At 37.3% G+C, this 72,089-nt stretch overlaps 2 protein-coding genes across 3 annotated transcripts; both read right to left on the bottom strand.

Moving 5' to 3' along the window:
- Positions 1-25,336: 25,336 nt before the first annotated feature.
- LOC139130208 (kin of IRRE-like protein 1) lies at positions 25,337-59,229 on the bottom strand. Of its 2 annotated transcripts, none has more exons than XM_070695955.1 (5): positions 59,158-59,229; positions 27,712-28,011; positions 27,013-27,309; positions 26,521-26,595; positions 25,337-26,285 (listed from the first exon to the last, which is right to left on the bottom strand). In XM_070695955.1, the coding sequence occupies exons 1-5, from the start codon at positions 59,213-59,215 to the stop codon at positions 26,281-26,283; spliced, it is 735 nt and encodes a 244-aa protein (XP_070552056.1). In that variant the 5' UTR covers positions 59,216-59,229; the 3' UTR covers positions 25,337-26,280. The 2 variants fall into 2 exon arrangements, with proteins under 2 accessions (XP_070552056.1, XP_070552055.1); XM_070695954.1 differs by lacking the exon at positions 59,158-59,229 and adding an exon at positions 32,007-32,116.
- Positions 59,230-65,936: 6,707 nt separating this feature from the next.
- Positions 65,937-70,738, bottom strand: LOC139127068 (uncharacterized). Its single transcript, XM_070692994.1, has 5 exons — positions 70,521-70,738; positions 67,927-68,283; positions 67,567-67,664; positions 66,487-66,538; positions 65,937-66,173 (listed from the first exon to the last, which is right to left on the bottom strand). Exons 1-5 carry the CDS (start codon positions 70,594-70,596, stop codon positions 66,130-66,132), a joined length of 627 nt encoding a protein of 208 aa, XP_070549095.1. The 5' UTR covers positions 70,597-70,738; the 3' UTR covers positions 65,937-66,129.
- Positions 70,739-72,089: the final 1,351 nt, after the last annotated feature.

Here is a 72,089-nt window from a genome sequence, read left to right as displayed (position 1 = left end):
GTCAGCAATCATTATTATACTTTAATAATATCATTTGGGAAAAAATGATACAAACACATTGTTAATGATAAGCGCACGTTTTACTAATGTTTAATTCCTATATTTTGCGATGGTGGAAAATGAAAATTTTTTACAGAAAAGACGAGACATATCAAATTGTTCAACAGTCCGGTTTCTATCTTGCAATGATGGGGTACTGAAAATTTCGCGTAAAAGTTATTGAATGAAAAGATTTTTTCATTTTACCTACAACGTTTATATGTTTGTTTGCCTTCAAGATCATCGTCAACAAGATACGTTCTGTTTAATAGAATGACCTTCTCCCCGAATCAAATCATTAGTTTATTGCATTATTGTTAATTTAAGTCGCATGGATTTTAAACATGATATTAAATGCATGTAACCAAGATATGGTGAAAATACATTTTGCATGTATACCATTATCCAATAGCCTTTTTCTTCTATCAACAATTAATGTATGTATAATATTTAAGGATAAACGGACCATAGATGTTGCCTTTTAAATGCACATCTCTTACAATAATATAATTAAATTGATATAAAATAGGTACCAATATATTGTACTGGCATATCATATTACTGACTGCTCATGACTTTAACTTATCTCGTGATTAAATATTAATAAAAAGCATATAATTTGTGAACACACCACACCGCATTGATGATAAGCAAACGTAGTTTAATTATGAATCAAGAAGGAACCCACAGGAAACTACGAGTGCATGTAATAACATCAAACTTCTCTAGAAAGCTATGCAAAACTATGCTATGAATCCAAGTAAAGTAAAACATGACTATCACTACAAAACTGGAAGAGGGCCCCTTCAGTCAAACAAGCGGAATGAAAGAGGCAATTCTTGATCTAAAGCCAGAGTAAAGCAACTGCCTTAAGGTTTGATTTCGTCCTCTTGTTGCTGTTGTTATTATTTATAATTATTAATATTATTATTATTATTGTTGTTGTTGTTGTTGTTGTTGTTGTTGTTGTTGTTGTTGTTGTTGTTGTTGTTGTCATTCGGTGTCATTGATGGGAACGGTGCGGTTGATAAGGGACGTTAACAGTTCTCAAATATTTCCTGCTCTTTCTTTCTTTCTCTCTTTCTTATTTTCCTGTGCTGTGTCACTATAGACTTGGTTCATTTCGGTATATTAAAAAAAATAAATTATTTGCAATAGTTGCTCTTGTGTCTCTCCAATTTCATACAAATATGGTTGGTAGCCAGGCCGAGTTTTCATAGCGATTGAACGCGCTATATTTGAGTCTGCGCAGTAGTGAGTTTGTTTATGCCGGATTCACCGTGGTTCCTGGAGAAACTCACCAGTGTCGCGTTAAACCTTCTCATCGCGTCCCCCACTGAGATGTCTCACATGAAAACAGAACACAAATCATCGCGTTCAGCCCTCTGAAGCATAAACTAATCACAGACGTAAACCAAGTCTATGTCAAAAGAGCGGCCCACTACTAAGTATGAATGGCATGTCTATCATTCTACATCCCGTGTTATGTGTGGTCATAGGTCACTCAGAATGTTTTTGTTCGGGAAATCCCCGTCTATTAATAGCGATGAACTGAATCGGCTATGTATAGGGTATTTTGAATAAACATATCTGATTGCAAGTGATGTTTGCTGGGTGAAATATTCTGCAATACAGTCATTTCCACAAATGGCACGGAAAAAAATTAAGAAAAGAAAATTATATAACCATTTTGAAGCCCCATTTGCTGTAACGTTTTATATTTTATACAAAACAACTACCATCCAATATTCAAAGAGGTAATTTTAATCCCTCTTTATGTACTGTGAAAATTTCTCTATATCAATCATCGGTGACGTGTGATTAAGTCAATAAAATTCAGGCACTTACGCGTATATTTGCGGCGGTCGGGCCATTTATGAGTTGAACTCCGATATCATGTAGTTGTTATTGTACTTTTCTTGATCCTTGATGGAAAGGAGTTGTAGCCACACGTTGATAATAATGTTGCATTTGATTTCAAACCATATCATCGAAAAATGCATAAAAGGTAAAGCTAATAAGAAGTTATAAGGAACTTCTTTTTTATCTGTAATTGTTATATATATTCATAGAAATTCGCAACTCCAAGACTCTTTAAAGTATAAATATCGCTGCTGTAAAATATGCTTCTTCATTTATCCTTCTGAAAACCATGGATTTGTAAGCAATATTCAGCATTAAATATATTTATGCTTCTTTTATATCGAGTGTATGCAATTTGCAGGAAAAAAAACAACTGTGCCTTACCTTTAGTACTATTGTAAACATATTTAGCGAAATTGTAAACTACATAGTAGTTGTTTTCTTTTTAAAATATTCATACTGTCACTTGCCTATATAATATCGACCGAGTAACCAGATCTAGTCAATTACGTTGCAGCAGAAGGTGAGGAATCAATTAAGGATATGGTCTAACTTTATCAAATGAGTACTTTATCGAAAAGCTGTAGAACTGCCCTAACTACTACTACTGCATTTTGATCGATGCTTAAAAAAATATTTGAAGAGCAAATATGTATCGTAGGAATGACTATCACTGGTCTGTAGTGGCAGATTAGACCATTTTGCCATGGCAATAGTATTACATTGTGTTTTGTGTAAATAACTCTATTGCTGTTAGTCTAGTCGGAAGGTAGGGTTCCCATGCACCCCATGGATGTATTTTTTTAACCTACATTTTTGTAATCCTTAGGGTCTATATTTAATGAATTTTGATGTTCCCAAATCAAATCGTGTCCCATGGGGTTCATTTGGCGCCATCTGGCCGCCATCTTGGCCGCCATCTTGGCCGCCATCTTGGATTTCAACAATGGGGTAGGGGTCACGTATCTACCGCTCGACGGAAACAGAAACAACAAAATACTATAAACGTTACATTTTTAGAAAGCCAAGATCATGGCCTTTTCATTGATATATAACTTAATAGGGATTAATTAATATTCGAACGTCGATTAGACTTTATATCGGCCATTGGCCGTAAATCGTAAAATTTGCTAAATTTCACACCCAATAATTAAGTTCCCGTTCCTCCAAACAATTTTTCATAAGGTATTTATATATTTTTTGGAAGAACTCAGTGCAATAAACAAGAAAAACAAGATTAAAAGTATGTGTCTTGAGATTTAGTGGGTGCATGAGCTTGTTTTCTTATTACGCAGTATGCCACATATCCGTGTGTAACATAAGGGGTAGGGGTAATGTTTCCCTTTCTGTTTCGAATCATGAATGATGAAACCATAAAAATGTTACATTTTTTGAAAGTGCTGCATCAGACCTTTCTAAAAATATATAGATTTATGGGGAAAAATTGCATATTCAAAAGTTACTAAACTTAAACCTTTCGGTTTGTGTCGATTTTAAGTGATTTTTTAAGAACGAAATTACAACATAAGGGGTAGGGGTAATGTTTCCCTTTCTGCCTCGAACCATGAATTACGAAACCATATAAATGTTATACTGTTTGAAAGCTCTGAAATGGGCCTTTCCAAACATGTATAGTTTTATTGGAAAAAGTCCATATTTTAAACTTACAAAGCTTATGCCTTTCAGTTTGTGTAAATTTTAAGTGATTTTTTTAAGGACGAAATTACAACATATGGGGTAGGGGTAATGTTTCCCTTTCTGCCTCGAACCATGAATTATGAAACCATATAAATGTTATACTGTTTGAAAGCTCTGAAATGGGCCTTTCCAAACATGTATAGTTTTATTGGAAAAAGTCCATATTTGAAAGTTACAAAGCTTATGCCTTTCAGTTTGTGTCAATTTTAAGTCATTTTTTAAACAAAATTATAATATAAGGGGTAGGGGTAATGTTTCCCGTTCTGCCTTGAACCATGAATTATGAAACCATATAAATGTTATACTGTTTGAAAGCTCTGAAATGGGCCTTTCCAAACATGTATAGTTTTATTGGAAAAAGTCCATATATGAAAGTTACAAAGCTTAAACCTTTCAGTTTGTGTCAATTTTAAGTCATTTTTAAGAACGAAATTACAACATATGGGGTAGGGGTAATGTTTCCCTTTCTGCCTCGAATTATGAATTATGAAACCATATAAATGTTATACTGTTTGAAAGCTCTGAAATGGGCCTTTCCAAACATGTATAGTCTTATTGGGAAAAGTCCATATTTTAAAGTTACAAAGCTTATGCCTTTCAGTTTGTGTCAATTTTAAGTGATTTTTTAAACAAAATTATAATATAAGGGGTAGGGGTAATGTTTCCCGTTCTGCCTTGTACCATGAATTATGAAACCATATAAATGTTATACTGTTTGAAAGCTCTGAAATGGGCCTTTCCAAACATGTATAGTTTCATTGGGGAAAGTTGCATATTTGAAAGTTACAAAGCTTAAGCCTTTCAGTTTGTGTCAATTTTAAGTGATTTTTTGAACAATATGCACAAAACAGTTAGTCTGTTGGCCAGGTATCGAAATCATCCCCTCTAAGGCATTTTACCCACTATGATTTTCTGTTAGCTAGTATTCTCAGCTGTCATAATCTGCTTATTTTCCATTTAACTGATGGTGTGTGAGAGTGTAACGACTTGTTTGTGAAGGGCTGTCACGCCCTCAGTAGTAAAATAGGAATGGGTTAGGGGTAACATATTTACCGCTAGTCGGAAACAAAAACAAAAAAACCCCATAAACAATACATTCTTAGAAAGCCCAGATAATCCCCTTACCATTGGTATACAACTAAATGGGGATAAATCGATATTCAAACATCGATTAGATTTTATATCGGACATGAAATGTAAATTGTAAAATTTGCTTAATTTGAAACCCAATAATTAAGTTCGTCTTCCTTCAAACAATTTTACAAGGTATTTATATATCAGTTGAAAGAACTTAATGCAATAGAGAAGTAAAAAACATTAAAAGAGTGTATCTTCTTGAGACTTATGGGGTGCGTCGATTGTTTACCTAATATATGGTATGCCGTACATCCCTCTATAATATACATTTAAGGGATAGGGGTATGGGTAATGTTCCTCTCCTACAAAACGCAGCGAATAAGGAAGCCAAATAAATATCATATCTCTGAAACACTAACGCAGCTGTTTTTCCAACAAGATATGGCCTGATGGGGTAAACTCAAAATTATGCAGTGACAATGCCTAAACTCAAAAGTTTGTGTTACTTTACTGACATTTACTTGTTAAAGGGAACATAGAAAAATACTCTATAGGCATTAAATAGCACTAAAAAGCTAAAATGGTTGTTAATAAAAGACGTTTTACTCATTTCAATAACTCAAATTAGGGAAAGAAAGTTAACAGCTATAATATGTCAAAAATTATATATTCCAAACCCACATACACTAAATGGATGTCATAGTCGTCATGCAAAGTTGATTTGACAGCAGCAACAATCAATCCCTTTTCTGTAATTGTATCGCAAGAGATATATAAGCAATAAAGCACCACTTTGAAAGGATACCACACGGTTTCGACCGTTAAACAACATATACGCACGAACTTCAGTCGTGTGTATAAGGAGTGAAATGGTCAAAACCGAGCTCGAGTGGTGTACCCAACTTATAGGGGTTGTTTATCGCTATATTATATCAGTATATTGAAACTTGTGATGAAAATACAAACAATGTGAAAGAAACCCACTTTGGAGATAGGAATGGCAAACTTTACAGTATATCGTAAATACATGCACAGTCACGTGACCGTCTGGGCAAATCAGAGCTCACTATTAATAGTGTTACTTTTAATACCACACGGGAACACGAGAGAATCTTTTATCGCTGAAAACCAATCACCATTAATCCACAATATAGCTTCTCCATACTAAGATAAGATGGATTGACAACACTTTACCTTCCTTACCAGAAAACAAGAGATCATAACCAATTTTTCGAAATTATTTTACAACGCAGAACACTATATACTCCCAATGAGGATTACATTTTCGACTGGGTACTAAAATTCAATAGCAAAATAATTCTGGAACTAAAACCAGAAAAGCCAAATGTCACAGAACGCATTCAAATTACGCAACTAAATAGTAAACAGAAGGCGAACAAACACTCTCTACACCAAGCAATAAGAAGGCGAGACAAACCTCAGAAAATGACTAAAAAGGCTTATATTCCCATTGACACCTCAATGTTTAAAATGCCTTGTGAGTGAATCTATCATTAGTTTCTTATCATGGATGACATTTAACCAATGTTAGACCCTGACGTCTTTGAAGCAAAGACCCTACAAACGGACGTTTAGGGTCAATGCTTGAAGATACCACTCCCACCAGCATGATCGAATCAGAGAAGCTAGATTGATCTAACTTTCGATCTAGATCAGCCACCAGCAGCTGAGAAAAAATAAGTCAACATAATCATCAGAGTCAAGCGAGCTAGACAACGGCTTCACACATTATACACCACAAAGAGGACATTCTTACACAATTCACAAAAAGCGTTCAAAAGCTTCGTTAAAGGCATTGTTCGCGATCCCAGGGACGGGCATGGCTGGTTGCGTGGCAAATGCAAAATGTTAGTCACGCTGAATCAAGGTGTAATCAAGTAATAGCTTATTTATAGATTGGGAAATCCTAATCCTGATAGTAATGATGGAATATGAACTTTGTGAAAAATTGAGAAAATTTGCCACTTCTTTGATTTGTATGTTTTACATCCCATGTTGTACTAGCCTGTACTGTACATGAACAGTCAATACATCCGGCAAGTATTCTGTGCTGTTCTTTTATAGTTAGGTCCCCGCAATCCGAGATAAGTCTTTCTATAGTGTGAACCATTCTCTTCGATTACTGTAATCTACTCCAATAAATTCCCATTTAACTCATTTGTATGATTACAGGGAAGCCTAAGCCTATCTCTTACAATCTAAGATTTGAGATATTTGACAACAATATGTATGCAATTTTCATATTTTTCATAGGCCTAAATAACACACAGAAGAAAGTCATACTCAATGTTTTGTCCAATTGAAAGTCAAATTTTCACCGAAACAAGTAGAGGTGGCAATCTGTAAGCCAAACGAGAATTAATATTAGCAAAGATGGATATTAATTAAGCCTTTCCCATTTCCGATCCCAGTTACTCATACAACGGGGTATAAGCGAAAGCCAAGAGTATCGTGTGTGTTGAAACCTAAGTGGCCCCTATTCAGTACCACGTAGCCTACAGGTACACCTTAAAGAATACTTACCAGGCCAAAATACCGAGTGTTGAATTCCTTCAAAAGTGGCAACACCTGGAAAGACACTGCGGCAACCAATATATCACCCTGATCTCTAAATATTTACCTCTACACCCAATAAAGCACCGGACTCAAGACAGTTGTACATCACAAACTTAAGAGAGCGATCGAAGACACTCGCTACACAGAACGCAGGATGGAAGGCTGCAAAGACGATTCTTCAAATAGGCAAAAAAAGAGGCTAAAAACAACACAAACATTCACAGCAACGACGACAGGTCGGGTTTTCTTCCTATCATACGGTACAAAACCAAACCAAAGGGTCTTTCAAAGGCCACCGCACTTCCCTTAAAGCCCGGCTCGAAATGGACTGGGATCATGATTAGTGCCAAGTTTGGTTGGGCGTTTTGGGGCATGGCTCTGCATAATGAGTCTGTTGGTAACGGTTGCGATCGTTCGCATTATCTGCGGATCTGTTTGCTCTTAGATCACGCTCAGGCTCGGACTAATATAGATACGTACAGCCTTCGTTTCAAGGTTCGTTTCAGTCATGCCATGGTAAATACTCGAAATAAAAAAGAAAGGAAAACTATCAACTTAATCAAACAAGAGTTTGCTTGAATGAATTTACCGAAGTTTCAGGCCATATCAACGTTCGTTATGTGAATGATTCAGCTGCTGACCGCCATGTACATACGGAATATTGGCGCCATCTAAAGTCGAATAATTATCAAAAAGGTAAAAAGCTTATCTGGGCTTTCTAAGAATGTATTGTTTATGGTACTTTTTTGTTTTTGTTTCCGACTAGCGGTAAATATGTTACCCCTAACCCATTCCTATTTTACTACCGAGGGCGTGACAGCCCTTCACAAACAAGTCGTTACACTCTCACACACCATCAGTTAAATGGAAAACAAGCAGATTATGACAGCTGAGAATACTAGCTAACAGAAAATCATAGTGGGTAAAATGCCTTAGAGGGGATGATTTCGATACCTGGCCAACGGACTAACTGTTTTGTGCATATTGTTCAAAAAATCACTTAAAATTGACACAAACTGAAAGGCTTAAGCTTTGTAACTTTCAAATATGCAACTTTCCCCAATAAAACTATACATGTTTGGAAAGGCCCATTTCAGAGCTTTCAAACAGTATAACATTTATATGGTTTCATAATTCATGGTTCAAGGCAGAACGGGAAACATTACCCGTACCCCTTATATTATAATTTTGTTTAAAAAATCACTTAAAATTGACACAAACTGAAAGGCATAAGCTTTGTAACTTTAAAATATGGACTTTTCCCAATAAGACTATACATGTTTGGAAAGGCCCATTTCAGAGCTTTCAAACGGTATAACATTTATATGGTTTCATAATTCATGGTTCAAGGCAGAACGGGAAACATTACCCCTACCCCTTATATTAAAATTTGTTGAAAAAAATGACTTAAAATTGACACAAACTGAAAGGTTTAAGCTTTGTAACTTTCAAATATGGACTTTTTCCAATAAAACTATACATGTTTGGAAAGGCCCATTTCAGAGCTTTCAAACGGTATAACATTTATATGGTTTCATAATTCATGGTTCGAGGCAGAAAGGGAAACATTACCCCTACCCCATATGTTGTAATTTCGTCCTTAAAAAAATCACTTAAAATTTACACAAACTGAAAGGCATAAGCTTTGTAAGTTTAAAATATGGACTTTTTCCAATAAAACTATACATGTTTGGAAAGGCCCATTTCAGAGCTTATAAACAGTATAACATTTATATGGTTTCGTAATTCATGGTTCGAGGCAGAAAGGGAAACATTACCCCTACCCGTATGTTGTAATTTCGTTCTTAAAAATCACTTAAAATCGACACAAACCGAAAGGTTTAAGCTTTGTAACTTTTGAATATGCAATTTTTCCCCATAAATCTATATATTTTTAGAAAGGTCTGATGCAGCACTTTCAAAAAATGTAACATTTTTATGGTTTCATCATTCATGATTCGAAACAGAAAGGGAATATTACCCCTACCCCTTATGTTACACACGGATATGTGGCATACCGCGTAATAAGAAAACAAGCTCATGCACCCACTAAATCTCAAGACACATACTTTTAATCTTGTTTTTCTTGTTTATTGCACTGAGTTCTTCCAAAAAATATATAAATACCTTATGAAAAATTGTTTGGAGGAACGGGAACTTAATTATTGGGTGTGAAATTTAGCAAATTTTACGATTTACGGCCAATGGCCGATATAAAGTCTAATCGACGTTCGAATATTAATTAATCCCTATTAAGTTATATATCAATGAAAAGGCCATGATCTTGGCTTTCTAAAAATGTAACGTTTATAGTATTCTATTGTTTCTGTTTCCGTCGAGCGGTAGATACGTGACCCCTACCCATCGTTGAAATCCAAGATGGCGGCCAAGATGGCGGCAAAGATGGCGCCAAATGAACCCCATGGGACACGATTTGATTTGGGAACATCAAAATTCATTAAATATAGACCCTAAGGATTACAAAAATGTAGGTTAAAAAAAATACATCCATGGGGGCATGGGAACCCTACCTTCCGACCCGACTATGTGTGGTTTCAAAAATAGCTGAAAAGGCCCGATTGCACACCTTATGATCATTAGAGAAATGAAAAACGACATCCCTCGTTTCGGTTAAAGAGAAATCCGCGGAAACGCAAAGGACAATGACATTGTAACTGTAGTTCGACATATTTTGGGTCATTTGACAAAGAGATTTTAGAAGTTCTTGAGTGAGACGTTAGCTTATTATATGAAAAGAATGATCATTAGCCGTTGACATGCACCAAATCATGAAACAAAGATGAAGATTCATTTGTTTACAATTTTCAAGGTGACATTGGACTTACAATCTTTACTTGGTAAGCACTGTATGAAGAAGAAGTAACGGATAATATAAGCGTCGTGTGGCTTTGACGTAAGTTTTACGCAAAAATGTGGCAAAATATGCCACTTCAATTTCCAAGTTAAATGAATTTTTCCATGGGTTTCTCGTAAACAGAGTTTTATTAAAGCATGAACATAAATGTTTGTCTGTAAAATGCTAGACTCAGTCTGAAAGATTCGTCTCTCGAGGGCGCTCCCTACGCTCCATTCCTCGTAAGAGGGGAAGCTCAGAGAGCCCCCTCCAGCGACGGATCTTCCAGTCTAGTGGATTGCACGATGTACAAATTGATGACAGCTGTCCGCAGTCCAAAGTTTTGTGTTTATACACACATGCTGTGCGGTCAAATATGACAACAATTTGACACATATGTTATGGCAATTAATGCCTTAAAACGAAACAAACCATTTTATGTTCGATAGAGGGACAGTGTTTAGAAAAAAGGTATCAGCTGGTATAATCTCAGCTTACAAGATGTTGCTTAATACCTGCCGAAGATACAGATGAATGCGTGTACGTTTGTTTTTGTATTTTTGTTTATTTGGCTGCGTATGTGTCTACTGTTCGTGCGTGTTCGTGAGTCGCTTTACATTGACGCAGTACTTAACTTTATTACATAAAGTCGAAGATATTGACTTGTTTATTCAATGAGTAATGTCAAACATATGAACGAATAACATTCAGCAAACCACTAAAATGTAATAATAATAAGACAAATCTTGTACATATACTGCCTTATTATTATTATTATTATTATTAATTCTTTATTTCGGACAATGAGCATGTCCATATATATAAATGGTTACAGGATTGGCAAAAGAGAATGATACAAAAAAGGTTACATCAAGAAATATTCATTTATGGGTTAGACCATAAAGACATATTTCTGAACACAGATTAGAAGACTGAATTATCCATCTTTTCCTCAAGTCAGAAGTGAAGTACACAACATCATACACCTTACGTATAATTAGGTTCTCACTCATAGAAACCCTTTTCATCAAACTATTGATTTGCTTTCTAAGCAAAGCATCAAAAGTGTCAATCCTATTATATATAGAAACATAGTACTAGCACTGCTGCGTCTGTCATATCGTAGAAGTATGCGACAAGCGTTATTGTAAGCAACTTTCAATTGTTTCAGGGCGCTTTTATTATAGCTGACCCATAAGTTACCACCATACAATTGATAGCAATATGCTTTAAATAGTTTACATTTAACACTCTGAGAACACAGAGAAAATTTTCTAAAAAGCATGTTAGCAGAGATATAAAAAGATCTCCTCTGACGCTTGATATCAGAATTGTCACTGAAGGTATTTGTCAACAGATAGCCGAGGTGTTTTTTTTCTTTTCAACAAATCGCAGTTTAACTCCATTGAGATAAACAGCCGGAATATGTTCAATCATACATCGCTTGAGAATTATACACATACATACAGTTTTCTCTGTATTGAAAACAATATCATGAATATTGCCATAATTGCTACATATATTTAAAAGTATCAGAGTTCTTTTAACTGACGGGTTTATCAGACATATATCATCTACATACATCAGATGGTTAACAAAAATACCATCGATGTTGCAACCAACCTTAGAATTAAACAGTCTATGGCTCAGATGATCCATATACACATTGAAAAAATTGGGGACAAGACACCACCATGCTTCACACCGTTTTTAACAGTAAAATGTGTTGAAATACAGGAGCCCCATCGAACAGAGATTTCCTGCGTTCTGTACCAGGTTAAAAGGTATCTCAAATAGCAAATAGGAACATTGCGGTTGATCAGCTTCTTGAATAATGACCAGTGATTCACACGATCGAAAGCTTTAGAAGCATCCATAAAAGTAACGATAACATTGCTACCATGACTTCTATAATAGCTAATGACCTCTTTCAGGACAAACATACACATATCAGTAGAATGACAAGTTTTAAAACCAAAATGGTAAGGTGACGATCCAAGAAACGACTCAATCTTATTCAAAATAACTAATTCAAAACCTTTCGAGGTAATAGTAGACAGAGCAATCGGGCGATAGTTGTTCTTATCGCTTACATTTTTGTTCTTATCCTTAACAATGGGCACTAACAAAACTTCAGATAATCTAGGAGGACATACATTATAATAAGCATTGAAGTGAGACACATGCTCAAAAGTACAATTAACTTATTACTAGCATATAAAAAATGCTCAGATGAGAGAGAATCTGGACCAGCAGATTTCCCTTGTTGTAACTTATCAATGGCTTTACGAACATCACTAGGTGATACAAAACTCATTGATCAAGGTTGCAATCGTCAACCTTATTCAACACGAATTCTTTGTCTCTAACCGAGTGCACTACATTTAAGAGATCACTAAAATGGTTCCGCCACATTTCAGAGATATTGACATCACCACTGCAGCCATCTACAGTGTTGGGTCTAGGCGGAGTCTTTGCATTAATTCTGTTGATGGACTGCCAAAATGCATTACAATTACCAGTAAACAAATTATTCGCAGCCGCATCAGCTTTGATTTGCTCCTCATTACGTCTGCAACTTCTTAAAGCATATTTAAATCTCGCATGCGTACGACGCTTGAATTCAAAAAGGGGCCCATTCCTTGGTTTTCCACTTTCACGCCACAGTTTAAATGCATCCCGAGCAACAGAATGGATGTCTTTGAGGTAATCATTCCACCCTGTCACAGTATGATCAACATTATCACGAATACATGGTGAAATCTGAAGACCTGCTGAATACAAGCTATCAATAATATCATCATAAAACTGAGAAATACACCGAGCATGATTTGTGTTGTGGCAATGAACATCCTTACAACAAAGACTATCAGTTGGAATGTGAATCTCAGCAAGAAGCATGTCAGAGATATTACGATATTCATTACGTTGATTACAGTTCACCTTAGACCAATTTACAGATTTCCAAGAGTACTGCTTATTGTTGTTATTGAGATTTTCACATGACGGCAATGTACCAGTATTGAGAACTATGCTGAGTGGAAAATGATCAGAAGATATTACATCATATAAAACAGACATCGAATTATAAATACACTGGTGAGTAGAGAATGACGAAATGCAGTCTTATAAATAGGACTATCATGTAATTCTTATATTGTTGGTAAACATTTATCAAAATATATGTTTTAGGAGAACGAAACATCACGACGTGCTCTTGAAGATGTTTTGGTAAGTCAGGTGTCGGAGCTGTCGAAGAAGGATTTGTGGAATAGCAACACATATATAGAAATCGACATCTAATAATTTAAAATCGTTATAATCACTATGATTAATTAAAAAGACGGGTCAAACAGATATTTTGAATCTCTCGCTACGTATTACAAACTATACTGTTGAAAAATTTGTCCATCACATAAAATGTACAATATAGATTTTGATCTTTGTAGTTAATTTACTGGCTTCATATGTCTACAGGAAATCTTACAACATAACTTGCATTAAACTTAGACTATACAAAATGTCTTATTTCAAAAATTATTATATATTTTAATGATAAGACTATTACATATTTTAAAGATTACAGTCTAATATCGGAAAGAAATGAAAGATGAAAGAGAAAATAGTCGTCGAGTAAACTCTAAAATGGTATGGACTACAATAGGTTTAGTAGATTACTCCCAGATTTTGAAATCTGTATTCTTGTCTTTTAGAATCTCGGTTTAACCTTAATTCAATAAAATATCTGTGGCATGTACCTTCCTTCACATTTATTTCAAATAACACACTTTCGATTGTACGTCCAAACAATAATCAAATTAAAGTTAACCTAATTTCGATATACACACTAAGGTAAATTTCACAGCCAATCAAAATAATTTCATACAATTATACAACCCTGATTTATGGACTAGAAATTGAATATAGGAAAAAAAACATCATACAATTGGTGCTCTCTAATGACTAAATACACAACAGCAGCTGACTTTACTTTAAGCTACAGAGATTCTCCATTTGTATTGAAATATGCTTTAAAACGTTGCTAAACAGCGAAACACATTTATAAACATTTTCTAATTCTCAGAAAAATGAATATGAGTAGAGAAAATTGAATTTAAAATTGCATTTGTTGTAATTGTCTAGGCAAACTAAATACCTTGTAACAAGACCTTTTCTCTCATTCACACGATGAGCATATAATTAAGACCGGTGTTATCATAGAAGTCGGTCTGTTTATTAATTAATAAAATTAATAATTATAAGATGAAAACGTACAAAAATACGCTAAAAACTTTATAGCACTTGCAAAATCAAATAATAACGAGAAGCTTAGCACGGTGTGCCAGTTAATTTCGGCATATAAGGACGCATAAGTCCGATGGCATTGGCGTATATACATATATCAGTACAAATGTGTGTTGTTGTGGTTATGTGGATTTTTCCCGTCGATTTCGCTACAAAAATGACCGTTACATGGGGAAGTCTTGTAATGTTCACCAAAATTACTTTCTCTGGATAATGACAAGTTTGCGACTTTATACAACCTTGAAACTTTTTTGTTTGTTTGTTTTTTTTTTTATATTTTTTCTGGTGCAGGAAGACATTTTTTAACACATCTGGTAAAAATCGGAGCACAATGAAAACTACACAGCCATAAATGTCGGGGAGCAGCCTGACTGTCGCTTTTAAAAAATATTGTAGTGTCAAAATAAATTCAAATTTCCACAAGGATAACAGCACACAGAAAACGTGTAAACCCTGAATTGACTTGGTTTTGTTTTGTCATACCGTAGGGAGTAGCTTAAGATTTTGATGCTGACTTACATAACAAAAATGGCTACCATAACCATAGAAAGCCGTTTCAGCTATAATCGTTTAACTACCTCGAAAAGGACTCTGTAAGCTTGCTCAGTTGAATTACGGATTTGTTGACGCATATATACGAAACACACAATACAACCGTTTAATTTCTGAAATAATAATAATAATAATAATTAAAGCTGCAAGCAGCGTTGGCGGGGCCCAAGCGATTAACATGGTTTCCAGTTCGTGCAGTGATTTTATTACGTGCAAAATTTCAGCTTGAAAACAGTCAAGTCCTTGTAAAGAAGAATTTTGAACATCATCTCATATTTACTGTCTGTTTCAATCGTAATCGTATGTTTTATGCAAAATACAATATGGCGGCAAAACCATGTGACCGATCAAATTGCCTTTCACAAACTTGAAAGAGCTCTCACTAAGAATGACAAAAGTGGAATTTCATTGCCATCAGTGTTGTGGTTCTGGAGAATAAGATTTTAGAGATAAATTGCGATTTTCGCAAAATCAAATGTGGAGTCTGAAACTGAGCACGGTGAGCTACCAAAAATGTCTTTCAAAAGTACAAGACATATATGAATTAGATGCTACTCAAAATTGACAATACTGGAAGGCTGAAATATTGCATCAAATCAATGTATTCATCTCTGAAATTTTGAGTGTAATAATTGCAAGTTTTGTTGTAATTCAATTTAGTCATATATTTTTTCATTTCATCTTTAGTGTTCAAAGTTTTACTTTTGTATAATTTTATGACAAGAATGTGAAAATTTAGAAAATCAAGCATGGTGACTCCATCTTTTGTTTGTAATATTTGATTATTCTCATATGCCAGAATTCAAAAATTTTTCCATGTGTTCTTCCTTGTATTGCTTTCTGGCCTGATCTTGTTTAGGTATAATGTTTCATTGTCATGAGCGTCATTTGACACACACTATTCTTCAACTACCATGTACATCAGAGTCAGAGCTCTCTCTGTCACTGCTCACGTATGCAGTAACAGTGACACTACTGTACCAGTAACAGGACAGTATCTGATAGTGACAGTTGCCCATAGGCAGTAGCGGTATTATCTTTGATAATTTTGACAATATTTATGTTCAGTTTATACAAATGCGTTCGTGTTCTACTCTCTACAGCATGTTGAACTGTCCAGTATTCAGCTTGCTAGCACAGCCAGTGTATGTGTACCATGCACCAATGCTGACAACTGAATGTCAGTCTGGACTCTAATTAAACTATCACCTAATACATATTTATATATACTGGCTTTGTCGAGAAACTGAACATTGTGTGTTTGAGCATGCTGTAGGGAGACAGCAAGAAACTGTAGTTGATATATTGGATAGAAATATTGCAAAAATCATCAACGGTTGGAGCTTGTGCCCTGTTACTAGGCTCAAGTCTGATTTTTATACGACAAATCACAAATGTTTAGATTGTTTTCGAGATAAAAGTCATGGAATGTGACAAAATGGTTGTAGATTCTGTTAATATTACTAACATTACAACATTTGAATGACATAAAAATGGTATTCATTGTTCATTTAATTACCTACAAAAATTGGAATCGGAAAATGTAAAACATGAAAGGAAACCAAAACATTTTCAAGTGCCCCCTACAGGTGGGGCAATATTTCAAGTTCCCTCTCTACTACCCTCAAAATTTTCGAATCACCGTTCCTGAATTTCTCCAGCCCCCCTAACCGTTTTTTTGTGAACGCAGCCTTGGTAACAAACCTGCAATCGCTATCAGTGCTGCACTATACATGTCGCGCTTTAGCAGCACGAAACCTGCTTCATCACACCAGTTTTTCAAACGAACTAGATATCCATTTTCATACCAGTTCAAAAGTAAAATACTCATAGACTTGAGATATTTGTGCATGTTAGACTTTCGATACATTCGCTTTACGCTTGAATTTAGCATGGAGCTTTGGTAGCTCCATGAATTTTAGCAAGCGATTCTCGGACGGCGCGCACAACGTATCGATGACACTTGGGTCAGGGGTCATCACAAAAAAAATCAGTGCGTATTCACGGCTTGAATCATGCCACCGATCGCGGAAATCATGGATCATAAATCCGAATGTTCATGTCTATTACTTAAACAGAACCCTAAATATGAAATACATAATGTTTTGATATTGAGAACCATGTTTTTGTTTCACTGACGATCAAGTTTAATGCTCAAATATCGCGACAAGAATTGCGCATTTGCACGATATGAATGCGGAAGTACGTTGACTCGGCAGACGAGCCAGCGCCTTGTCTGAAAATCTGTTTCCGATATCACGATATCACTGAAAAATCTCGCGAATTCATCTCTACGGAAGCCAGTCAACACAAGTTCCTAACGTCAGTAAAGATATTGTCTTGTTGCCAGCAATACACCACTAGTGGTGCGGCATGGCAAATCCATTGTGCATTTTGTGATAAAAGCACCAAACTTGGCTCAGATGTGCCTTAATATATGTTAAGCAAATTCAGATACCGAGCCACTTAAAAGCTGTTGAAGCGTTTGCCATGGCAACCATTTTTCAAAATGGCCGCCAGACAAGGTATTTTTCACCTAGTAAACGTCAAGCGCAGAATAATTGTGAATAATTTTGAGTAATTTTGGTTGCATATTTTCAATTAGAAACTATGGAAAGAGTGATTTGCAACTTTTTTCAACTTCTCTTCATCGCCTGACTTGTTAAACGGGTAAATACAGACAAAAACCACAATGCCACACAATTCTTGTGCATAAACTGCACGGTATTAGATCCTATCAAGGGATGACACTATGTCAGCAGTCAAGAAATAGTATTCCGTAGGCTAGAGGGGTCTACATGCACCTCTAGGATAACAAAGCTGTATTTATAGAAGCTTGGGATCCCAGAATGCGAAATAAAATTTTAACAGAAAAACTAAAGGGATGCAATAAATGGTCCAGTCGTGTTTGAAGAGTACTGCAAAATAACCATTTTGCGCATACCCACGTGCATTTTCTGGTAGTACTGTAAGTCATCTGCTAAGATTTTTTTAACATAACCTGACTTGTTGGGTATCATAAGAATGGAAATGTATTCCTCTTTAAAATGACATATATAATATGCACTATCTTCCATAGATTGCTTTTATAAAATAGGACCAAAACTTACCCGATACCCCAGAGTTTGCAATGAAAATTATAGCGAATCTCAAATTTACCAATGTTTTACCTTGGCATAATACAAAAGGCAATGCTTTGTATGATATCTGTTTTATTTGCTACAGGGACATGTTAATCATGTGAAATAGACTTTTGACATAAAAAAATATTGGGATGCTATAGCTCTACCGATCATATTTTGAAGGGTACCGCAAAATCACAGTATTGCCAACTCGAATGCGTTTTCGATAAACCTGTCTTCTTTTAAGTCATCTGCTGAGCTTATTTTTTAATATAACAAGGCTTATAGGGTAACATTGGAAAGTAATTTTATTCTTCTTTCAGATGAATTATTGGATTATGCAATATCTTCCATAGTTTTCATAAAATATGACCAAAACTTACCCCATACCCCAAACTTTATATTGCAAATTACTGTCACTGCTTATCTCAAATTCTACTAATTTGTACCTAGACATATTACAAATGGCAATGCTTTGTGTGAAATCTGTTTAATTTGCTACAAGAATATATCAAAATATGAAATAGACTTTTAACAGCAAAAATATTGGATGCAATGGCTGTTACGGTCATGTTCTGAAGGGTACCTTAAAGTCAAAGTATTGTGAATCGCATCTTTGTTGTTGAGCATGCCTCCTTGTAAGTCATCTGCTGACCTTATATTTTAACATAACCTAGCTTGTGGGGTAACATTGGAAAGTAATTTTATTCTTCATTCAGATGACATATTGTAATATGAATATCTGCCACTGTTTTTATAAAACATGACCAAAACTTACCCCACACCCCAAACTTTATTCAAAATTAATGTCACTGCTTATCTCAAATTCTACATCCTTTTCACCTAGACATATAATAAAAGGCCATGCCTTGTATGAAAACTCTTTTATTTACTACCGGAATAGACTTTTAACAGAAAAAAAATAAGTCATGTTTACAAGGGTGTTGTAAAATCACGATTTTGAGACTCATTATATTTTTGTCAAACCAGTGTTCGTTTAAGTCACCTGCTGAGCCTAACTTATACATAACCTGGCTTACGGGGAAAAATTAGTAAGGCGATTTATTCGTCTTGAAGATGACATATGGTAATATGCAATATCCTTTACAGTTTTCATGAAATAGGACCAAGACTTACCCAATACCCCAAAAGATTAAATCGAAAATTACGGCTTATCTTACATTCTACCATTTTTCGCTACACATAATACAGAAGGCAATATAATGCTTATATGAAATCTGTTTTGTTTGTAACAGACGTATGTGAAAAATATGAAATGAACATGAACCTTTAAAGGGAAGATAATATGATTTAGTAGCCATTGGGATCATATTTGGGGGAGTACCAAGATATGGCAAATTTCCTGAAACATATATTTTTTATCAAACACGCCTTTATGAAAGTAGTAAGCCAAAATCATAGTCACGGATGATCTCAAAATATTATCAACATCGCATATTAAAGTAATTTGTTTCAAGTTTGCTTTGTAAGATTGGACCTAAACAGTTCTTATCCGACAATCTAATTTAGTGTTTTTTGGTAGAGCAATTTTTTGAAAACTAAATCATGGTGTGCGTTCTACCCGCTGTAAAGGAGATGAAAAAAGAAAGGCATTCTACTGAATTATACAACCAACTGATTGAGGAGCAAGGTGCGGAATTGTGCCTTCATAGGTTTTGTTTGCTAAACTGTATGTAAAGTCTATTTGGCTAAACTAGCTTTATACGATAAGCACAGCTAATTAGGAACAGTTTAGCTGATCCAATAATCGTTTCTAATCATTATACATTACATCAAGTTTACCTTGGCGTTCCTGAAGAAAAACTTGTATAGATATGTCAGAAAGTTGCAATCTCTTCATTAACAAAATATTATGGATATATCTGATATTTAGCTGCTCTAATTATCGTTTTTAAACTTCATAAATTTGCAAACGTTTCCGTACATGATAAATCTCTAACATTGACAATTATGGGGATATATAAGAGATTTTCCCAAAATTTTAAAACGTTTAGATTTGTTATACACTAAATATTATGTTTTTTGTATGCAGGTCTACGTATGAATGTAGATGAGCAAAGTGGGAGATTGGTTTAAATCCCCTGCACAATTTTCCATGTTAGGAATTGTGATCAAGAACGCTCTGCAAAACTCAATGGCTAATTATAAAGTTTAGAAACGATAATTAGAATGTCAAAATATTGCACATATTCAACGTTGTACTCAAGAACACCCAATCCATTGGCAGAACATGGGACAGGCTGTTCTTACACTTGGACGCTTCATACCCTCCCCACCACAGCCATGGGCCGATCTAGGCCAATAGTTTGTAAAACCTGGTGAGTGTCGCACGTGTGATGCACACGTACCAGCTACAACCCTAAAAATGGTTAAAACTGGTGCATCAACGATTACAAATAAGAATAAAATAAAAAACTCTGAACAGTACCTACTGATAGTCTACTTACACAGAACAGCTAACAGCTGCTCATCGTCAAAAAACATTAAATTTTGCAATTTTGAATCTTCCATTTAGGCCTTGTGGCAGCCATATTGTCAATAATTTTATTAAGAAAACCCGCTTTTCTGAGAAAATGAAATAATGAAACAATAAAAAATGCAAATAGAAATCTTAATATGCATTTATGATGGTAATACATTCACTATTCACCATAGAATCATCCGTAAAAAAGCACCTATGATCGCTCTGTTTAAAAATGGCCGCCACACCAGAACGAGGCTCTATGCTTAAGGGCTTGGTATCCAAATTGATTTTAAAACAATAAAATATGCAAATAGTAATCTTTATGGGCATTTATGATGGAAATACGTCCACTATTCTCCAGAGAATCATCCGTAGAGCAGCAACTATGGGATTTAATAGTGACTGATGGTCGCCATATTTAAAAATGGCCGCCACACCAGAACGAGGCTCAACCTGCGGTGGCTCGGTATCCAAATTGATTTATATTATGATAATCTATATTCCTACCAAATTCATGCTTTTATCACAAAATGCACAATTGTTATGAAAATTTTGGTTATGCCGCGCCACTACACCAACATTTTCGCCGTTCAGGAGTGCCTTACTCGCTCTACTTTGTAAAATAAGTCGTATGCTTTTGCCGTTACCTAACTTTCCAAATTCACGGTAGACTTTCCGCAATAGTAGTTGGAGATTTTGTTCAATATATCGCGCGTGGTGGAAACCGCAATTATCCATAATCACACAGTCACCTACAGCCAGCCAAACACCCTTTTATTAAAAGTGTAATAACTAAATGGTATTATGTCAGGATTTTATTCGCCAAGTTTGGTCAAAATGACACCATTCAAAGCGACAGGAAGGAAGTTAGAAAATTATGTAGTGATATAATTTCATTAAAGCTCCATGCTAAATTCAAGCGTAAAGCGAATGTATCGAAAGTCTAACATGCACAAATATCTCAAGTCTATGAATATTTTACTTTTGAACTGGTATGAAAATGGAGCTGCCTTCTAGCTGCATCGTAAACTGTGATTTGTGAATGCTTTAGTGGGGTGAAGGCGATGTGAGACACCTGAGTGTGGTGAACGCGATAGCGGGCAGGATGAGCAAAGGAGTTTATCCCGGAATCCCGAGGACACCGCGACATTGCACTTTTTATATGATATCCAATATTTACGGCTACTAGATTATACAATATCGAAGTTAGATTGGCTCGGGTAGATCTATAGGGTGGTGAAATATCCGATATATATCGGATATTTACCCGTAATTTGACAGAATTCAGTATCGCCTAGTATCAAGGTTAGAGTCAGTCCCTGGAATCATGGATGTAAAAAATAGCATGCTTGAATTAAGTCGAATTTTACCAGAACAGTAAGGCGCTAGGCGGTGAAATTTCCTATATATATCGGATATTCACCCGCGATTCGTCAAAATCTAGTATCGTTTAGTATCGAAATTACAGTCAGTCCATGAAGTCGGTTTTATGAAAACATGTACATGTAAGGTGGTGAAATGTCCGATATATATCGTGAATCCCCGACTGAAACTAACTCACTACTGCACAGACTCAGATAACGCATTCCATTGCTAGGAAACCTGGCCTGCGCTGCCTAATTCCAAATAGGTTCGTATGGATATTGGAGAGACACCAAAGAAACTACGATTTTAAAAATTATTTTAATTTTTAACATTTCACCGACTTCAACTCTAGGCGCATCGTACCGTGCATTTGTAATGCATTTGCATTGTTTGGATGTCTCGAAACTACCGAAAGCGTACAATGACCGGACTATAAAAACGGGGGGGGGATCTTGAAACGTTTTCGCGCATGCTCATTTAAGCTTTTGTCAAATTCCAACGCTATCAACTCACTATGTTGGTTGCATGCCAAAGAAGTCTGCCGTCAGTCATCGGCCGACGTACGACAAAGCGACAAATTATTTTGTTCAAAGAGTAGACAATTAAATGACAAAACATGTCGATAATATGGTTGATATAAGGATTATTTTTGATTCAGTAGTAACAGTGATGGAACCGGCATAATTTACGATGGTGGACATGGTTTTCTCTCGCCTGCGCGATTGCGCAAATCGCGCATTTCCGAGCCATTGTCTGCCCTGGTAAAGTTACTGACAGCGCGGAAGTCGCGCACAAAACAAAGCAGGCAGAGACGCCGAAGGAAGTGGATGTTTACTGAGTGTTTCCACTATAATAAGTTGTGCAAACAAACATAAGATGCCAGGTCGCACCCATTTACACCTAGAACAATGGCAAGAGCATCCAACTTCTCCGATATTGGATATAAACCCGCGATTCGACAGAATCTAGTATCGTTCGGTATCGAAGTTAGAGTCAGTCCTTGGAAGTCGGGTTTGACCAGAAATGCAAGGTCACGATATATATCGGATATTTAACTTGGATTTGACAGAATCTAGTATCGTCTAGTATCGATATTTGAGTCCCCAAATCGCCAATAAATATCTAGTAAATATCGGCGACTTCACAGACCGTGCGTGCCAAGGCACAGGGCAAGTCATTCTAGTATTGTGTACTATCGATATCAGAGTCCCCAAATTGCCGATAAACATCCAATTAAATATCGACGATTTCACTGATCTGGCGTACCGAAGCACAGGGCAAGTTATTCTACTATTGTCCAGTATCGATATCAGAGTCCCCAAATCCCTGATAAATATCGGGTAAATTTCGGCGATCTCTTAGACCGGGCATGCAACTGCACAAAGCAATTACAGTGAAATTCGATCAAGCTGCAGAGCTTCATTTAACAAGGTGCTGTTTCAATAGATATGTATCAGCGATTTTTACGACATTAACGGCTGGACTTGATGTGGTCTTGTTTACATTTTTAATCAGCTACATGCTCTCAGTTACACAACACACCAGGGCCACTCCATGCATGTCAGATAGAGAAACATTAACAAGTCACCACACCTTGCAATGTCATGTATCTGTCTTTTTTATCATGATGAAGAAGTGAGCGTGCATTCAGACACCTACATATAAAATACCCGAATAGCTTCATTTATGGTCCTTGACACTCACATATCAGCTGTGCATAGACTCCAGTAATTGTGCCATTCAGTCGATCACACCGGTCGGCCACCCCTTAAAGCTAGTGGCACACTCCTCTAAGTACTTCCGTCGCAGTATACTCGACAACGTCACCTGGCGTACAAAAGCTGGTCGCAAAAGTTGCCTTACACAAGGGGCCGAGATTAGGGTTCGTGTGACTGCTAGCTGAATTTGACAGCGGGCATTGCAATCTGTCGTGCCGTCTTTGACTTTCAAGTGTACAATAAAACATACATCACTGATCGATCTTCTGACTGACGAGGTTTTAAACTGCAGCCTTATGAACATTGGGGCGACTTAACCGATCCAAATGCCTTTCGCAAACTTGAAAGTGCTCGCACTATGAAAGATATGAGTAAAATTTCAGTTGAATGTGTGTATTGGTTCTGGAGAAGATTTTTAAGATTAAATTGTGATTTAAACAAAATCCAATATGGCGGCAAAATTACGTGACTGATCAAAACGCCTTTCGCAAACTTAAAGGACTACCACTAGGGAAAATAAGTGTAAAATTTTAGTTCAATCAGTGTATTTGTTCTGGAGGAGAAGATTTTTAAAGATTAAATTACGATTTTTCACAAAATCCAATATGGCGGCGAAACCATGAGACCAATCCAAATGCCTTTTGCACACTTGAAAGAGAACACACTACCGATGATAGATGTAGAAGCTTTTTGCAAACTTGAAAGATATCAATGTAAGGGTGACATGAGTAAAATTTCATATTAATCAGTGTTTTGGTTCTGGAGAAGAAGATTTTTAAAGATTAAATTACGATTTTTTGCAAAATTCAATATGGCGGCCAAACCACATGACCAATCCAAACGCCTTTTGCAAACTTGAAAGATATTACACTTTAGATGATAGATGTAAAATTTAGTTAAATCGGTGTGTTAGTTCTGGAGAAGAAGATTTTTAAAGATTAAATTGTGATTTCACAAAATCCAATATGGTGGCCAAACCACGTGACCGATCGAAATGCCTTTTGCAAACTTGAAAGAGATCACTGTAAGCATGACATGAGTAAAATTCCAGCTTAATCAGTGTTTTGGTTCTGGAGAAGAAGATTTTTAAAGATTACATTACGATTTTTTTGCGCAATCCAATATGGCGGCCAAACCACGTGACCAATCGAAACGCTTTTCGCAAACTTGAAAAAGATCACATTGTAGATGACATTTATTAAATTTTAGTTCTATTGGTGAATCTGTTCTGGAGAAGAAGATTTTTAAAGATTAAATTATGATTTCAAAAAATCCAATATGGCGGCCAAACCACGTGACCAATCAAAATGTCTTTTGCAAACTTTAAAGAGATCACTGTAAGGATGGCATGAGTAAAATTTGAGCTTAATCGATGTTTCTGTTCTGGAGAAGAAGATTTTTAAAGATTAAATGACTATTTTAGAAAACCCAATGTGGCGGCCAAGGTCACGTGACCGCATGCGATTTTATTTACAAATTCTAAAGACCTTAGGTCATGCTTACTATAAAAAAAATTTCAAATGGACTAGACCCCTAGGTCTTCTTGACAAGCCATTTTTAGGTTTTTGGAAAATCCAATATGGCCGCAAGGTCACGTGACCAATCAAAATTTCAAGGGTCAGGTGCACGAGTACTAATTGATACCTACTAGCCCTGCAAATTTGAGAAGTTTTCGTTCAGCCGTTTAAGAGATCTAGGTCGACAAAGAATCGGCAGAAGAAGAAGAAAAAGAGGAAGAAGAGGAAGTAGTAGAACTTGAGCAATAACAATAGGGTCCCAGCCGGTCGGCTTGGGCCCCTAATAATGGGTACTTATAAAGGGCACATATCCACAAGTACATGTGCTAAAGGCGCTTTACAATTATTATTACTCGTACCAGGTACCCATCACTCCTGGGTGGGGAGAAGCAGTGATGAATAAAGTGCCTTGCTCAAGGACACAACACCATAGCCATGCCGGGGCTCGAACTCACCATCCTGTGATCGTGCGTCCACTGCTCTAGCCACTGGCCCATGATGTCTCCTTATCCTTTTCTTTGTTCGAAGCTTCCATTTTTCAATCGCAGGACAAGTCACACTATGAGTGTCCGTAAAATGCCGATTATTTTAAAGAATTTGACATTCCTGGAAACACTATTCAATATCTTCCCACACTATTACGCGTCTATATGCACAAACCTCTAATACATAATCGAACATTGCTCTTAGTAATGAATATTTCTGGCCCTGTTGTGCAACTATGTTCATACCATATAATTCACAGCAATAAAATTCGGACCTGGGGCGTAGAAAAGCATATATAAGTTTCTCTCCTTTGATATTTATTTTGTAATGTGACACCAACAATTGATTTTCGAGACGCTCCCAAGCAACTGTTCAGATTTGTCTTCATGCAATTTTTAACGTTTTGCTTCAGGGTTCAACAAGAATATAAACGGGTCTCTATTCCCTATGTCGTTGGCAGGTATAGCTGTACCTCAGCTTTAGATATCTTGTCTTGATCACATTCCACTTCATTTGCCCTTCTTCCTGTCCTTTTACTTTGATTTGGTATTTTCTGTCAAGCTTATCCATTTAACGAGGAAAATATCTCTGTTCGAATGGGAAACTTGATAGAAGATTTATGCTAGGCTAGATCATAAAAAAACAAATCAAAACACAAATTTAGGAAACCACTAATTGCAGTGTTACATTACAATTTTCAGGTTCAGTATGCAGAATTTTATTTTAATTTGTATATATATATATATGAAATAATTTTAATCATGCTAATATAGTTCGCCAATATCCCAGTTACTTAAATAGTGTAGTCAGGTGCGGTAAAGAAATTGAATTTTTTTAGGGATTTGAAACCAATGACTCTTACCTGGCAACAGTCTCCCTACCATCAATACCAGAAAGACCATAGTAACTATCCCCTTTGTTTTTGGTCGAATTATCTCTGAAAATGAGCAACGTGGGTATGAATTTACATGCTGGCAAAAGCATTTCTATAGAAAGTAAATGCAATCTATATTAGATACACATTGGCGTTTAAATAGCAACCATTTAATCATTGTCTTGCTTCATGCCACTCCCAGGTGACATGTGGATATTTGTCCCGACATAGAAAATATAATGTGTGGCTAGAGCTTCAGTAGTAGGTCACAGTTTAAACTTTGACACTTGATAACATTTGACTCTGTTATCGTGCCTTCTGAATAATTTACTGCGCAACACGTACCTGCAATGTGATGTTAATTTTTAACTGTAAGCGTAGACAGGCAAATATACTGGCCTCGTACGCTTTCTCGTCCAAGATTTAAACACACCACAGTGAACCCTAAACCGAATGATTTCGCCAACGCTTGAAACCTACCTCCATGATTGGCTGTAACACGGATGGATTTGGACTGACCCTCCACTCCCAGTAACTGGGTCACTTCGCAAGTCAGATTTATCGTACCTTTACTTCTGATGACAGCATCGTTAATTTCATAAACACTGTTGGTCGAAAAACATCCGTCATCCTCTTTAAGGGACCCCGGCATCATAGATGCCACAAGCCTATCATCTATTTTCCATCGAATCAACGTTGCTGCGGGTTTGCCATGTGTCGCCTTGCATGAGTACACGTTTAACCCATGGGAGGTTAGCTTCAATGATTCAAACGGAACTAAAATACAAATTTAGAATGCAGGGACATGATTAGTTAGTTAAGGGTTGGAAATAATTTTGTTTTTTTGCTTTGCTAAGTTTGTAACATCGAATTATGGAAGCAACTATAGTAAATAAGTCGGACTAAAACATAAAAATATTGTTCCTAAAAAAATAAGTACGCCTATATGTCTGCCTGTCTGCACCATTTATGTTTACAAATCGCGACGTCTTCTCTACTGTGCTATACTCTCAAGTTAAAAACGTTCCGACGAATCCGCTGTACTTCGACCTTTTTTGCATGGAACTACTGCTATTGAAGTACATTAAGCCAAATAAATTACACATCAAATACTAATCATACACTTTATTATCAAGGGTTACTCCAGTGAGATTATTAACAAATGATAAATACACATACTTAACACATTTACGAAGGCATGTTGATGTTGCGGTTCAGCAAGAACGTGCGAACATGTGAAAAAGCCATTATCAGTCTTTGAAAGATTCTTGATGACCAGGTCGTATTGGCCGACTCCATCGCGTATTTCATATTCAGGGTAGATATTCCCATCGTTATCAGTCAAATATGTTCCGTTTCTTGACCATCTGGCCTTGAGGTCATGAGTGTTGTTCAGACGGCATTCCAAGGTTACTTGCCCTCCAATTACCTCCGTGATATTTCCTGGAGTTTTCATCCAAACTGCCTTGGATAGGTAACCTGACGATAATAAATAACAAATGTCATTGCGAGTTTCTGCAGTCCAAACCTAATGCTCTAGAACCACAGACAAGGAGAAACACTTTTCTGTGGTCGAAGAAAGATTTTGACAACATACAAGTCTGATCTCATAACTTAGGAAGCGTTCATTTATTATGGCCGGGCTAGACCGGCAAATTCTTTCTGTGCATCACACAAAATAAGTGAATCCCTTACCTATTGCACCAAAAAATTAATGACCACCTTTAAGATGATAATAATGTCATGACATCCCCCCAGTTGTTGTGTAAAGCTGCACACACAGTCACCTCTGGAGGGGGAGTGATATAATTCAAAACAAGATTCTCAGATTTTTTCAAATGAACCCAACCCTGACAAACTCGCTCTGTGTTAACGTGCGAATCCTCACTTCTGACTTGCTATAACTTTGAAATCCCCCACAAAGACATTGGCCAGAAATTACAGAGTGGGTCGCCTTTTTGCGCAAACATTATTGAAGGGTCATGACATTTCTTGCATGTCTTTTTGGGGGTCACTATTAGAAGGCGAAATGTGGCTGATATAGTGCTTCGTTCTGAAATACCAAATCATAATGCTACACTAACTAAATTTATGCTTTCTTAGGTGTTTAACAATTGATACAAATGTACTTCATTTAAATATGAAAGTTCAGATCTGGACAACAATTATGCAATTGGAATTTCACCTAAAAGTAATATTCATGTTTTATGGTAGTCTACAGGTAAGTGTTAAATAATTCCTTGACAAAAATAGCTTTATCTCTGATATGTAAGTAATAGGAATTGATCATTGCCCTCAGTGATCTCGATTTACAATAAGAAAAGCCTCGGGCTCAGGGTTGCTAAGGCAAGAATTTCACGTGACAGATAATTATACTTTTGTTTAGGTTTACAGTTAAATGACTTCAGAGAATGAAATCATGCAGCGAATCAATGTTATTTCTCAGAATATTTCTGAACACTGAAACTGCGTTTTGACAGGATGGATACTTAAGAGAATTAAGTGACCTCTTTTCTGCTGTAAAAATACATGATTCCACCCTTGTAGTTTTCAAATTTTAAGGTGAATCCCCCTGCATTTTTCCGGCCCAACCCCAGCCGTGATAACTGAGAGCACCTTTACACTTGCATTTGAAAGCAATTACAGCCACATTATTTAATTTCAGATGAACATTACACAAAATCAATTTCATATTTTAATGGTCTACATTGCGTTTCGGACAGAAACAACCGTTATGTTTCACTTCATTCTTCACACTTCTGAAGCTGTGCAGGCACCCATGATGTTCTCCTTTGTTCTCCATACATAACTTTGTAAGTTGATCAGTCCATTTGATCAACCTCGTTCTTCTTTTAGCATATTCCCCCTTTAAAGTACTCTAGTGGACTTTGGGCTTGTACAGAGTGAATATAGGGCAAAACATGGTGTTGCAAATTTTTCCCGCCAAAGTTAACGTGATTTATTTCAACAGCCTACAAAGTTCAATGGAACATGGGCCCATAGGTTAAAGTTTGGATCAAAGGCTAACAAAAGAGGAGCGGCTACCTTGTTTAGTTGGAATTCTAGGCCTCAATAAAAAGCTTGAATACAAAAATCTAAAGATTCCATGGCCGAATAAGCCTGTACAGTAGCTGGTAGACTCTCATTAGCAATTTATAGTCGAATGCATGGTTTCCTTTGCATTTTGACACATTTAATCAACGACAAAAGCATTGCTGTTCACTCCATGTGACGGATCCAATGTGTAAATTTCTATGAATCTTACACGTCGACAGCCTGCTAAGAAGACAAAATAAAATATCCTAGGGTATGGATTTATAATGGATATCTTTACCAGACAAAACAAAATAACCGTATTTAGTTTTGACAGTATATCGACCGCCAGACATTGTTGTGAGATACCCTCTCAACAGAACGAATAATTTCATTTGTGTGAAAACACAAGTGGCCCTCTTCAAGGAAAGATCACCAAGGTAACAATTGTTGAAACAATACCACAATTTGAAGTGTGTTTGGTCTATATTTTGAATTTTGCTTATGTTGGCAGGTCATTACGATGGACACAACCTTTGACATTCAACGCACATGTAATGAAACAAAAATGCTGCTTCGACTTTTTGTTAGACGATTTTAGAGCTTCTTTCAGGACAAGAAACGGAAAATAAGACAAAAATGCTGCTTCGACTTTTTGTTAGACGATTTTAGAGCTTCTTTCAGGACAAGAAACGGAAAATAAGACCTACAACAAAAATGTTGTAGACATGAACTTTGAGTAATATTACGGCAGCAATCGGATATAAACAGATATATAAGCTTATTAGTGTAAACCTTTACAAAAATCCAGCAGACATGTGCTGTTGGTGAGGAGCCGTTATAGTTTTGAGTGCGTCAATGCGGATAGTGTATATAAAACATTTTCTTAGGGGCTACGCTCAGAGGTATCATAGAGTTGTAATTGATTTCCTGTATGCAAGTGCGACTGTGCATTACACAACGACTGCAACAGCTAATGAACTGGCATGTATTTCAAGAACAAATTAAAAATCCTTTGTCACATTATAAAGATTAAATACTTGGGACTTTTATTGTTATGAGTAGCTCAGTTTTTTATAACTTGGAAGAGGTGTGTAGATACTATTCCTTCTACGTGAAGCCTTCAAAGCCGAGTACACCGAAACGCGTAACCACGGAACACGTGTCATATAGTGATCGACCTTTTCAATAGCGATGACCTGCCATGTCAGACCACTCTGTATCACTCCATGATAACTCTCGAAATCAGAAACTTAACCAACAATTAGCTTATTATATACACTTTTCTCAAGATGTCCATGTTGCCAAATTAAGGCTTAATTATATTCGCTTCCAGTGAGAGGCCCAACCTTAGAATGAATAGTATCAGCTGTAGAGACGCGGGTGTGCGTGGTACCATAGAAGCACAAAACTTCATGTGACTGGATTCACAGATCATCAGAAAGCGTCCCCTTCAAACAGTAACCTTTGGCCTCGCATAACATTGAGAATTAGGAGTTCAAAGGTGACAAACAGGCCTTTGTGATGAATTTTTTAAAATTTGTGAGCAATATCAATATCAAGTAAGAGATATTTACGGATGTTTTGAGTGCATCAATGCGGTTGGCGTATATAAAACATTTGCTCAGGGGCAACGCTTAGAGGTATCATCGAACTGCAATTGATTTCATGTATGCAAGGGCGCCTGTGTATTATACAGCGACAGCAACAGCTGATGAACTGGCATATATTTCAAAAACAAATTAAAAACCCTTTGTCGCAGTATGAACAGTAAATACTTGGGACTTTTATTGTTATGAATAGCTCAGTTAATCACTTGGAAAAGGTGTATAGGTAATATTCCTTATAATGTATGTGTACGTGTAGCCTACCAAACAGAGTACACCGATATCGCCATGCATAACGACATCACACGTGTCTTATAGCGATCGACCTTTTCAATAGCGATGACCTGCCATGTCAGGCCACTCCGCATCCCTCCGTGATTACTCTCCTAACAAAATGCACACCAGCGTAAGTAACGTGAAGTCATACTGATACAATACTGTGAATACCAATAGACGCTCAATTTTTTTGCAAACTGTTTCTATGGTGAAGGGAAATCATCAAAGTATGTCAACGTGCACTGTGGATCCTGTTCCCGCTAATTTATAAAGTGACGCATTGGGAGTATCGTAGTTAGCTGACTACCTCTAATTGTCCATTGCCGAAATTAGATTCAACAATTTCACAACAATGATATCAGGTTTAGCTGATAGCGGACTTTGTTCTAAAACTCTGAAAACCCTCCAGCACGATCAAGCACGTTAATACTTGACACTCAACAGATTTTAAATTTAAGTTACTCGAGATTTTGATTGCTTATCTTCTTTATAATCTTTATACACTCACAATGTACAAATAGCAAATTTGTCCATATAGATATAGATTGCAAAACTTACCGGCGTTTACTACAGCTAGAAGACCCAGAACAATACCAAGGTATCCCTGAAGCCTCATCTTGTCTATTGTTGATAACTACCTTGCAAGCGGAAAAGTGATTTTCTTTTTTACTATCTAGCGACATTAACACAAATAATATAATGATGAATCATCGTAATGAACTTCCTGTTGCGACATCTCTAACCAATCACATACTGTTTTATTTTTAAATCACATAAGCGTATGACTTCATGAGTTTACTGTTTACTTCCTGTCTAAGTTCGACTTTATTGTCATTATTTCCAGCACCCGGACAAGCAACCTGTTGGCACAATACTTCATGTAACTGGATTCACAGATCATCAGAAAGCGTCCCCTTCAAACAGTAACCTCTGGCCTCGCATAACATTGAGAATTAGAAGTTCGAAGGTGACAAACAGGCCTATGTAATGAATCTTTTAAAACTTGTGAGAAATATCAATATCAACTAAGATATTTGTAAAATGTCCCGTTTTTTTAAAGTAACGGGAAATGAAACGTGAATGAATTGGAAGTGGCTTCAACTCTCAACGACACAGCATTGCTGAATAACCTAAGCTTTACATGTCGCACTACCGAGGGTCTAAAACCAGGTCATTTCGATTGCTGACCTTTCGACCTGCCCCTATGTGGTAAAATTTTGAAAATCAAAAACCAACAGTGCAGAAAGCGTGAGTTATTTGAAGGCTTGTGATCTGCTTCGATGGTCAGAGTCGTATCAAGTATCAAGTGACTGTGCGATGCTACATAACTGTTACAATATCGGTTATATTTCTGAGGGTCTGTCCTAAAATTGCGTGTATTTGGCATAAATACTGATCATCATTTTATAAACCTAGCGCAGCTGGGTAATTTTGCGATGATAGAAATGTTTATTTTTATCAAGAGTATTCATAATTACAATTGTACTAACAACAGTGTCTGTATCACTACTGCATCAGTTTGGCATAATTACTGAACGTCATTCAGGATTCGAATGCAGTAAGGTGCTTTTGTAAGTATACATTGATAGAAATATTAAATGTTTATCAACAGTGTTTATAATCACAAATTTATTATATTTTGACAGTCTTGCTATAAACAATAAAGCCTTGTCGACCGGGGCCGGGTACTCTTCTAACTGTAGTTATTTAATGCCTTTTTGCAAAGCAGTATCTTCATCAATATAATTGTCGTCCTTTGAAACATTTTGAAAAATGTTTGCTTGATGCAACATATGCAAAGGCACGCACTTTACTCAATGTGTTGTGCATTTACTTTTTGTTGACCCTGTAACTTGTGATGTTACATTCTCTCACTTCCAGCAAAAATGAAAGAAACTACTAGATGGAATTCTATATTCGTTGTAGATGTTTACAGAGCTGTCGTCATTGTTATTACAGAATGATAACTTCACATGGATATCTATCTGCTGACGCTGCCTTTAAGAGACTGTTTTTCATAAACAAATTACTTCTTGTCATAACTAATTATAGTTTTCCACAGATTTACAATTAAATAACTTCAAAGAATGAAATAATGCAGCCAATCATTTTCATTTTCCAGAAGATTTTTGAACTCTGAAACTGCTCTTTACGGGACGGATACTTATGAGAATTAAGCATTCCAACTTTTCCCCACACAGAAACTGGGCAGTTTGGATTATTCATACCTATCTTAATCCTACTGTTCGTAACGTTTTTGTCGTAAACACATCTATCGCACACTTTTAACACCTTTCCCGGGTTCTTGAACCCGGTTGGTCAAAATTGGCTGTTCTGGCCTTTTTGATCACCCCTCTTAAAATGCTTGGATAGTTGACTTGGAAAACAATTAAAGTTAAAAGTTTCATTAGCAATTAAGCCAGAAACCGGAAAACTCAGAAAACATGGCTCATTACGCGTTCTCAGCAGGTGAAAAAGTTGAGGCCCTCGATGACTGTTACTGGTTGACAAAGGGTGCAGTGAAGAAAATAGTTGCAGTTGAAGAAGGACCATGTTAGTATCTTTTCGGGTTCAACGGTTGCTCGGCAAAATGGGACAGAATTGTCGATGAAAATGAAATAAGGCAACCAACAAAAGTAAGTAGCACCTGACACTTTCAAAACGGTATTTATGGTGGAATTCTGGAGCACAGGCTAATTTTCCAAATCTACACACATTTAAGAAACTGCTCGCGGTCACCCATATAATGTGGTATGGACGTTGTAGAGATGCAGTAGCATATGCGCGTGGTGAGATAGTGTGCATGAATGAATGTGTTTTCGCCGTTGGGAAACGACGCGATCACATTTCAACTGGACATGTGTACACCCCATATCCGAACGACTGATCGAGGCACAGCACAGGCTGGTGTTACACTCGCCCTGCGTACAATCCAGAATCCCGTGAACAGAAATCACTCTGTTTCCATGTACATAAGACCTGACTTTTCCCACTGCGAACGCACGTACTCGTACAGAACACATGGCATAGTACGCAGGGCTATAGGGTCCTAGCTCTGCATACAGGTCTGTGTGTTCACGGCGTTGCACGTCCGCGGATGTATTTTCAAAGAGGAGACTCGCAGTCCAGTTGCTGTGATGTACTTTAAGAAAAATTAAGACGTTTACAGGAAAATTCAGTTTAGGCTACCCTCGGCTTTTCCAGTAACCGCGAGTTACTGGTAGTGGTAGCCTGCGGTAACTTATGCACTCAAATACGATCACGGACGTACCACGCACGTACAAATACCACGATAGTAAGCTTACGATGTTGTGTGGGCCGCTGTGTGCATGTTTCATTCACAGCGTTACCGACGAACATATCACTGCACACGGGCATGAGCTTGGGGCGACTTGCAGCGATTTCGAAACTGTTATCCTATTGGTTGGCTGAATCTTACCAATATAATTAAAAGAATACAAATAAACTCCCTAAGTTGCTGTGAATAGTGAAAATCGACCAATCAGATATAACCTTGCAAACACGCTGCGAGTCAGCCGACGAGCTTTAATAGGCGGCTTCAAATTGTCCCTTTCCAATGAACGTTAGTGTTGTATTTGTAGTGACATGTGTGGAACCAACTAATTAGTCATGCTTTGTAAAGAGTAAGTGACATGTGTGGAACCAACAAATTTGTCCGCATGCTTTGTAAAGAGTAATTTTAATTCATTGCTCTTGTGTGGGGGGGTTGTCAACCTGATGTAATCGCAAATCCTCAGATTTCCATCTGATATAAGTATGTACGTAAACAAGAAAAGTAAACTCATGAATTTTAATAGACGTGGTGGCTATGACCAATTTCAGCCAGATTGGTCACAGCCACCACGTCTAAGTCTGTGTGGGGAAAAGTTGTCATGGTGACCTCCTTTGTGCTGTTTAAAAAATACATGACCCCCCCCCCTTTGCAGTTTTTAAAATTTAAGGTGAATCCCCCTTGATTTTTCCGACCCAACCCCAGCCGTGATAACTGAGCGCACCTTTACACTTGCATTTGAAAGCAATTAAAGTCTCATTATTTAATTTCAGATGAACATTACACAAAATCGATCTTACATTCTGATGGTCTACCTTGCATTTCGGGCAAAAATCACCATAATATGTTTTGCTTCATTCTTCACACTTTTGCAGTTGTGCAGGCACCCCTTATGTTCTCCTTTGTTTTCCATACATAATTTTGTAAGTTGATCAGTCCATTTGACCAACCTCGTCCATGTTTTAGTACTGTAGTTGACTTTGCGCTTGTACACAGTGAATATAGGGCAAAACATAGTGTTGCAAGTTTTTCCCGCCAAAGTTAACGTGATTTATTTCAACAGCTTACAAAGTTCAATGAAACTTCGGATCATAGGTTAAAGTTTAGATCAAAGGCTAACATAAGAGGAGCGGCTACATTGTTCAGTTGGAATTGTAGGCCTAAATAAATAGCTTGAATACAAAAATCTAAAGATTCCATGGCCAGTAGCTGGTAGACTCTATTAGCAATTTATAGTCAAATGCATGGTTTCCTTTGCATTTTGACACATTTAATCAACTACAAAATCGTGGCTGTTCACTCTATGTGACGGATGCAATGCGTAAATTTCTATAAATCTTACGCTTCGACAGCCTGCTAAGAAGACAAATAAAATATCCTTGGGGATGGATTTGGTATGGATGTCTTTACCCGACAAAACAAAATAACCGTATTTAGTTTTGAAGAGATTGAAACATACCGATCGCCAGACATTGTTTACGGAAATATTGGGAGATACCCTCTCAACAGAACTAACAATTGCACTTGTTTAAAAACACAAGTGGCCCTTTTCAAGGAAAGATCACCAAGGTAACACTTGTCGGAACAATACCACAACTTAAAGTGTGTTTGGTCTATATTTTGAATTTTGCTTATTTGGCAGGTCATTACGATGGACACAACCTTTGACTTTCAACGCACATGTAATGAAACAAAAATGCTACTTCGACTTTTAGTGAGACGATTTTAGAGCTTCTTCCAGGACAAGAAATGGAAAATAAGACCTACAACAAAAATGTTGTAGACCTGAACTTTGAGTAATATTACGGCAGGAACCGAATATAAATAGAGATATAAGCTTATTAGTGTAAAACTTTACGAAAATCCAGCAGACATGTGTTGTTGGTAAGGAACGGATATAGTTTTGAGTGCGTCAAAACGGATAGTGTTTATAAAATAGTTGCTTAGGGGCTACTTCTAGAGGTATCATCGAATTGTTATTGATTTCCTGTATGCAAGGGCGCCTGTGTATTACACAGCGACAGCAAAAGTTGATGAACTGGCATATATTTCAAAAACAAATTAAAAACCCTTTGTCGCTATGAAAATTAAATACTTGGGACATATATTGTTATGAGTTGCTTAGTTTTTAATCAGTCGGAAGATGTGTATAGATAATATGCCTAATAATGTATGTCTACGTGAAGCCTACGAAACCGAGTGTCACACCGATCTCGCCATGCATAATGACAGAACACGTTCATGTAGTGATCGACCTTTTCAATAGCGATGACCTGCCATGTCAGGCCCATCAGCATCCCTCCATTATTATTCTCCAAACAAAATGCACACCAGCTTCAACGTAAGTAACGTGAAGTCATACTGATTCAATACTATGAATACCAATAGACGCTCAATTGTTTTGCATACTGTTTCTATGGTGAAGGGAAATCATCAAAGTATGTCAACGTGCACTGTGGATCCTGTTCCCGCTAATTTATAAAGTGACGCATTGGGAGTATCGTAGTTAGCTGACTACCTTTAATTATCCATGGCCGAAATCAGATTTAACAATTTAACAACAATGATATCAGGGTGAGCTGATAGCTGACTTTGTTCTAAAACTCTGAAAACCCTCCAACACACTTAAGTACGTTATTACTTGACATTGAACAGATTTTAAATTTAAGTTACTCGAGATTTTGATTGGTTATCTTCTTTATAATCTTTATACACTCACAATGTACAAATAGCAAATTTGTCAATATAGATATCGATTGCACAAACTTACCGGCTTTTACTATCGCTGCAAGACTCAATACTATAACAAAGTATCTTTGAAGCCCCATTTTGTTGTCTATTGTTGATAACTATGTTGCAAGCGGAAAATTGATTTCCTTTTTACTATCTAGCGAAATTAATACAAATAATATGATGAATCATCGTAATGACCTTCCTGTTGCGACATCTCTAAATATATAACCAATCACAGCGTATGACTTCATTAGTTTACTGTTTACTTCCTGTCTAAGTTCGGCTTTATTATCATTATTTCCAGCACCCGGCCAACCAACCTGTTGGCTTGCAGAATCAATGGAATCTCTTCCGATCGTATTGATTTTTAAACCAGTACAAAGTTAACAGATTCTTTTCTCATACATCGTTTATATTACATACAATAAAAAAAAGTCATGTAGTCTCGTGAGAGGTGTGAGTTTCACCAAAAAGTACGTTCCAGAACAAAAAAAAATAATGGAGCGTTTGGTTATTGGTAGGATAGAATCATTGCTTGTCAATACCACCTAACGAACGCGCCATGGCACAGATTCTGCTGAGTAGGAACATAAATATCAAAATCAGAAACTTTACCAACACTTAGCTTATTATATACACTTTTCTCAAGATGTCCATATTGCAAAATTAAGGTTTTATTATATACGCTTCCAGTGAGCGACCCATCCTTAGAATGAATAGTATCGGCTGTAGAGACGCGGTTGTGCGTGGTACCACAGAAGCACAATACTTCATGTAACTGGATTCACATATCATCAGAAAGCGTCCCCTTCAAACAGAAACTTCTGGCCTCGCATAACATTGAAGATTAGGAGTTCAAAGGTGACAAACAGGCCTATGTAATGAATTTTTAAAACCTTTGAGCAATATCAATATAAACTAAGAGATATTTTGTAAATTGTCCCGGTTTTAAAGGAAGGGGAAATGAAATGTGAATGGATTGGAAGTGACCTTAACTCTCAAGAACATATCATTCCTGAATGACCTTGGCTTTTTATGTCTCACGACCGAGGGTCTAAACCAGGTCAGTTCGATTGCTGACCTATAGACCTGCCCCTATGTGGTAAAATTTTGGATATCAAAAAGCAGCAGTGCAGAAAACGTGACTTATTTGAAGTCTTGTGATCTGCTTCGATGGTCAGAGTCGGCCCCCTTCTTAATTTCTGTTCATAGAGACTGCTTAGGGAGTACTGTGACCGCGTATAAAGTGAACGTGCAATGCTACAACTGTTACAATATCGGTCATATTTCTGAGGGTCTGTGCTAAAACTGCGTGCATTTGGCATATATACTGATCATCATTTTAGGAATCTAGTGCAGCTGGGTAATTTTGCAAGCGTAAAATTATGATAGAAATGTTTATTTTTATCAAGAGTATTCATAATCATAATTGAACTACGAACAGTGTCTGTATCACTACTGCATGAATTTGGCATAATTACTGAACGTCATTCAGGATTCGAATGCAGCAAGGTGCTTTTGTAAGTATACAATGATAGAAATATTAAGTGTTTATCAACAGTGTTCATAATCATAACTTTATTATATTTTGACACTCTATAAACAATAACACCTTGTCGGCCGGGGCCGGGTAAGCTTCCAACTGTAGTTATTTAATGCTTTTTTGCAAAGCAGTATCTTTATCAATATCATTGTCGTCATTTGTAACATTTTGACAAATGTTTGCTTGATACAACATATGCCAAGGCATGCACTATACTCAATGTGTCGTGCATTTACTTTTTGTTGACCCTGTCACTTGTAATGTTACATTCCCTCACTTCCAGCAAAAAATGAAAGAAACTACTAGATGGAATCCTATAATCATTGTAGATGTTTACAGAGCTGTCGTCAAGGTTATTACAAAATGATGACTTCACATGGATATCTATCTGCTGACGCTGCCTTTTAGAGACTGTTTTTCATAAACAAATTACTTCTTGTTATAACTAATTATAGTTTTCCTCAGATGTACAATTAAATAACTTCAAAGAATGAAATCATGCAGCCAATCATTTTCATTTTCCAGAAGATTTTTGAACTCTGAAACTGCTTTTTACGGGACGGATACTTATGAGAGTAAATTGACCTCCTTTGTGCTGTTTAAAAAATTCATAACCCCCCCCCCTTTGCAGTTTTTAAATTTTAAGGTGAATCCCCCTTGATTTTTCCGACCCAAACCCAGCCGTGATAACTGAGCGCACCTTTCCACTTGCATTTGAAAGCAATTAAAGTCACATTATTTAATTTCAGATGAACATTACACAAACTCGATCTTACATTTTGATGGTCTACCTTGCGTTTCCGGCAGAAATCACCGTTATGTTTGGCTTCATTCTTCACACTTCTGAAGTTGTGCAGGCACCCCTGATGTTCTCCTTTTTTCTCCATACATAGCTTTGTAAGTTGATCAGTCCATTTGATTAACCTCGTCCAAGTTTTAGTACTCTAGTGGACTTTGAGCTTGTACACAGTGAATATAAAGGACAAAACATGGTGTTGCAAATTGTTCCCGCCAAAGTTAACGTGATTTATTTCAACAGCTTACAAAGTTCAATGGGACTTGGGATCATAGGTTAAGTTTAGATCAAAGGCTAACCTAAGAGGAGCGGCTACCTTAGTTGGAAATCTAGGCCTAAATAAAAAAGCTTGGATACAAAAATCTAAAGATCCCATGGCCGGATCAGCCTGTACAGTAGCTGGTAGACTGTATTAGCAATGTATAGTCGAATGCATAGTTTCCTTTTGCATTTTGACATATCTAATCAACGACAAAAGCGTGGCTGTTCACTCCAAGTGACGGATGCAATGCGTAAATTTCTAAATCTTACGCGTCGACAGCCTGCTAAGAAGACAAATAAAATATCCTAGGTTATGGATTTGATATGGACGTCTTTTCCCGACAAAACAAAATAACCGTATTTAGTTTTGAAGAGATTGCTAGCGATACAAAACATACCGACAACCAGACATTGTTCACGGAAATGTTGGGAAATACCCTATCGACAGAACTAACAATTGCACTTGTTTAAAAACAAAAGTGGCCCTCTTCAAGGAAAGATCACCAAGGTAACACTTGTCGGAACAATACCACAACTTAAAGTGTGTTTGGTCTATATTTTTAATTTTGCGTATGTTGGCAGGTCATTACGATGGACACAATCTTTGACTTTTAACGCACATGTAGTAAAACAAAAATGCTACTTCGACTTTTAGTGAGACGATTTTAGAGCTTCTTCCAGGACAAGAAATGGAAAATAAGACCTACAAAAGATGTGGTAGACCTGAACTTTGAGTAATATTACGGCAGGAACAGGACATTAACAGAGATATAAGCTTATTAGTGTAAACCTTTAAGAAATCATGCAGACATGTGCTGTTGGTGAGGAGCCGATATAGTTTTGAGTGCGTCAATGCGGATAGTGCATATTAAACATTTGCTTTGGGGCTACGCTTAGAGGTCTCATCGAACTGCAATTGATTTCCTGTATGCAAGGGCGCCTGTGTATTACACAGCGACAGCAAAAGCTGATGAACTGGCATATATTTCAAAAAAAAAAAAAATCAAAACCCTTTGTCGCAGTATGAACAGTAAATACTTGGGACTTATATTGTTATGAGTAGCTCAGTTTTTAATCACTCAGAAGAGGTGTATAGATAATATGCCCAATAGTGTATCTTTACGTGAAGCCTGCCAAACAGAGTACACCGATATGGCCATGCATAACGACCGCGCACGTGTCTTATACTGATCGACCTTTTCAATAGCGATGACCTGCCATGTCAGGCCACTCCGCATCCCTCCGTGATTACTCTCCTAACAAAATGCACACCAGCATAAGTAACGTAAAGTGATACTGATTCAATACTATGCATCCCAATAGACGCTCAAACGTTTTGCAAACTGTTTCTATGGTAAAGGGAAATCATCAAAACATGTCAGCGTGCACTGTGGACACTGTTCCCGCTAATTTATAAAGTGACGCATTGGGAGTATCGTAGTTAGCTGACTACCTGTAATATCCATGGCCGAAATCAGATTCATCAGTTTAACAACAATAATATCAGGGTGAGCTGATAGCTGACTTTGTTCTAAAACTCTGAAAACCCTTTATAACACACTTAAATACGTTATTACTTGACATTGAACAGATTTCAAATTTAAGTTACTCGAGTTTTGATTGCTTAAAAGGTATTTTTTTTATAATCTTTATACACACACAATGTAGAAATAGCAAATTTGTAAATATAGATATAGATTGCACAAACTTACTGGCTTTTACTATCGCTGAAAGACTCAGTACTATAACAAAGTATCTTTGAAGCCCCACTTCTTGTCTATTGTTGATAACTATGTTGCAAGCGAAATTGATACAAATAATATGATGAATCATCGTAATGAACTTCCTGTTGCGACATCTCTAAATATATAACCAATCACAGCGTATGACTTCATTAGTTTACTGTTTACTTCCTGTCTAAGTTCGGCTTTATTGTCATGATTTCCAGCACCCGGCCAACCAACCTGTTGGCTTGCAAAATCAATGGAACCTCTTCCGATCGTTTTGATTTTTAAACCACCTACAAACAGTTAACAGATTCTTTTCTCATACATCGTTTATATTACATACAATAAAAAACGTCATGTAGTCTCGTGAAAGGTGTAGGTTACACCAAAAAGTACGTTCCAGAACAAAAAAGTGATGCAGCGTTTGGTTATTGGTATGATAGAATCATTCCTTGTCCATACCACCTAAGCAACGCGCCATGGCACAGATTCTGCTGAGTAGGAACATAAATATCTAAATCAGAAACGTAACCAACACTTAGCTTATTATATTCACATTTCACAAGATGCCCATATTGCAAAATTAAGGTTTTATTATATACGCTTCCAGTGAGCGACCCACCCTTAGAATGAATAGTATCGGCTGTAGAGACGCGGGTGTGCGTGGTACCACAGAAGCACAATACTTCATGTGACTGGATTCACAGATCATCAGAAAGCGTCCCCTTCAAACAGTAACGTCTGGCCTCGCATAACATTGAAGATTAGGAGTTCGAAGGTGACAAACAGGCCTATGTAATGAATTTTTAAAACTTGTTAGCAATATCAATATCAACTAAGATATTTGTAAATTGTCCCGTTTTTTAAAGGAACGGGAAATGAAACGTGAATGAATTGGAAGTGGCCTTAACTCTCAACGACACAGCATTGCTGAATAACCTTGGCTGTTGCACGACCGAGGGTCTAAAACCAGGTCAGTTCGATTGCTGACCTATCGACCTGCCCCTATGCGGTAAAATTTTGGAAATCATTAAGCAGCAGTGCAGGAAACGTGAGTTATTTGAAGTCTTGTGATCTGCTTCGATGGTCAGAGTCGGTCCCCTTCTTATTATTTACGGTTTATACAGAATCCTTAGGGAGTACTGTGACCGCGTATAAAGTGAATGTGCAATGCTACAACTGTTACAATATCGGTCATATTTCTGAGGATCTGTGCTAAAACTGCGTGCATTTGGCATATATACTAATCATCTTTTCAGGAATCTAGTGCAGCTGGGTAATTTTGCAAACGTAAAATTTTGATAGAAATGTTTATTTTTATATCAAAAGTATTCATAATCTTAATTGTACTAAGAACAGTGTCTGTATCACTACTGCATGAATTTGGCATAATTACTGAACGTCATTCAGGATTCGAATGGAGCAAGGTGCTTTTGTAAGTATACAATGATAGAAATATTAAGTGTTTATCAACAGTGTTCATAATCATAAATTTATTATATTTTGACACTCTTGCTATAAACAATAACGCCTTGTCGGCCGGGCCGGGTAAGCTTCCAACTGTAGTTATTTAATGCCTTTTTGCAAAGCAGTATCTTCATCAATATAATTGTCGTCATTTGAAACATTTTGAAAAATGTTTGCTTGATACAACATATGCAAAGGCACGCACTTTACTCAATGTGTCGTGCATTTACTTTTTGTTGACCCTGTCACCTGTGATGTACATTCTCTCACTTCCAGCAAAAATGAAAGAAACTACTAGATGGAATTCTATATTCGTTGTAGATGTTTACAGAGCTGTCGTCATTGTTATTACAGAATGATAACTTCACATGGATATCTATCTGCTGACGCTGCCTTTAAGAGACTGTTTTTCATAAACAAATTACTTCTTGTTATAACTAATTATAGTTTTCCTCAGATTTACAATTAAATAACTTCAAAGAATGAATAATGCAGCCAATCATTTTCATTTTCCAGAATATTTTTGAACTCTGAAACTGCTTTTTACGGGACGGATACTTATGAGAATTAAGCATTCCAACTTTTCCCCACACAGAAACTGGGCAGTTTGGATTATTCATACCTATCTTAATCCTACTGTTCGTAATGTTTATGTCGTAAACACATCTATCGCACACTTTTAACACCTTTCCCGGGTTCTTGAACCCGGTTGGTCAAAATTGGCTGTTCTGGCCTTTTTGATCACCCCTCTTAAAATGCTTGGATAGTTGACTTGGAAAACAATTAAAATTAAAAGTTTCATTAGCAATTAAGCCAAACACCGGAAAACACAGAAAACATGGCTCATTACGCGTTCTCAGTAGGTGAAAAAGTTGAGGCCCTCGATGACTGTTACTGGTGGACAAAGGGTGCAGTGAAGAAATAGTTGCAGTTGAAGAAGGACATTGTCAGTATCTTGTCGGGTTCAACGGTTGCTCAGCAAAATGGGACAGAATTGTCGATGAAAATGAAATAAGGCCGCCAACAAAAGTAAGTAGCACCTGACACTTTCAAAACGGTATTTATGGTGGAATTCTGGAGCACAGGCTAATTTTCCAAATCTACACACATTTAAGAAACTGTTCGCGGTCACCCAAATAATGTGGTATGGACGTTGTAGAGATGCACTAGCATATACCCGTGGTGAGATAGTGTGCATGAATGAATGTGTTTTCGCCGTTGGGAAACGGCGCGATCACATTTCAACTGGATATGTGTACACCCCATATCGAACGACTGATCGAGGCACAGCACAGGCTGGTGTTACACTCGCCCTGCGTACAATCCAGAATCCCGTAAACAGAAATCACTCTGTTTCCATGTACATAAGACCTGACTTTTCCCACTGCGAACGCACGTACTCGTACAGAACACATGGCATAGTACGCAGGGCTATAGGGCCCTAGCTCTGCATACAGGTCTGTGTGTTCACGGCGTTGCACGTCCGCGGATGTATTTCAAAGACGAGACTCGCAGTCCAGTTGCTGTGATGTACTTTAAGAAAAATTAAGACGTTTACAGGAAAATTCAGTTTAGGCTACCCTCGGCTTTTCCAGTAACCACGAGTTACTGATAGTGGTAGCCTGCGGTAACTTATGCACTCAAATACGATCACGGACGTACAACGCACGTACAGATACCACGATAGTAAGCTTACGATGTTGGGTGGGCCGCTGTGTGCATGTTTCATTCACAACGATACCGACGAACATATCACTGCACACGTTCACGAGCTTTAATAGGCGGCTTCAAATTGTCCTTTCCAATGAACGTTAGTGTTGTATTTGTAGTGACATGTGTGGAACCAACTAATTTGTCATGCTTTGTAAAGAGTAAGTGACATACGTGGAACAACAAATTTGTCCGCATGCTTTGTAAAGAGTAATTTTAATTCATTGCTCTTGTGTGGGGGGTTGACAACTGATGTAATCGCAAATCCTCAGATTTCCATCTGATATAAGTATGTACGTAAACAAAAAAGTAAACTCATGAATTTTAATAGACGTGGTGGCTATGACCAATTTCAGCCAGATTGGTCACAGCCACCACGTCTAAGTCTGTGTTGGGAAAAGTTGTCATGGTGACCTCCTTTGTGCTGTTTAAAAGATACATGAACCCCCCCCCCCCTTTGCAGTTTTTAAATTTTAAGGTGAATCCCCCTTGATTTTTCCGACCCAAACCCATCCGTGATAACTGAGCGCACCTTTCCACTTGCATTTGAAAGCAATTAAAGTCACATTATTTAATTTCAGATGAACATTACACAAACTCGATCTTACATTTTGATGGTCTACCTTGCGTTTCCGGCAGAAATCACCGTTATGTTTGGCTTCATTCTTCACACTTCTGAAGTTGTGCAGGCACCCCTGATGTTCTCCTTTTTTCTCCATACATAGCTTTGTAAGTTGATCAGTCCATTTGATTAACCTCGTCCAAGTTTTAGTACTCTAGTGGACTTTGAGCTTGTACACAGTGAATATAAAGGGCAAAACATGGTGTTGCAAATTGTTCCCGCCAAAGTTAACGTGATTTATTTCAACAGCTTACAAAGTTCAATGGGACTTGGGATCATAGGTTAAAGTTTAGATCAAAGGCTAACCTAAGAGGAGCGGCTACCTTAGTTGGAAATCTAGGCCTAAATAAAAAAGCTTGGATACAAAAATCTAAAGATCCCATGGCCGGATCAGCCTGTACAGTAGCTGGTAGACTGTATTAGCAATGTATAGTCGAATGCATAGTTTCCTTTTGCATTTTGACATATCTAATCAACGACAAAAGCGTGGCTGTTCACTCCAAGTGACGGATGCAATGCGTAAATTTCTATAAATCTTACACGTCGACAGCCTCCTAAGAAGACAAATAAAATATCCTAGGTTATGGATTTGATATGGACGTCTTTTCCCGACAAAACAAAATAACCGTATTTAGTTTTGAAGAGATTGCTAGCGATACAAAACATACCGACAACCAGACATTGTTCACGGAAATGTTGGGAAATACCCTATCGACAGAACTAACAATTGCACTTGTTTAAAAACAAAAGTGGCCCTCTTCAAGGAAAGATCACCAAGGTAACACTTGTCGGAACAATACCACAACTTAAAGTGTGTTTGGTCTATATTTTTAATTTTGCGTATGTTGGCAGGTCATTACGATGGACACAATCTTTCACTTTCAACGCACATGTAGTAAAACAAAAATGCTACTTCGACTTTTAGTGAGACGATTTAGAGCTTCTTCCAGGACAAGAAATGGAAAATAAGACCTACAAAAGATGTGGTAGACCTGAACTTTGAGTAATATTACGGCAGGAACAGGACATTAACAGAGATATAAGCTTATTAGTGTAAACCTTTAAGAATCATGCAGACATGTGCTGTTGGTGAGGAGCCGATATAGTTTTGAGTGCGTCAATGCGGATAGTGCATATTAAACATTTGCTTAGGGGCTACGCTTAGAGGTCTCATCGAACTGCAATTGATTTACTGTATGCAAGGGCGCCTGTGTATTACACAGCGACAGCAAAAGCTGATGAACTGGCATATATTTCAAAAAAAAAAATCAAAACCCTTTGTCGCAGTATGAACAGTAAATACTTGGGACTTATATCGTTATGAGTAGCTCAGTTTTTAATCACTCAGAAGAGGTGTATAGATAATATGCCAATAGTGTATGTTTACGTGAAGCCTGCCAAACAGAGTACACCGATATGGCCATGCATAACGACCGCGCACGTGTCTTATACTGATCGACCTTTTCAATAGCGATGACCTGCCATGTCAGGCCACTCCGCATCCCTCCGTGATTACTCTCCTAACAAAATGCACACCAGCATAAGTAACGTAAAGTGATACTGATTCAATACTATGCATCCCAATAGACGCTCAAACGTTTTGCAAACTGTTTCTATGGTAAAGGGAAATCATCAAAACATGTCAGCGTGCACTGTGGACACTGTTCCCGCTAATTTATAAAGTGACGCATTGGGAGTATCGTAGTTAGCTGACTACCTGTAATTATCCATGGCCGAAATCAGATTCATCAGTTTAACAACAATAATATCAGGGTGAGCTGATAGCTGACTTTGTTCTAAAACTCTGAAAACCCTTTATAACACACTAAAATACGTTATTACTTGACATTGAACAGATTTCAAATTTAAGTTACTCGAGTTTTGATTGCTTAAAAGGTATTTTTTTTATAATCTTTATACACACACAATGTAGAAATAGCAAATTTGTAAATATAGATATAGATTGCACAAACTTACTGGCTTTTACTATCGCTGAAAGACTCAGTACTATAACAAAGTATCTTTGAAGCCCCATCTTCTTGTCTATTGTTGATAACTATGTTGAAAGCGGAAAATTGATACAAATAATATGATGAATCATCGTAATGAACTTCCTGTTGCGACATCTCTAAATATATAACCAATCACAGCGTATGACTTCATTAGTTTACTGTTTACTTCCTGTCTAAGTTCGGCTTTATTGTCATGATTTCCAGCACCCGGCCAACCAACCTGTTGGCTTGCAAAATCAATGGAACCTCTTCCGATCGTTTTGATTTTTAAACCACCTACAAACAGTTAACAGATTCTTTTCTCATACATCGTTTATATTACATACAATAAAAAACGTCATGTAGTCTCGTGAAAGGTGTAGGTTACACCAAAAAGTACGTTCCAGAACAAAAAAGTGATGCAGCGTTTGGTTATTGGTATGATAGAATCATTCCTTGTCCATACCACCTAAGCAACGCGCCATGGCACAGATTCTGCTGAGTAGGAACATAAATATCTAAATCAGAAACGTAACCAACACTTAGCTTATTATATTCACATTTCACAAGATGCCCATATTGCAAAATTAAGGTTTTATTATATACGCTTCCAGTGAGCGACCCACCCTTAGAATGAATAGTATCGGCTGTAGAGACGCGGGTGTGCGTGGTACCACAGAAGCACAATACTTCATGTGACTGGATTCACAGATCATCAGAAAGCGTCCCCTTCAAACAGTAACGTCTGGCCTCGCATAACATTGAAGATTAGAAGTTCGAAGGTGACAAACAGGCCTATGTAATGAATTTTTAAAACTTGTTAGCAATATCAATATCAACTAAGATATTTGTAAATTGTCCCGTTTTTTAAAGGAACGGGAAATGAAACGTGAATGAATTTGAAGTGGCCTTAACTCTCAACGACACAGCATTGCTGAATAACCTTGGCTGTTGCACGACCGAGGGTCTAAAACCAGGTCAGTTCGATTGCTGACCGATCGACCTGCCCCTATGCGGTAAAATTTTGGAAATCAATAAGCAGCAGTGCAGAAAACGTGAGTTATTTGAAGTCTTGTGATCTGCTTCGATGGTCAGAGTCGGCCCCCTTCTTATTATTACGGTTTATACAGAATCCTTAGGGAGTACTGTGACCGCGTATAAAGTGAATGTGCAATGCTACAACTGTTACAATATCGGTCATATTTCTGAGGATCTGTGCTAAAACTGCGTGCATTTGGCATATATACTAATCATCTTTTCAGGAATCTAGTGCAGCTGGGTAATTTTGCAAGCGTAAAATAATGATAGAAATGTTTATTTTTATCAAGAGTATTCATAATCTTAATTGTACTAAGAACAGTGTCTGTATCACTACTGCATGAATTTGGCATAATTACTGAACGTCATTCACGATTCGAATGCAGCAAGGTGCTTTTGTAAGTATACAATGATAGAAAATATTAAATGTTCAGCAACAGTGTTCATAATCATAAATTTACTTAATTTTTTACTCTATTGCTATGACTAATAACGCCTTGTCGGCCGGGCCGGGTAAGCTTCCAGGGCAAGCTTCGAACTGCAGTTATTTAATGCCTTTTTGCAAAGCAGTATCTTCATCAATATAATTGTCGTCATTTGAAACATTTTGAAAAATGTTTGCTTGATACAACATATGCTAAGGCACGCACTTTACTCAATGTGTCGTGCATTTACTTTTTGTTGACCCTGTCACTTGTGATGTTACATTCTCTCACTTCCAGCAAAAATGAAAGAAACTACTAGATGGAATTCTATAATCGTTGTAGATGTTTACAGAGCTGTCGTCATTGTTATTACAGAATGATAACTTCACATGGATATCTATCTGCTGACGCTGCCTTTAAGAGACTGTTTTTCATAAACAAATTACTTCTTGTTATAACTAATTATAGTTTTCCTCAGATTTACAATTAAATAACTTCAAAGAATGAAATCATGCAGCCAATCATTTTCATTTTCCAGAAGATTTTTGAACTCTGAAACTGCTTTTTACGGGACGGATACTTATGAGAATTAAGCATTCCAACTTTTCCCCACACAGAAACTGGGCAGTTTGGATTATTCATACCTATCTTAATCCTACTGTTCGTAATGTTTATGTCGTAAACACATCTATCGCACACTTTTAACACCTTTCCCGGGTTCTTGAACCCGGTTGGTCAAAATTGGCTGTTCTGGCCTTTTTGATCACCCCTCTTAAAATGCTTGGATAGTTGACTTTGAAAACAATTAAAATTAAAAGTTTCATTAGCAATTAAGCCAAACACCGGAAACACAGAAAACATGGCTCATTACGCGTTCTCAGTAGGTGAAAAAGTTGAGGCCCTCGATGACTGTTACTGGTGGACAAAGGGTGCAGTGAAGAAAATAGTTGCAGTTGAAGAAGGACATTGTCAGTATCTTGTCGGGTTCAACGGTTGCTCAGCAAAATGGGACAGAATTGTCGATGAAAATGAAATAAGGCCGCCAACACAAAGTAAGTAGCACCTGACACTTTCAAAACGGTATTTATGGTGGAATTCTGGAGCACAGGCTAATTTTCCAAATCTACACACATTTAAGAAACTGTTCGCGGTCACCCAAATAATGTGGTATGGACGTTGTAGAGATGCACTAGCATATACCCGTGGTGAGATAGTGTGCATGAATGAATGTGTTTTCGCCGTTGGGAAACGGCGCGATCACATTTCATCTGGACATGTGTACACCCCATATCCGAACGACTGATCGAGGCACAGCACAGGCTGGTGTTACACTCGCCCTGCGTACAATCCAGAATCCCGTAAACAGAAATCACTCTGTTTCCATGTACATAAGACCCGACTTTTCCACTGCGAACGCACGTACTCGTACAGAACACATGGCATAGTACGCAGGGCTATAGGGTCCTAGCTCTGCATACAGGTCTGTGTGTTCACGGCGTTGCACGTCCGCGGATGTATTTTCAAAGACGAGACTCGCAGTCCAGTTGCTGTGATGTACTTTAAGAAAAATTAAGACGTTTACAGGAAAATTCAGTTTAGGTACCCTCGGCTTTTCCAGTAACCACGAGTTACTGATAGTGGTAGCCTGCGGTAACTTATGCACTCAAATACGATCACGGACGTACAACGCACGTACAGATACCACGATAGTAAGCTTACGATGTTGGGTGGGCCGCTGTGTGCATGTTTCATTCACAACGATACCGACGAACATATCACTGCACACGTTCACGAGCTTTAATAGGCGGCTTCAAATTGTCCCTTTCCAATGAACGTTAGTGTTGTATTTGTAGTGACATGTGTGGAACCAACTAATTTGTCATGCTTTGTAAAGAGTAAGTGACATACGTGGAACAACAAATTTGTCCGCATGCTTTGTAAAGAGTAATTTTAATTCATTGCTCTTGTGTGGGGGGTTGACAACCTGATGTAATCGCAAATCCTCAGATTTCCATCTGATATAAGTATGTACGTAAACAAGAAAAGTAAACTCATGAATTTTAATAGACGTGGTGGCTATGACCAATTTCAGCCAGATTGGTCACAGCCACCACGTCTAAGTCTGTGTTGGAAAAGTTGTCATGGTGACCTCCTTTGTGCTGTTTAAAAGATACATGAACCCCCCCCCCCCTTTGCAGTTTTTAAATTTTAAGGTGAATCCCCCTTGATTTTTCCGACCCAAACCCAGCCGTGATAACTGAGCGCACCTTTCCACTTGCATTTGAAAGCAATTAAAGTCACATTATTTAATTTCAGATGAACATTACACAAACTCGATCTCACATTTTGATGGCTCTACCTTGCGTTTCCGGCAGAAATCACCGTTATGTTTGGCTTCATTCTTCACACTTCTGAAGTTGTGCAGGCACCCCTGATGTTCTCCTTTTTCTCCATACATAGCTTTGTAAGTTGATCAGTCCATTTGATTAACCTCGTCCAAGTTTTAGTACTCTAGTGGACTTTGAGCTTGTACACAGTGAATATAAAGGACAAAACATGGTGTTGCAAATTGTTCCCGTCAAAGTTAACGTGATTTATTTCAACAGCTTACAAAGTTCAATGGGACTTGGGATCATAGGTTAAAGTTTAGATCAAAGGCTAACCTAAGAGGAGCGGCTACCTTAGTTGGAAATCTAGGCCTAAATAAAAAAGCTCGGATACAAAATCTAAAGATCCCATGGCCGGATCAGCCTGTACAGTAGCTGGTAGACTGTATTAGCAATGTATAGTCGAATGCATAGTTTCCTTTTGCATTTTGACATATCTAATCAACGACAAAAGCGTGGCTGTTCACTCCATGTGACGGATGCAATGCGTAAATTTCTATAAATCTTACGCGTCGACAGCCTGCTAAGAAGACAAATAAAATATCCTAGGTATGGATTTGATATGGACGTCTTTTCCCGACAAAACAAAATAACCGTATTTAGTTTTGAAGAGATTGCTAGCGATACAAAACATACCGACAACCAGACATTGTTCACGGAAATGTTGGGAGATACCCTATCGACAGAACTAACAATTGCACTTGTTTAAAAACAAAAGTGGCCCTCTTCAAGGAAAGATCACCAAGGTAACACTTGTCGGAACAATACCACAACTTAAAGTGTGTTTGGTCTATATTTTTAATTTTGCGTATGTTGGCAGGTCATTACGATGGACACAATCTTTCACTTTCAACGCACATGTAGTAAAACAAAAATGCTACTTCGACTTTTAGTGAGACGATTTTAGAGCTTCTTCCAGGACAAGAAATGGAAAATAAGACCTACAAAAGATGTGGTAGACCTGAACTTTGAGTAATATTACGGCAGGAACAGGACATTAACAGAGATATAAGCTTATTAGTGTAAACCTTTAAGAAATCATGCAGACATGTGCTGTTGGTGAGGAGCCGATATAGTTTTGAGTGCGTCAATGCGGATAGTGCATATTAAACATTTGCTTTGGGGCTACGCTTAGAGGTCTCATCGAACTGCAATTGATTTACTGTATGCAAGGGCGCCTGTGTATTACACAGCGACAGCAAAAGCTGATGAACTGGCATATATTTCAAAAAAAAAAATCAAAACCCTTTGTCGCAGTATGAACAGTAAATACTTGGGACTTATATCGTTATGAGTAGCTCAGTTTTTAATCACTCAGAAGAGGTGTATAGATAATATGCCCAATAGTGTATGTTTACGTGAAGCCTGCCAAACAGAGTACACCGATATGGCCATGCATAACGACCGCGCACGTATCTTACACTGATCGACCTTTTCAATAGCGATGACCTGCCATGTCAGGCCACTCCGCATCCCTCCGTGATTACTCTCCTAACAAAATGCACACCAGCATAAGTAACGTAAAGTGATACTGATTCAATACTATGCATCCCAATAGACGCTCAAACGTTTTGCAAACTGTTTCTATGGTAAAGGGAAATCATCAAAACATGTCAGCGTGCACTGTGGACACTGTTCCCGCTAATTTATAAAGTGACGCATTGGGAGTATCGTAGTTAGCTGACTACCTGTAATTATCCATGGCCGAAATCAGATTCATCAGTTTAACAACAATAATATCAGGGTGAGCTGATAGCTGACTTTGTTCTAAAACTCTGAAAACCCTTTATAACACACTAAAATACGTTATTACTTGACATTGAACAGATTTCAAATTTAAGTTACTCGAGTTTTGATTGCTTAAAAGGTATTTTTTTTATAATCTTTATACACACACAATGTAGAAATAGCAAATTTGTAAATATAGATATAGATTGCACAAACTTACTGGCTTTTACTATCGCTGAAAGACTCAGTACTATAACAAAGTATCTTTGAAGCCCCATCTTCTTGTCTATTGTTGATAACTATGTTGCAAGCGAAATTGATACAAATAATATGATGAATCATCGTAATGAACTTCCTGTTGCGACATCTCTAAATATATAACCAATCACAGCGTATGACTTCATTAGTTTACTGTTTACTTCCTGTCTAAGTTCGGCTTTATTGTCATGATTTCCAGCACCCGGCCAACCAACCTGTTGGCTTGCAAAATCAATGGAACCTCTTCCGATCGTTTTGATTTTTAAACCACCTACAAACAGTTAACAGATTCTTTTCTCATACATCGTTTATATTACATACAATAAAAAACGTCATGTAGTCTCGTGAAAGGTGTAGGTCACACCAAAAAGTACGTTCCAGAACAAAAAAGTGATGCAGCGTTTGGTTATTGGTATGATAGAATCATTCCTTGTCCATACCACCTAAGCAACGCGCCATGGCACAGATTCTGCTGAGTAGGAACATAAATATCTAAATCAGAAACGTAACCAACACTTAGCTTATTATATTCACATTTCACAAGATGCCCATATTGCAAAATTAAGGTTTTATTATATACGCTTCCAGTGAGCGACCCACCCTTAGAATGAATAGTATCGGCTGTAGAGACGCGGGTGTGCGTGGTACCACAGAAGCACAATACTTCATGTGACTGGATTCACAGATCATCAGAAAGCGTCCCCTTCAAACAGTAACGTCTGGCCTCGCATAACATTGAAGATTAGGAGTTCGAAGGTGACAAACAGGCCTATGTAATGAATTTTTAAAACTTGTTAGCAATATCAATATCAACTAAGATATTTGTCAACTGCCCCGTCTTCTAAAGGAACGGGAAATGAAACGTGAATGAATTGGAAGTGGCCTTAACTCTCAACGACACAGCATTGCTGAATAACCTAGGCTGTCGCACGACCGAGGGTCTAAAACCAGGTCAGTTCGATTGCTGACCTATCGACCTGCCCCTATGCGGTAAAATTTTGGAAATCATTAAGCAGCAGTGCAGAAAACGTGAGTTATTTGAAGTCTTGTGATCCGCTTCGATGGTCAGAGTCGGTCCCTTCTTATTATTTACTGTTTATACAGACTGCTTAGGGAGTACTGTGACCGCGTATAAAGTGACTGTGCAATGCTACAACTGTTACAATATCGGTCATATTTCTGAATGTCTGTGCTAAAACTGCGTGCATTTGGCATATATACTAATCATCATTTCAGGAATCTAGTGCAGCCGGGTAATTTTGCAAGCGTAAAATTATGATAGAAATGTTTATTTTTATCAAGAGTATTCATAATCTTAATTGTACTAAGAACAGTGTCTGTATCACTACTGCATGAATTTGGCATAATTACTGAACGTCATTCAGGATTCGAATGGAGCAAGGTGCTTTTGTAAGTATACAATGATAGAAATATTAAGTGTTTATCAACAGTGTTCATAATCATAAATTTATTATATTTTGACACTCTTGCTATAAACAATAACGCCTTGTCGGCCGGGCCGGGTAAGCTTCCAACTGTAGTTATTTAATGCCTTTTTGCAAAGCAGTATCTTCATCAATATAATTGTCGTCATTTGAAACATTTTGAAAAATGTTTGCTTGATACAACATATGCCAAGGCACGCACTTTACTCAATGTGTCGTGCATTTACTTTTTGTTGACCCTGTCACTTGTGATGTTACATTCTCTCACTTCCAGCAAAAATGAAAGAAACTAATAGATGGAATTCTATAATCGTTGTAGATGTTTACAGAGCTGTCGTCATTGTTATTACAGAATGATAACTTCACATGGATATCTATCTGCTGACGCTGCCTTAAAAAGACTGTTTTTCATAAACAAATTACTTCTTGTTATAACTAATTATAGCTTTCCTCAGATTTACAATTAAATAACTTCAAAGAATGAATAATGCAGCCAATCATTTTCATTTTCCAGAATATTTTTGAACTCTGAAACTGCTTTTTATGGGACGGATACTTATGAGAATTAAGCATTCCAACTTTTCCCACACAGAAACTGGGCAGTTTGGATTATTCATACCTATCTTAATCCTACTGTTCGTAATGTTTATGTCGTAAACACATCTATCGCACACTTTTAACACCTTTCCCGGGTTCTTGAACCCGGTTGGTCAAAATTGGCTGTTCTGGCCTTTTTGATCACCCCTCTTAAAATGCTTGGATAGTTGACTTTGAAAACAATTAAAATTAAAAGTTTCATTAGCAATTAAGCCAAACACCGGAAAACACAGAAAACATGGCTCATTACGCGTTCTCAGTAGGTGAAAAGTTGAGGCCCTCGATGACTGTTACTGGTGGACAAAGGGTGCAGTGAAGAAAATAGTTGCAGTTGAAGAAGGACATTGTCAGTATCTTGTCGGGTTCAACGGTTGCTCAGCAAAATGGGACAGAATTGTCGATGAAAATGAAATAAGGCCGCCAACAAAAGTAAGTAGCACCTGACACTTTCAAAACGGTATTTATGGTCGAATTCTGGAGCACAGGCTAATTTTCCAAATCTACACACATTTAAGAAACTGTTCGCGGTCACCCAAATAATGTGGTATGGACGTTGTAGAGATGCACTAGCATATACCCGTGGTGAGATAGTGTGCATGAATGAATGTGTTTTCGCCGTTGGGAAACGACGCGATCACATTTCAACTGGACATGTGTACACCCCATATCCGAACGACTGATCGAGGCACAGCACAGGCTGGTGTTACACTCGCCCTGCGTACAATGCAGAATCCCGTAAACAGAAATCACTCTGTTTCCATGTACATAAGACCTGACTTTTCCCACTGCGAACGCACGTACTCGTACAGGACACATGGCATAGTACGCAGGGCTATAGGGCCCTGGCTTTGCATACAGGTCTGTGTGTTCACGGCGTTGCACGTCCGCGGATGTATTTTCAAAGAGGAGACTCGCAGTCCAGTTGCTGTGATGTACTTTAAGAAAAATTAAGACGTTTACAGGAAAATTCAGTTTAGGCTACCCTCGGCTTTTCCAGTAACCGCGAGTTACTGGTAGTGGTAGCCTGCGGTAACTTATGCACTCAAATACGATCACGGACGTACCACGCACGTACAAATACCACGATAGTAAGCTTACGATGTTGTGTGGGCCGCTGTGTGCATGTTTCATTCACAACGTTACCGACGAACATATCACTGCACACGGGCACGAGCTTTAATAGGCGGCTTCAAATTGTCCCTTTCCAATGAACGTTAGTGTTGTATTTGTAGTGACATGTGTGGAACCAACTAATTTGTCATGCTTTGTAAAGAGTAAGTGACATACGTGGAACAACAAATTTGTCCGCATGCTTTGTAAAGAGTAATTTTAATTCATTGCTCTTGTGTGGGGGGTTGTCAACCTGATGTAATCGCAAATCCTCAGATTTCCATCTGATATAAGTATGTACGTAAACAAGAAAAGTAAACTCATGAATTTTAATAGACGTGGTGGCTATGACCAATTTCAGCCAGATTGGTCACAGCCACCACGTCTAAGTCTGTGTGGGGAAAAGTTGTCATGGTGACCTCCTTTGTGCTGTTTAAAAAATACATGACCCCCCCCCCCTTTGCAGTTTTTAAAATTTAAGGTGAATCCCCCTTGATTTTTCCGACCCAACCCCAGCCGTGATAACTGAGCGCACCTTTACACTTGCATTTGAAAGCAATTAAAGCCACATTATTTAATTTCAGATGAACATTACACAAAATCGATCTTACATTCTGATGGTCTACCTTGCGTTTTGGGCAGAAATCACCATAATACGTTTTGCTCCATTCTTCACACTTATGAAGTTGTGCAGGCACCCCTGATGTTCTCCTTTGTTCTCCATACATAACTTTGTAAGTTGATCAGTCCATTTGATCAACCTCGTCCATGTTTTAGAACTGTAGTTGACTTTGCGCTTGTACACAGTGAATATAGGGCAAAACATAGTGTTGCAAATTTTTCCCGCCAAAGTTAACGTGATTTATTTCAACAGCTTACAAAGTTCAATGAAACTTCGGATCATAGGTTAAAGTTCAGATCAAAGGCTACATTATTCAGTTGGCATTGTAGGCCTAAATAAATAGCTTGAATATGAAAATCTAAAGATTCCATGGCCGAATAAGCCTGTGCAGTAGCTGGTAGACTGTATTAGCAATTTATAGTCGAATGCATGATTTCCTTTGCATTTTGACGCATTTAATCAACGACAAAATCGTGGCTGTTCACTCTATGTGACGGATGCAATGCGTAAATTTCTATAAATCTTACGCGTCGACAGCCTGCTAAGAAGACAAATAAAATATCCTAGGGTATGGATTTGGTATGGATGTCTTTACCCGACAAAACAAAATAACCGTATTTAGTTTTGAAGAGATTGAAACATACTGATCGCCAGACATTGTTTACGGAAATATTGGGAGATACCCTCTCAACAGAACTAACTATTGCACTTGTTTAAAAACACAAGTGGCCCTCTTCAAGGAAAGATCACCAGGTAACACTTGTCGGAACAATACCACAACTTAAAGTGTGTTTGGTCTATATTTTGAATTTTGCTTATTTGGCAGGTCATTACGATGGACACAACCTTTGACTTTCAACGCACATGTAATGAAACAAAAATGCTACTTCGACTTTTAGTGAGACGATTATAGAGCTTCTTCCAGGACAAGAAATGGAAAATAAGACCTACAACAAAAATGTTGTAGACCTGAACTTTGAGTATATTACGGCAGGAACCGAATATAAATAGAGATATAAGCTTATTAGTGTAAAACTTTACGAAAATCCAGCAGACATGTGTTGTTGGTAAGGAACGGATATAGTTTTGAGTGCGTCAAAACGGATAGTGTTTATAAAATAGTTGCTTAGGGGCTACGTCTAGAGGTATCATCGAATTGTTATTCATTTCCTGTATGCAAGGGCGCGTGTGTATTACAGAGCGAAAGCAACAGCTGATGAACTGGCATATATTTCAAAAACAAATTAAAAACCCTTTGTCGCTATGAAAATTAAATACTTGGGACATATATTGTTATGAGTTGCTTAGTTTTTAATCACTCGGAAGAGGTGTATAGATAATATGCCTAATAATGTATGTCTACGTGAAGCCTACCAAACCGAGTACACCGATCTCGCCATGCATAATGACAGAACACGTGTCATGTAGTGATCGACCTTTTCAATAGCGATGACCTGCCATGTCAGGCCACTCAGCATCCCTCCATGATTATTCTCCAAACAAAATGCACACCAGCTTAAACGTAAGTAACGTGAAGTCATACTGATACAATACTATGAATACCAATAGACGCTCAATTTTTTTGCAAACTTTTCCTATGGTGAAGGGAAATCATCAAAGTATGTCAACGTGCACTGTGGATACTGTTCCCGCTAATTTATAAAGTGACGCATTGGGAGTATCGTAGTTAGCTGACTACCTTTAATTATCCATGGCCGAAATCAGATTCAACAATTTAACAACAATGATATCAGGGTGAGCTGATAGCTGACTTTGTTCTAAAACTCTGAAAACCCTCCAACACACTTAAGTACGTTATTACTTGACATTGAACAGATTTTAAATTTAAGTTACTCGAGTTTTGATTGCTTAAAAGGTATCTTATTTAAAATCTTTATACAGTCACAATGTACAAATAGCAAATTTGTCAATGAAGATGTAGATTGCACAAACTTACCGGCGTTTACTATCGCTGCAAGACTCAGTACTATAACAAAGCATCTTTGAAGCCCCATCTTCTTGTCTATTGTTGATAACTATGTTGCAAGCAGAAAAGTGATTTCCTTTTTTACTATCTGGCGACATCAACACGAATAATACGATGAATCATTGTATGAAATTCTTTTTGCGACATCTCTAACCAATCACACACTGTTTTATTTTTAAATCACATAAGAGTATGACTTCATTAGCTTACTGTTTACTTCATAACTAAGTTCGGCTTTATTGTCATTATTTCTAGCAACAGGCCAACCAACCTGTTGGCATGCAAAATCAATGGAACCGCTTCCGCTCGTTTTGATTTTAAACCACCCACAAAGTTAACAGATTCTTTTCTCATACATCGTTTATATTACATACAATAAAAAAACAAAAACAAAAAACAAAACATTAAGTCTCGTGAGAGGTGTGAGTTTCACCAAAACGTACGTTCCAGAACAAAAAAAATGATGGAGCGTTTGGTTATTGGTAGGATAGAATCATTGATTGTCAATACCACCTAAGCAACGCGCCATGGCACAGATTCTGCTGAGTAGGAACATAAATATCAAAATCAGAAACTTAACCAACACTTAGCTTATTATATACACACTTTTCTCAAGATGTCCATGTTGCCAAATTAAGGCTCAATTATATACGCTTCCAGTAAGAGGCCAATCCTTAGAATGAATAGTATCGGCTGTAGAGACGCGGGTGTGCGTGGTACCACAGAAGCACAATACTTCATGTGACTGGATTCACAGATCATCAGAAATCGTCCCCTTCAAACAGTAACTTCTGGCCTCGTATAACATTGAGAATTAGGAGTTCAAAGGTGACAAACAGGCCTATATAATGAATTTTTAAAACTTGTGAGCAATATTAATATAAACTAAGAGATATTTTGTAAATTGTCCCGGTTTTAAAGGAACGGGAAATGAAACGTGAATGGATTGGATGTGACCTTAACTCTCAAGAACACATCATTGCTGAATGACCTTGGCTTTTATGTCGCACGACCGAGGGTCTAAAGCAGGTCAGTTCGATTGCTGACCTATCGACCTGCCCCTATGCGGTAAAATTTTGGAAATCAAAAATCAGCAGTGCAGAAAACGTGAGTTATTTGAAGTCTTGTGATCTGCTTTGATGGTCAGAGTCGGCCCCCTTCTTCTTATTTACTGTTTATAGAGACTGCTTAGGGAGTACTGTGACCGCGTATGAAGTGACTGTGTAATGCTACAATTGTTACAATATAAGTCCTATTTCTGAGGGTCTGTGCTAAAACTGCGTGTATTTGGCATGTATACTGATCATCATTTTAGGAATCTAGTGCAGCTTGGTAATTTTGCAAGCGTAAAATGATGATAGAAATGTTTATTTTTATCAATTGTACTAACAACAGTGTCTGCATCACTACTGCATGAATTTGACATAATTACTAAACGTCATTCAGGATTCGAATGCAGTAAGGTGCTTATGTAAGTATGCAATGATAGAAATATTAAGTGTTTATCAACAGTGTTCATAATCATAAATTTATTATGTTTGGACAGTCTTGCTATAAACAATAAAGCCTTGTCGGCCGGGGCTGGGTAAGCTTCCAACTGTAGTTATTTAATGTCTTTTTGCAAAGCAGTATCTTCAGCAATATCATTGTCGTCATTTGAAACATTTTGAAAAATGTTTGCTTGATACAACATATGCAAAAGCACGCACTTTACTCAACGTGTCGTGCATTTACCTTTTGTAGACCCTGTCACTTGTAATGTTACATTCTCTCACTTCCAGTAAAAAATGAAAGAAACTACTAGATGGAATTCTATATTTGTTGTAGATGTTTACAGAGCTGTCGTCAAGGTTATTACAGAATGATGACTTCACATGGATATCTATCTGCTGACGCTGCCTTTAAGAGACTGTTTTTCATAAACAAATTACTTCTTGTTAAAACTAATTATAGTTTTCTTCAGATTTACAATTAAATAACTTCAAAGAATGAAATCATGCAGCCAATCATTTTCATTTTCAAGAATATGTTTGAACTCTGAAACTGCTTTTTACGGGACGGATACTTATGAGAATTAAGTGACCTCCTTTTTGCTGTTTTAAAAATACATGATCACTTCCCCCCCCCCTTTGTAGTTTTCAAATTTTAAAGTGAATCCCCCTTGATTTTCCGGCCCAACCCCAGCCGTAATAACTGAGCGCACCTTTACACTTGCATTTGAAAGCAATTAAAGCCACATTATTTGATTTTAGATGAACATTACACAAAATCTATCTCACAATTTGATGGTCTACCTTGCGTTTCCGGCAGAAATCACCGTTATGTTCGGCTTCATTCTTCACACTTCTGAAGTTGTGCAGGCACCCTTGGTGTTCTCCTTTGTTCTCCATACATACCTTTGTAAGTTGGTCAGTCCATTTGATCAACCTCGTCCACGTTTTGGTACTCTAGTGGACTTTGAGCTTGTTCACAGTGAAAATAGGGCAAAACCTGGCGTTGCAAAGTTTTCCCGCCAAAGACAACGTGATTTATTTCAACAGCTTACAAAGTTCAATGGAACTTGGGATCATAGGTTAAAGTTTGGATCAAAGGCTAACATAATAGGAGCGGCTACCCTGTTTAGTTGGAATTTTAGGCCTAAATAAAAAGCTTGAATACAAAAATCTAAAGATTGCATAGCCGAATAAGCCTGTACAGTGGCTGGTAGACTCTATTGCCACTTTATAGTCGAACGCATGGTTTCCTTTGCATTTTGACAGATTTAATCAACGACAAAAGCGTGGCTGTTCACTCCATGTGACGGATGCAATGCGTAAATTTCTATAAATCTTACACGTCGACAGCGAGCTAAGAAGACAAATAAAATATCCTTGGGTATGGATTTGATATGGATGTCTTTACCCGACAAAACAAAATAACAGTATTTAATTTTGAAGAAATTGCTACCGATAGAAAATACATCGACCGCCAGACATTGTTTACGGAAATATTGGGAGGTACCCTCTCAACAGAACGAACAATGGCATTTGTATGAAAACACAAGTTGTCCTCTTTAAGGAAGGATCACCAAGGTAACAGTTGTTGGAAAATACCACAACTTAAAGTGTGTTTGGTCTATATTTTGAAGTTTGCTTATGTTGGCAGGTCACTACGATTGACACAACCTATGACTTAGAGCGCACATGTAATAAAACAAAAATGCTGCTTCGACTTTTAGTAAGACGACTTAAGAGCTCCTTCCAGGACAAGAAATGAAAAATAAGATACACAACAAAAATGTTGTAGACCTGAACTTTTAGTACTCTTACGACAGGAATCGAATATAAACAGATATATAAGCTTATTAGTGTAAAACTTTACGAAAATCAAGCAAACATGTGTTTCTGGTATGGAACCGATATAGTTTTGAGTGCGTCAATACGGATAGTGTATATAAAACATTTGCTTAGGGGCTACGTCAAGAGGTCTCATCGAACTGCAATTGATTTCCTGTATGCAAGGGCGCCTGTGTATTACACAGCAACAGCAAAAGCTGATGAACTGGCATATATTTCAAAAACAAATTAAAAACCCTTTGTCTCTATGAAAATTAAATACTTAGGACTTCTATTGTTATGACTTGCTTAGTTTTTAGTGACTCGGAAGACGTGTATAGATAATATGCCTAATAATGTATTTCTACATGAAGCCTACCAAACCGAGTACACCGATCTTTTTTACAAACTTTTTCTATGGTGAAGGGAAATCATCAAAGGATGTCAGCGTGCACTGTGGATACTGTTCCCGCTAATTTATAAAGTGACGCATTGGGAGTATCGTAGTTAGCTGATTACCTTTAATTATCCATTGCCGAAATCAGATCTAGATTCACCAATTTAACAACATTAATATCAGGGTGAGCTGATAGCTGACTTTGTTCTAAAACTCTGAAAAACCTCCAACACACTTAAGTACGATTAATAATTCACATTGAATAGATTTCAAATTTAAGTTACTCGAGTTTTGATTGCTTAAAAGGTATCTTCTTTATAATCTTTATACAGTCACAATGTACAAATAGCAAATTTGTACATAGAGATATAGATTGCAAAAACTTATCGGCGTTTACTGTCGCTGCAAGACTCAGTACTATAACAAGGTATCTTTGAGCCCCATCTTGTTGTCTATTGTTGATAACTATGTTTCAAGAGGAAAAGTGATTTACTTTTTACTATCTGGCGACATTAATACGAATAATATGATGAATCATCGTAATGAACTTCCTCTTGCGACATCCTAAATATATAACTGATCACATACTGTTTATCTTAAATCCCATAAGCATATGACTTCATTAGTTTACTGTTTACTTCCTGTCTAAGTTCGGTTTTATTGTCATTATTTCCAGCACCCGGCCAACAAACGTGTTGGCTTGCAAAATTAATGGAACCGCTTCCGCTGGTTTTGATTTTTAAACCAACCATCGTTATTAGTGTAAAAGTTTACGAAAATCCAGCAGACAACGTTGCTAATGTAGCACCTAGGCGATTTTATATGTTACCGTCATAGGTATCAAATGTTGGGCATAGATACAGAATCCTATTGCGATCCACTTGTCTCCGATATCGGCCACGTTCACAATGTTGTTTTGAATTGATAGTCTGAATAAACGAGGCTCGTATGATAATACGATGTTTGGTGATGTCAGATAACTGCGTTGATAGAATGCCATTTAGATTGAAAAGGCCAAGGACAAAACGCATTGAATCAGATCACTGTCAGACTGTGGCTATTAGTACATGAACGATTTAAGCGGCCACATTTTACGCATTCTTCGTAGTTTACACGAAGGATACCACGGGCACTTACGCCAACGTCATTTGCGCAATAACGACGTTTATAATTATATATTATTAACAAACATCAAGTCATAACAACAATGGCCGAATTATTGAAAAGTCATGGAAAATAAATGTATCGCTTATTTTGGCTATGTACGTTTTATTGCCAATGTTGTTTCGTGGTTTCGTCATGCACAAAATATAAGAAATCATCGGACAATGCTACTTGTTTACTTGCAAATCCATGAAACCGCTTTGATTTTAAAACCACTTGCTACGTTACAGATTCTATTCACATACATTGTTTATATAACACACAATAAAAACGCCATGTAGTCTTGAGAGAGGTGTAAGTTACGCCAAAAAGTATGTTGGAGAACACGAAATAATGCATTGTATGATTATAGGTTAGAAAGGATCTTTGCTTGGCCACTCCACCTAAGCAACGCCCCATGACTCAGAAACTGCAGAGTAGGAACATTAATGTCTAAATCAAAAACCTAACCAACACTTAGCTTATTATATTCACTTTTAATATGATGTCCATGTTGCCAAATTCAAGCTTTATTATATACGCTTCCAGTGAGAGGCCCATCCTTAGAATGAAAAGTATCGGCTGTATCACAGATCATCAGAAAGCGTCCACTTCAAACAGTAACCTGTGGCCTCGTATAACATTGAGAATTAGGAGTTCGAAAGTGACAAACAGGCCTATGTGATGAATTTTAAAACTTGTGAGCAATATCAATATTGACTAAGAGATATGTCATAAACTGTCCCGTCTTTTAAAGGAACGGGAAATGAAACGTGAATGGATTGAAAGTGGCCTGAATTCTCAACGACACATTATTGCTCAATGACCTAGGCTTTACATGTCGCAAGACCGAGGGTCAAAACCAGGTCAGTTCAATTGCTGACCTTTTGACATGCTGAAATGCCGTAAACTTGGAAATCAAAAACCAGCAGTGGAGAAAACGTGACATATTGTGTTAAAATAGGGCACGAATTCTACATGAACAAATCGATATTAAAAATATGGTATCATCACTTACGTCAAGTCAACCTTTAAGCGCCAGATAAAAGAATAGTTGGCTATTTTAATGCACACGAGATAATACAATTTAACAAGTGTGTAAACAATAGATTTCCACACCGTCGATCCCACACTTCCAGCGGCCAGGAATGTCAGAATAAAATATGTCTTAAGGACCATGGTATCAATTATAGTAAAACATATTAATCAAGCTTGAATAAAATTTATACCAAATACTACTGTTTCTCAAAATATTGCACGTTCTGATCGAATCAGAAGTGAAGTTCCTTCGTGTCATTCCATGTTTGCCAACTTTACATTCGCCAATAAACCATGTGATAACTCTATAGGCAGACTAATCGACCTCCACAACTAAACTTTATCCTTCATTCGCCGACAATCCATGTTAGCTTAAGTGATTGACGAATAGGTTTGCAAGATCTTTTGTCAACTATATAATTATGTAACGATGTTGTCTCTGGTGCCCCAATACTTATAAGTGTTACAATTGCGTGAATCCTGGTGAAAATCAGTACGATACACGTGTATCGACTAGAGTTGCATAGAGCTCTTTATATCTTGATATAAATTTCCGTCGTTAAAAAACGAAATAGACTGCAGATAGACATATCGAAACACTTCCTTCAAAAAGTAATTTCGTGCACTTTTACTGATAGGTGCTTATCTTTCCACAAATGCAATAGGTCCGTATGACAAATTGACGTTCGATTTCTTAGCACGCCGTGCCGTTTGGTGATCAAGCAATGAATATATATATATATATATATATATATATATATATATATATATATATATATATATATATATATATATATATATATATATATATACTTAGCACGCCGTGCCGTTTGGTGATCAAGCAATGAATATATATATATATATATATATATATATATATATATATATATATATATATATATATTGTTTCCATTGCTCTGCTCTGCTTGAAAAAAAAATAATTGTCAATTGCATGTAGAATATCGAAATCATTGGTGTTACCAGGAAACACCTTGAATAATTTTCAGTTAAAATATATATGTAAGGCATAAAGGTTTCCCTATGAAGGTTTCATTTCGGAAATCCGCCATCACTTTCTGTGTTGGTGAGATCCCCTGAAAAACAAAAGACATCCTGCAATTATTATCACACACTATATTTAACATTTGCGACCAAGCAACTTTATGAAATGTTTAAACGGGCGTTTAATTACAGATATAGAGTGATTGGAATATTCGCAGAAATTGTAGACTAATATCGGAAGAGAATACTTGTGTTTTCTTATTTGTTTAATTTCGAGGGTATTTTGTTCAGTTTCCATTTTTAATGAAGAGGTAATGAAATATTAGCTTTGCTAAGATGATGCGACATGACCACACATCTAAATATATGTTGAAATAAAGTGTGTTTTCCTATTATTCAACTTACCAATAAAAACTATATATTTTGTTTCCCTTGACGCCCTCCATTGACGGAAGACCTGTTTGTCATAAAGAAGATGAGTTGCTTTACATATCATATCAAAGAGTCGGTTGATCATTGCCACCAAAGAAGCAGTTATTTTAGGCAAAGTTCTTCAGTGAATACAATGACATGTGGTAACAAAAATGTTTTTTGAAAATATCCTGCCCTAAGCAAGAGTCTCACCAGTATTTCAGTGATAATTAAACACTATTTCGAGATAAAATAACTCACTAATATCCGATTTATTTTATCATCAATAAATTAATCATGACAGCTTTTCCCCACTCAGATCTGGACGTGGCCAGAGATGTCGCTATGGCAGCCTAAAGAGACAACTGGCCACGTCTATTATTATTCAGTGCAACTATCAAACTAATGACACTGAAAAGTCGCAGTTTATTTCTTATGTTAGACTGGTAATTCCCAATACCTTTTAGCTGACAACATTTTCGAAATAAACTGAAAGTCATAGTTAGGATAACTCTTTAAAAAGGACTTTCCTTTGCCTAACAAACTAAATTGCATTGTGAGTCCGCGTTATAAGCCATGAAGCATACAGCATGCCAGCAACAGTTATGGCGATCAAGAGTAATGCTAATGAAACTCAGAGTAATGGTGCGGTGAAAAATATGAATTTATCTAGCATTTCCAAAGCATTGTGATTTTCCACCCTCCAATTCGACCAGAAAATGGCGCAAGGAACAGCAAGTACTCTTATTTCTTGCGGTTAGCAATGGCAAGCGGTACCACTGCACTTAGACTTGGTCTACGTCCGTGAATAAAAAAAAATGATGAACACTATGTTTGAAAAAAGTGGCAAGGTTTTCTTTATTTCTGACCGCGATTGAGTGGAGTTACTGCTGGATTAGGTGCCGGTGATTCCGGATAAATTTTCTGCCTTCACTCCAGGCATGTGCAAAAAAAGCAAGTTTCTATATGAAGAAAGCGTAGTACTCATTGTAATATTTAATATTTCGATCAAATTCTTGTTAAGATCTGGATAGATCATAATCACCCAAAGTAGTGACATTGGAGTTCACTTACCACTATTATCATAACAGTGGCAGCAATACTGAGAGGTCCGATAACGTAATACACAACAGCTGGCCCAATACTCTTCAGTTCATTTGGTTCCTGGAATTCTTATACAATATGTATACGGTCATATAGTATGTCATTCGAAACAATATTCCTTCGTGAATATATCGCAATTTCATGTGCACGATTGCAACATCTCGTAGACGGTATAAATAATCTAGCAAAATACAAATATTGTGATGCTATAAGGTGAAACTGGAAAACCTTACATCGTACAAGAGAGAGAGAGAGAGAGAGAGAGAGAGAGAGAGAGAGAGAGAGAGAGAGAGAGACAGAGATATTTCTCAGCAGTAACATTACTCTTACTTCCGCCACTGCTACTGTTTCTTTGTGATGTGTCACCAATTACAGTTAGTATAGCATTCTTGCTCTGATCGTTGATTATTCTTGGAAATCGACATATCCAAACACCATGGTCTTCTAAACCGACTGAAGGAAAAAGTAGATTTACTTCTCCTGTACTCGTGTCTCCGGTGACGACGCAGCGATCGGAGTATGATTTGCCAGAGTCCGTGATGAGAATTTCGGTGTCTCGTTGAACCTTGTACCATTCAGGGAAAATATTGATTTCTGCGCCCAGTTCGACAGCACATCGAAGTGTTACTGTGTCCCCTTCTCTGGCAAAAGTGTCAATCGGTAGTGTTCTCCATTGGTACATAGAGTCTACCGAAGAAAATGTGCTGAGAAGTTTTAGTTAGGGACGGACCATTAGCTCTTGGGACGAGGAGGTGGTCACAATCGTATTGTGAATATCTTTTTACTTCATTGTAAATGTTTAAATTGTTTTTCTAAGTGAGTTTTGATGTGCCAATTTTTTGGCGTTGTGATCTTATTTGTTTTACTTTGTGAACTAGTCTGAAGATTTTTTCTTAATTTTTGTTTTGTATTTTTTCTGTTTTGACCACCGCCTTCCCAAGATCTCATGGTCCTTCCCTGAGAATCCAATGTCAAAGTTCAAGTGTAATGTACTTGATTCACTCGGACGCACAAATTTAATTTATCTAATTTTGTTAAATATCCTTTCAGGCATGTGCAAAATTACATCGCTAGAAATTCCCCATCTACATTAGTGGCATTTTTGCAAAGCTTGACTTGAGCAAATGATAGATTAGCAATGAAGAGTTTGTGAAACCCTGTCATACACATAGGGATACGCATGTCATTCCACTTTGACAAACTTTAAGAATGGTAGGATACACTGGTTTTTATAAGGAAAGCAGACACGAATAGACCGGGGATTGTTTATAAATTTGAGGGCACTAACAGTAAGCGGCTTAAACTGCAGAGACCGAGTCCGGACAAAACTCAATTTTGTTCCTGCCCCCTCCACGATATGGCAATATATGCCGATATTCACTAAACCATTAGTATTGTTAAGGCTGCATCATGATATTTAACTAAATTGAGCTACATGTGCCAGACAACCAAATCTGAAACTGAATTTCAAGGCACTTTCACATTATTTAAATAATTAGTAGAGAAGCCGGGTTCACAACCAGGCACAGGTCTACGTGTAAATTGTAAACGTAAGGGAATACGCGCCCTAGTTTGCAGACGTGTTGTTCAAAATAAACGTACAATGTGCAACCCGAGCTCCTTAGGTTTCGGTAATGGCCGTTATTGAATAGGATGAAAGACTCTATGTTTTGGAAATATGTCACTAGGAAGCATAAAATGTTATTTATCCATCGAATGGACATGCGCAATGGAGGCGACATTTTAGGTGAGTAGGTTTGTCGTCAGGTTTAAAAATAGAAACTTCAGACAACTTGTAAACAAAAAACATACACTGAGCACCGATGTGAGCGAATGTTTTTAAAACGTTCAAACTTTCCATCAAGATCAATATTAACGACAAAACAAAGTGCAATTCTGTTGTGGGCATTATCGTAGGATTTTGCTGTTCAGGAAGAAAACCAAAAAATCAGAAGTAGTACAACAAACTTTCAAAAGCTGTAACAGAATACAACTACTTATAACCTCGAATCAAAAACGTAAACAGAAAATATGTTCTTTTTTTATGACTGAGTAAATAATGTAATCGGAGGAAAAAAACTGTCTGGTGATACTTATTCGGCATTCTTTGGCATAAACGTGAGTTGGGTATGGCTGGTGAAAAATCGCTCAATTCAATCCGAGTAACATAATTTTTTGTGTCTGGCCCACAGGGAATTCCCCGTCCTCGAAACCAGTAACATAGGGGAGGTTCCGAGTTGCGTATATCCGCTACAGGAAGTGAAGTTTCAAGTCGGTTTGATCAAAGGCAGAATCTATGTTTCGCTTTAGTTGGTGACTTACTGTGATGATATTTAATCACCATTCGTTTTCATAAAGACATTGGACATAATCATGAAAACAAATCGCTGGCCGACAAAATTGCATTCATCAGGGATGGGATGGGACCTAGCCGTACGGGAATTTCCCGTCCTAAATGTAGTATGATGTGATTACGTATTGCGTAAATACGTAATAGTTATTATTTTTTTTTCACTGACACATACTGTATTTTTGCTTCAATTGGTGACGTAATATGATGTGTTTAATTTCTCTGCATTCATTCTCATACAGTTACCGGATATGATTTGTTAAAAACATTGTTGGTGGCCTATGTTGCTGTATAATAAAATCCGACAAACAATTATTTTCAGGGGTGTGGCCTAACGGGAATTACCCGCCTGCAAAATACAGAACGACATGGTAGATCCTACATACGTTGCGTAAATACGCCTCGGAGAATTTGGTTCCATAACATTTCTTGTAATATAGATTTGTCGCCATTATCTGTAAACAGTTTCGTTTGCTTGTTTCTTTGTTTTTGTTATTTTCGGATAAGCGAATTGACACTTTGTTCGGACCGTTATTGCAAATTAATCATTAATAGAACAACACTATCAACCTACCTGAAATGACACCAAGGGTCGTTGAACTCATCAACAAAATAAGGACCAGTGCACTGTTCCTCATTAACATTGACATTTCCACGTTTGACGTTTGACTTAAGTTGGAAGTCGTTATCTACACAAGCTCGTATTGTGCGTGATGAGCAATCAGAGAAGCAATGTAAAATGAGTGATCGAGTGTTGCTGGTGACTGTATACCTCAAACCACATATGGTAACCGGAATTGTGTTATAGATACAAAGCCTCCTAGGCGAACAAAAATATTATACATTGCTTGTAACAAACATGGGGGTGTCCGCTTACTCTACACAAACCTACGCACTAAATCATACTGCTCTAGGTGTCCTGCATTTCAACATCCGTATGCAAAGTTTCTTTCTCTTTTTAGCCCGCTGTCAGTGACACGGGGTGTATCCAATACTCTGATTTTCCGTCGTTGTCCGCCGTCCGTTAACAATTGCCTTCTTTTCTGAAACCGCCAGATGATTGCTATGAAATTTGATATGCATTTTACTTGGGGCGACCTTACTTAGTTTTTTTCAAATGTCCCTTGGTTTGTTTTATTTCACCAGGGGAAAGGTTACAAGACACATCGTACAGTGAAAGAATGGAAATTAATAATGGTAATGGCAAGTTACAACAGTGTTTTTCATCAAATGTTTTAACATCCCTGGTGAGGACCATGGAAATAGTTCTTACAAACTAGTCAAGTCCACGGCCCAAATATACTCAGTTTGATAATAAGGAATAATACAACATGACTTCAAAGTGTTGAAGCATTTAAGATAAATAAATGAAACAAGCACACAACAGAAATACATCGAGTGGGAGGGAGAAAATATTGCATGAAAATATGTCAAAGTAAAGGGAGTACAGAGTCGAAAATAAATGAGACTATGTATTGTCAATTTATGTCTAGTAGATATTTCTTGAGTTGCGTCTTGAAAGAATACCGATTTGTTAAGTTTTTGATGGTATGTGGAAGGGAATTCCAATGTTTTACTGCAGCATACTTGATATTATGTTGACTGATTTTAAGCTTTACTTTGGGTATAGGGAGATTTTCCTTAGTCTTAGAGCGGGTATGATAGCTATGCGGTACATGATCTTCAATATAATTATTTAAAGTACGAGCAAAACGGTTATTTTTAAGATCATAGAAAAAAATGCACATTTGATATTTACATAGACTGTGAACATTTAGGATGTTGACCTGCTTGAAGAGAGGGGATGAAGCATTATAAGTAAAAAAAGAAACGTCGGACAATTGGCTTTTGTAGACGAAGCAGGGGTTCAAGAATAGTGTAATAGGTGCTACCCCAGATTTCAATGCAATAGCTCAAATGAGGGAGAATTAAAGTATTGTAGAGCAAAAGAAGAACACATTTTGGAACATAGTGTCGTAGCCGCGAGATGATGCCAACCAGTGGGCTAATCTTTTTGCATACTTTATCTATGTGCGATTTCCAAGTCAGTGAAGGGTCAATAGCAACCCCAAGATAAATAGCAGAAGACACAGCCTCTATAGGTGTGCTACCGACACCCAATCTGCCATCAACAGTAAAAGAT

Source organism: Ptychodera flava, chromosome 3 (assembly GCF_041260155.1).
Source record: "Ptychodera flava strain L36383 chromosome 3, AS_Pfla_20210202, whole genome shotgun sequence".
Taxonomy (NCBI): Eukaryota; Metazoa; Hemichordata; class Enteropneusta; family Ptychoderidae; genus Ptychodera; species Ptychodera flava.
The sequence above is the reverse complement of the archived record's forward strand: the minus strand, read 5'-3'. Positions and strand labels throughout refer to the sequence as shown.

Excerpts from the sequence above, each read along its gene's own strand:
- LOC139130208 (XM_070695955.1), bottom strand. The coding sequence starts at position 59,215 with ATGGGGCTTCAAAGATGCTTTGTTATAGTACTGAGTCTTGCAGCGATA. Across the intron at positions 27,310-27,711 it reads TGCCTTCGTAAATGTGTTAA|TTCCGTTTGAATCATTGAAG; the intron begins GTATGTGTATTT and ends TTTGTATTTTAG. Across the intron at positions 26,596-27,012 it reads TGTTACAGCCAATCATGGAG|AGATAATTCGACCAAAAACA; the intron begins GTAGGTTTCAAG and ends GCTCATTTTCAG.
- LOC139127068 (XM_070692994.1), bottom strand. The coding sequence starts at position 70,596 with ATGTCAATGTTAATGAGGAACAGTGCACTGGTCCTTATTTTGTTGATG. Across the intron at positions 68,284-70,520 it reads GACCCTTGGTGTCATTTCAG|ACTCTATGTACCAATGGAGA; the intron begins GTAGGTTGATAG and ends TTTCTTCGGTAG. Across the intron at positions 66,174-66,486 it reads AAAATATATAGTTTTTATTG|GGGATCTCACCAACACAGAA; the intron begins GTAAGTTGAATA and ends TTTGTTTTTCAG.